The 58,716-nt window shown below is 42.7% G+C and overlaps 1 protein-coding gene across 1 annotated transcript; it reads left to right on the top strand.

Moving 5' to 3' along the window:
• The first annotated feature begins 27,847 nt into the window (after positions 1-27,847).
• Positions 27,848-44,996, top strand: LPL (lipoprotein lipase). Its single transcript, XM_056513047.1, has 10 exons — positions 27,848-28,211; positions 34,882-35,045; positions 35,162-35,341; positions 35,922-36,033; positions 37,865-38,098; positions 38,320-38,562; positions 39,625-39,745; positions 40,551-40,733; positions 41,909-42,013; positions 42,753-44,996. The coding sequence occupies exons 1-10, from the start codon at positions 27,863-27,865 to the stop codon at positions 42,796-42,798; spliced, it is 1,737 nt and encodes a 578-aa protein (XP_056369022.1). The 5' UTR covers positions 27,848-27,862; the 3' UTR covers positions 42,799-44,996.
• Positions 44,997-58,716: the final 13,720 nt, after the last annotated feature.

Here is a 58,716-nt window from a genome sequence, read left to right as displayed (position 1 = left end):
AGATCATTTTTGGGGTGTGAACATCCAACTTTGGGAACTGAGAAGCGACGTGAAGCAACAGAAGCAGCTGCTCAAGGTACATAATCCCTAGCTGCTTGTTCCCCTGCAGGTGAGCACATAACCCTCTGAGTGCAGTGAAGGTGGTCGAGAGACAAAAATGTTGGGCTGCAGCAATATAAGGGAAATTTTTGCATGTATGTGGGAAACCTCTTCTGTGAAGGACCCAGTCAGCCAGTAAGACACATGCTCCATCCTGTGCTCCATCCTGGGGCACTGGGCTCCATCCAGCTGACAAGCACTGGAACTGGGGATTTTGAGACATCACATTCCTAATCAATCTGGTGCTTAGATCTCACAGCTTTCACATTTACATTGCCATGTGTGTGGGGACTGGGGACTGTTGCATTGTTCCCAGGATTTATATCTGCTTGTCATGGTGGGCACCCTGGGTTTACACTGATTTGCTTGCTCACTTTTTGTTTGGATTCTCCTCATTTCTATTAGGGCTTGACAATACATAGGAAGGTAAGATGAGTTGTCCAGCCTTTGAGGCCACAATGACATTCAGTGGAGACAATTTTCATGAGCATAATGGCTCCACTGTGAGTCAAGGTTGCCCCACTACCATGTCTGATGTCACCACAAAGGGTTGGACTGGATAGCTAAACCTCAAGTGAGGTAATTCTGCTTTTAAAATGGATGAGCTGCACTGCCCTGAACACTGGTGTGGACCTCCTAGTTCAGAGGCAGGGTGGCCTCCATGCTCACACATGCATGTGTAACTTCCAGGGAAGACAATTCCTTTTGCAAAATAAGGACAAAAAAAGCTCAATCTTGTTTTTAAATTCCACAGCAATTTGATTCACATCTTTAGCTAATTCAAACTTCTTAAGAAATCTGGCACAAACAAGTCTCTGGAGGTATTTTGCAGCCCTCTGAGTTCTTGCTGCACTTGTGATTCATGGAGTGTGTCTTGGTGTTTAGTTCAGTGTGCAGCATGACTGACAGGGCCCGTTTTGCCAAGTGTTAAATCTGCAAAGGTCCTGCAGGGGCTTCTATGTGCTGATGGTGCAGTCTGGGGCTCAGCCTCTCATGATTACAGAGAAGGGTCTGGCGCTCCTAGTAGGGGCTGTCATCTCCAGCACAGCTGCACTGTGATCTGTCTCTGTGCCCAGGAGCCTGACAGATTTCACCCTCAGCTTCCCCAGGGGCAGACCAGGGCCAGAGCTGCATGTGTGCTTGCCAGTTCTGCCTATGCTATTTAAACTGCAAACTCTTCAGGGCAGTGGCTTTGGCTGTGTACATTCAATACCAATAAATATTAATCCTAGTATTTTGCAAATTGCTTGGCTTTCAGAACTGGTATGACTTCAATGCAAAACACCTGGCATGGTCTTTTATGAGCCCTGGGGACAGTTTAGTTTGTTCAAATGTGTACTTGAGCTTTGAGTCACTGGTGTGATCAATCACAGGAGCAGTCTTTTCCCTCTGACTCACCAAGGCTGATTCCTTGAATCTGAGAAGTTTAAATATCCACTTGATTCAATCATTTAAGGGCGTTGACTTAAAAATTCTGGCTGCTGAAATCACAGTTGGAGCAACTGACCCCAGATTCCACATGTTCAAGGAAGCATCACTCAAGTGCTAAAGACAGAGAGTATGTACTAGCTTTCATCAGCTGAAAATTGAGCATTTGGGGGAAAAATCTGTATATTCACTAGAGTGCCAAACCCCAAAAACTTCCCCTGTTAATTTGCTCTGCTCTGCCTCTTGTCTAAATGGCTTTAAAAAGAAAGAAAACCAAAACAAGAAGGAAACCAAATCCTGTGCCAAGTAATGGGATTTCCAAGTTTCTCATTCAAGTCCATGGAACCCTGATTTTGCCACAGGGTGCTAAAATGAGAAGGGAGAAAAAAATCCCATGCCCCTTTCTTTTCCATTCAGGTACCTCCTGTTGAAATACAACTTTTATTCCGGATTTCCTCAGCCTTGAGGCCTGGTGAATTTCTGCAGTTGCTGCACTGTCTCATCTTGAATGGTGTAATGCTATTATGGCTTTTGCTGTTACTGCCCTACCTTCTGATGTCTTTGGAGTACATAATTTTTTGCTTATCTATGGCCCTTAGTGCTTTTATTGTTGTTCTAATTGACCACATCAAGTTGTATCTTCTGTGAGCTGTTGTCTGTATGTCCACTACAGGGAAAATAAAGCACATAAAGCCTAAGTAACTGGGTTACACAGGAATTTGTTAGCACATCTGGAAGGTGAATTCCCCTTTTCCAGAAAAAGCAGTCAGTCAATTTGTGTCACACTCCTTTTTTAGCTGCCTCCAATACTTTGACAGCTTTACATCCTTTTTGAAGATCATCCCTTCGAGGTCTTATCCTGCATTGTGCTCTCAGCTTTAGTTATGAATTGTCATCAGGGAAGACTTCAGCAACTGGCTGAATCTCTGCAATTCTGACTAACACCTCTATTATATGTACAACTCTTTTAGCTCAGTGCAGAACCACATTTTTGGACCAAGCAGTAGAACTGAACAGATGTGCTAAGCAATGTGTAGGCCTCCCATACCTCCAGACCATGGATTTATTCCAAAGATTTATGCCCAAACTGAAATTCAAGGGTGGACTTTTTGCCATTAAATTTTAGTGAGGTCAGGGTGCACTGTCTGGCTGCAGAGCAGGGAGATTAACAGACAAAATACTTAGGAAAGAAAGAGAAACAAAGGCAAATAAACACTGTGGCTATTTGCCTCTGGTCAGATGATTGTTACTGTTAACTGTTCTTAAATCTGGTTTTACTCACAATAAACAAAAAAAGGAGCTCTTTTGATAGCAGGTAGAGGTTAGCTCTGCCGTAGCATTTCTGCCCTAGCACTTCCATCCTGCCCGGTGAGAAAAGGAAAGCACAGCTACAAACAGAGCCTTTCTGTTTTCCTACTTCAGCACTGCGTAAATTATACAGCATTGGCATAGTCTTCTTATTAGTTTCACTCTATAAGCAATCATAAAGCATTTAGTTTTAACATGAAAAATTCAAATTCTTTTCTGTTTGTTTTTGAATTCTTTATGTATAATTTAAAGAATTTGCTAACACAGAAATTATTAAACATGGATATGACAACTAAGCTGAAAAAGAGGGACAAGGATACTAGAAACTGAAGGATTTTTCCAAAAATATAACAAAGTGTTTTGAATGCAGGATTTTTCCTTGGGTGATGCAAATAAGAAATAATCCCTTATACTATGGCTAGGAATGACAATGTTGATAATGTGATAGAGCCAGCACTGCTCATTCTGCAAAGCAGTGGATGGGGTTATTATTACTGGCACTTATCTGTCATTGCATGATGAGAACAGATTAGCTGACTGCCTGCTTTAGTGTAGTCACAGCTCTTGCAAAGGCTGCTCCAAAAAACATTACCCTGTAGTTCACACATGTTTGAGCTTAGAAAACCCAACAGAAATTTCTCAAGGTACCCATCTTGTGCCTAGTTAAACTGTTTTCACATGAAAAAGAGGTGCCATGCTGATCTCTTCATGCACCGTGTCGCCATAAAGTATTTGTAGCGTTGTCAAAAATAAGACAAGAACTCCATCCAGCAGGATGACAATGCATAGTTCCAATATCTCCCAGTGCTATGCTCCTACTGGCCTTCCATGTGTATTCCCAGACTGCCTTCCTTGTAAGTGGAGGATGTTTGAAGTGGGGTTGCAGAGGAAGAGCTTTCAAGCTGAAAGTCCTTGCTCCTTTGTGGACTTGAGCTTTGTCTGTAATCCATCAACTTTTCCAAGTCAGATTTCCCCTCTGACTTTCCAAAATGGCAATGCCCTGGCACTATGCATGCATGGCCCTGGGAACATCCAGGTCTTGCGTGCTCCTGCTGCCTCACAGCAGCATCCCAGTGTGTAGTGCTGTGCTCCAAAATCCTGAGCTGCAATAGGGTGCAGCACCTCTTTCCTACCAAACTCACTCTTCATTCTCCTGTGGATTTCCCAGCTACCTAGACTCTCTCGGTGGGTGCACAGCTCCAATGCTGTTTGTGTTCGTCCTTGTTGATACTCCAGCATTCAGCACCAAATTTATCCGTTTGGTCTCCCAGTGGTGGCACCCTCCTGGCTTTCCTGAGCTGCATAGAATGGGAAGTGTCCCCCATGCTCAGCTGCCAGGCAGAGAGGGGATTGCGCTATCTGCACCATTCACAGAACAAGTACCCTGCTGCTGGAGGAATCAGAAGGATCAGAGCAGTAGTTAGCAAGGCTCCCCAGAGGTAGATGAAGAGCTCACCTCCCTTCCGAGTGGCTGCATGGTCCTCTTTGGTGTGGCACTGGTGACTGTAGCCGTGGATGCCTACAGGGATGGAGAGGAAAGGCAGGAGTCCCTTAAATGGGCCAGAGCAGAGCTCAGAATGTCCTGGCAGAATACAAAAACCCTGGTCACAGTCCAAGGGACAGTGGTACTCTGGGACCAGAATGGCAAGGGAAATCTGCCGTGGGAGGGCTTGAAAGGCAGAATGGACTGAGCAGTGGGCAATAACCGAAACTCAATGCTGTGAAGAAGTCTTGATCAGAGGACCATGACATGTTTTCCTTGCTGTCAGAGGATGAGGGAGAAGGAAGGGAGGCTTACAAGGAGTGCAGGGGCTAGGTCAAGCAGGAGATGGAGGGGAGAAACGCTGGCACCTCCATCCTGTGCCCCAAGCCTTGGCCTGGAAGTCTTTAGCTGGTGTTGGTGCCAGGAAGACATGAGTCATTACTCAGAGCCTGAATATGCATCCTACATCACTTCAAGCTTCCCACCTGATCGAGTTGTGCCACAGGGTGTTGATGGGCTTGGCAAGATAAAAGAGGAGGCAGAACTTGCTAGATGGAGCTGGATGTTGCTCTTTGGCCAAAAAAAGTTGATGCTGTGATTATTCACCCTTTCTGAAGCTATTAGTGGACTGTAGGCGTACAGGGTTTCAAGAAAAACATTATCCATTTAAAAGTCAGATAAGAAAAATCTGAAACAAACTATGTTTCTGAATAGAAATAGGGATTTCTGGAGAGCAGTTATTCATTATTACTGAGAGGTCAATTGCTTCTGAAAAATTTGGCTCACTGTTGCTTCTTATATTTTGAAATCTGATGCAGTTGCACATGGGGGTGCAGTGCATGTTCAGTGGTGGGAGCTTTCACACAGATTTGTAGCACAATTGGTGCAGGAGCAGAGGGAACAGTTTGTGCTGTTGCATCACAGCAGCTAAGAAAGCCATATGTGAAATATCAGCCTCCCATCAGCCAGACAGACATACATCTCCATTCTTTTCTCTCCAAATGGCTCCTGTTTCAGAAGGCAATGAGGAATGGAATGCTGTATAGGGAATGCAATCACTGATTGCAGAAGAAAAGGCAGTCCTTGGTGAAGAGGCCATCATTCAAGCTTTGTGCCTATTCCAGAAAAGCTGTGACTTAACATTGTTTGTGAGCAAAGGGAAGGGAAGGATGGAGTGGGGCAAACCACTGTGCATTTTAAACAGCTTTGATTCTGAGTTGGAGCTTTATGTTAAATACCATGATTCATGTCTATTTATTTTGTTAAGCAGTGAGCAAGCAGAAAGTCTAGCAGCTGAAATGATGTGCCTGAAAGACTCCTGGCAGGCGATCCATCAAGCAGCTATTGATTAGTGCTGCCACAGGAACCATTTTGCACAGTAAGACCTTTATTCTTTACTCTGACAGATGCTCACTTAGATGTAAATTAGCTGAAGGTGTCCTCTCACTTGTTAGGGTTGCACTGGTAATGAAGGTTTGCTCTCCTACGAGCAGAAGTGTGGGAAGCCTAGCAAGAGCCATGAGGAAAAAAAAACATGGGTAAGATTCCAGGGATCCAGGAGGTGTTCTGTCCTTTTACAAAAGGACACAAAAGAGAAATCAAAAAACTCCCCTATGGAAGATAGCATGCTACAACTGAAAAGTGCTACAGTGAACTGTAATGGCTAAACAGAAACTTGCTGGTAATGGTACTACTGAACAGTCCAGCCTTACTCTCTTCCTGTGGTGCATAATGTGTAGGAAATCAAAGGAGGGGAAGGTTCTATGATACCATTTAGATTTCCACTACATTCCCTGCATTATCTCAATAGTGTGCATGTCAACACAATAGATAAGCCAAGCAAGCTTTGCACTCCCAGGGGTGTCTAAATATGCTGCCCTTGTCACCTCCCACAAATGATTAATTTCACCTTATTTTTTAAATATTTCTAAACCCATCATAAACATCTGACTTCAATTTCCAGCCTTTTCCTATTGTATCTTTTTCTGCTTGATTAAAAAGCCTGTCAGGATCCAGAACCTTCTGTCCCTCAGAGGTGCTTTTGCAGTGCAGTCACCACCTATTTAGTTATTTCTTGAAGAGTTCTGACTGTTTCTCAGTACCTGGCATCTGCTCTGATTTTAGCCTCAAATGCCCATTCTAGTTTTCTCAATGTTGCTACTCATGGGCATTAAAGGTCAGTTACCGACACAGTTACTACATCTTTGTAGTTTCCTTCACATGGGGTACAGAGACATAGTTCTTGTCTTGCCCCTTGCCTCTCTGCAGATACTTTGCAAAGGCAAAAAAACTGGTCTTAATAGTTGGTGCTGATAGCCAGAACAGAACATTGCGGTTTTTTCTGGGCTCCATGGCGGTCTCTGGGTGAATTTGCTCCGCATGGACGACCCTGAGCTTCTTATTGCCCTCAGCAGTAAAAATATGTGGGTGGTATTGTTTCTGCTGGCACTGTGTTGAACTAATTATTCCTTGTTTTTTCCAGAGAACTGAGGTATGCTTGTTCTTGCATCATAGCTGAAATCCTTTCCCAAATCCAGGAAAAATATGTGGTGGTGAAACAATCAGTATGAGCCCATGCTTGGCTGTTTCTAAAGGCTGGATGGCTTGCCAGTTTGGTCTGGAGATATCTCTCCATGCATGATTTTTTAGTCTCTCCATGGGCAGTGTGTATACCTGATAGCTTGCCACCTCCTTTCTGGAATTAATTAGGTGTTGCCAGATCATAGATGAGTTCCTGAACTGCAGATGTCAGCCCAACAAACCAGTACACTGGCAGGCCTCACAGGTGAACAAGTCTCGTGGGCTGTTGAGTACAGCAGCTGGGGAGAGGTGATATTGGGGTAATACTGAAAACTCAAACCTGAGTCTTCATGCCCATAATGCTAAGTCTTGGTTTAAGACAGTTTAAAGGAGACCACTCTCAAATGAGCTGCATTTATAAGTTCAGCAAATCCCTTTTCACCAATAAGGAACAAATATGAGTAAATATAAGTGAAAAAGCAAAAATAATGTGGGACAAGAAGCCAAGCTGCTTGCCCAAGCAGACTTTAAAAGTGCTTGCAGTACTAGCCCCCTTCCCCCACCCAGTTCCACCTGTTCCATTTCCTGGCTGCAGGGTCTTAGAGAGACTAAAAAATTTTAGGCACAGATAGATATGGAATGCAATACCATTTTGTGTTACCCATGAAACAGACAGTTGTTTATATGTGTGGAGCTTGTGCCTAAGTGCTGCTGAGAGTGCCTTTGCTGGAAACTGGTGTGTGTAAGGTACATCACCCAGAGCCTGGATGGTGTTGCTGAGTGGAGGTGAGCAACAGCTCTGCCAGGTTGTCTTGCAGGCATGGAAAGGGGGGATCTTTGTGCTCCTCTTCCCCCTGCATCCAGGGAGTTTTTTTGTACTTTCTCTGATGCATGCTGTCTCCATTGTTCATGAGGGTCTTAGTCTGGGTTTTCTCTACTATTGTACTACTTTATTTCTTATCCTGGCAGTATGCAAACACCCTGCTGACCTGCACTCTCTGTATGATATGGTTTTAGTGTAGTCAGATGCCCAGTCCATCCCCTGGAAGGGTTTTACTGGACCAGAAATGAAGCAGTACATTTAGGCACAGTTCATCTTGCACCACCAATAACTTAAAGTAGCATTAAAACGACTAGGCTGTTAGGTACGCATCCTATTATGTCCAAGAGTGTTAGCCCATGCAGGAAATAATGTGGCAGAGAAGGAAATGCATCCATCTCTTCTAAACCACTGCCTAAATCCACTTTGTGTCATGGTTAAATTATTTTATTACAATGATTCTGGCTGCTGATTCTGGATGACTTCAACTCCTATGGCTTCAATGTAATTTTAGCCTGTGCTTAAATGAAATTGAACTGAAGCTGGTATGAAAATAAAATAGTCTCTGCAAAGCTGTGACTTGTGTTCTTTCAGATTTTTTTTTTTTTTTTGCTTGTTAATTTTTTTTCCTTTGCAACTAATTATTTCAGGAACAGGTGGCAGGGGAGAAGGTGAATGCTTCTATAGAGACGTCTACAATCTCAGCCATTTAAGCAGCAATTAATTGTAATCTCTTCTAATTTATTAACTTATGTAGGGTCTAGTATCACAAAATATTAACAAGAGCTGAACAGGGAATTCAGCAACAACGAACTATCTGTATGCACTTGACTGAGTGTTCAGTTTACTAAATTATAGCTGTAGTACAATTTGAAGACACTGCACTGTGTAAAATGATGTGACCTCATATGTTTTACTCTGTCTTTTTAGTCACTGAGGTCTTTCAGCGTTTCTCTGTTTTTCCTTGGGGCCATTTTTACCTCACATATTGATTTCTCCTATTAAGGACAGGCAGAAAAATTATGAAAAAACCACAGGTCAGGATCCAGCCAGGGTACTAGAAGAAGAAAACCAGTGTCTATGAAGTACTGGTGTTTTAATTCTATCATTAATTTTTCAGGAAAGAGTACAGAATGTACGCTGGGCAGCCAAAGACCAGCTGCAAGGACTGACAGCAGCTGGTAGGGTCTCATGTACTACATGCAGTTCTGCTTTACTTCCATGGTACCACCTCATTGTCACAGCTTGGTGCTTTATTTTGCTGTATGTGTTTCTGAGTTTGCTGCTTGCAATACCTCAGGGTTTTTTCCTATTGCACGTGGATACCAGCAACCATTAGCAAGATGCCATAAGGCTTGATCTTCTGTATGTCCACAATGCAACAAGAAAGATTTTCAAAGGACCTAGCAGCACTTGTACTGATTATTCTAGCTGTACAATTGGCCAGGCCACAGAAAGTGGACAAGGAGAGTATGGGGCAGGAGAGCCAACATAAAAGATGGAGCTCAGGTTGTGAATTCCCAGTGCTCACCATAAGGAAACCTTTTGGAAAAAAGACCCTCTTGGTGGTAGCACATCACTGGCTGCTGTCTTAGTCCAGATGTTCTAAGCAGCTCTGACAATGTCAGTCACCCCACTGGTGACAGTAACATAAGGCAATGGGATCTGTAGGCACTGGAGGAATGGTGGCCACCCATAAGAACTTACTTCTGAGAGTAAGGAATTCTGGAGTGCTTTGGCCAATGCTGACGAGCCTCTGACTGAGAGGGACAAAAGCAGGTGTATCTTCTGGAAGCTGGTATAGAATCACATAGGGTTAGGGTTGTAAAAGGCCCCTAAGATCACTGAGTTCTAAAATCACTGAGTCCAGGTACTGCTGTGCTCTGTGTGTCACCTCTGCAGCAGTCTGGTCACAGCCCTGGGGTCACTGCAGCCCCTTTCCCAATGTGTCTCCAGTTGTCTCAGATCTTTGCAATTGCCTGGTGCTGCCTGTTTCTGTTTGGGCATGGGGCATAGACAGAGGGTATGGTTGTGCAGCACCAGTATCCCTTGTTTTAATACACCCACCAAAAACCCTGTTTTATGATAATGTACTAAGGAGACAGACAGGAGCGTCTCCTGTAAGATGGGAAATAGGGCAAAGAAGAGCACCCTTTTCTAGACCTGATACTCTTTTTTTTTTTTTTTTTTTACTTAAGAAACTGCACATATATTTGTGTGCTTTCACTCAGCCAGTGAGTCAGAGGGAAGAATGCAGGACCCATTCTTGTCCAGTGCTCACATACTAGTTTTGTGTATATCCCTACTACAGCTTGACTATCCATGCCATGGGCATAAAGGAGGATGGGTAAAGGAAACTTTGGCAAACTGGGGGAAAGTCCCACTTGGGTGCAGCCCGGAGTGTAGGACTGGCTCTGGGTGGGTGTCTGTGGCATCACTTGTGCTTGCAAGAACAGGGCCTGACAAAATGGTCACAGCTACCTTTAAAAAGGTCATGGAAAAGCAGGATGGCTGCAGCTGAGGGAAAAGTGGGGAGTCTGCCTTTCCAGAGCTTCTTCAGTGCTGGCACCCTCCTTTGCCCTGCCAGAGGACACAGCTGACCTTCTCTGGCTTGGCTCCTGGCAGTGGTTCCTTGGGTTTTTGCATCTGCTCCTTGGACGTCAGAGTGAGCAGGACTCAGAAATAATCAACACCTTGGAAATGTTCTTCACTGATGCATTAACTCTTGTGTAAGTGCTTACCTCAGTGCACCTGACAGCTGGACACAGGATGGGGGATCCCACACAAACAGTGGTGGTTACCTCAAGAATATCCTGTAGTTTAGTTACAGGCTTTGTTATTTCTCTTCATGTGTTCTAAGCCTATTATTTGCAAATCTCTCTGCACCTGTATTATTATGAGAGTGGAATTACTCACTTGCCCATCCACCAAGCCATTAAGTGTTTGAGACATAGCCTAAAATATCCATTTATGACTTCTCCTTCTGAAATGCAGTCCTGATTCTTCAGTCCCTGAAACTGTATGAGATTCTTGCCTCCTGCAGAGGCTTCTCCTACGCCCAGTTTGCACTCATCCGAATATTTCTAGGCAAGTGTGTAATTTCACCTAATCATTGCATGTTCACCTTCTGGGGAAGTTCGAGGACTGCCTTGCCATGCAGACTCCACATCAACACCAGGTCTCATTGCTACTTTACTCATTATTCATTCTCAAATGGTGAAAGCAAGTGACTCAACTCCTAAATGTTTCCTACTGAGCTTAACCTAGTAACACTTGTGAGGAGAAGAGCTCCTGTTTGCCTCCGCCTCGCTTTCAGCTGCAAAAGACCATCTGAAGAACACTGACAGCCTTCTCCTTTATGATCTTTCCATCGCACCAACCCACTGGAGGAGTTAGGTTTTTCTTTTTGGTGCCAGTAGGTGGCATTGCTTACTCTCTTAAATGCCCAAAAGTTAAGCAAAACATTTGGCCGAGCCTTTAGAGGTAGTACCTAGTTGGAAAGTCACGGCCTTCCCCAACATTGCGACAGCTTCCAAATCCAGCAGCTGAATTTTGGCTGGAAATCAGTCTGGTTTCTTGCCCCAAGAGGAATGAAGTTGTGTTAGCACTTCCCTGCTGAAATTACAGTAGTAGAAGAACTAGGTATTTTTATGCCATAACATGATGAATTTGTGAGCAAGGTGCCATGGTAAGATTATCTATCATACGATAGAACAGCCGTTCGTGATCTTGCCAGTTCTACAGTGGTGTGCTGGTGCAGTCTGCTCAATGGAGCTGTGCCACTGGCAAGTACACCTCTGTCTTGTACAGGGTTGTAACCCTGATTGCAATCATGTTATGTCACTCCATGGCACAGATTGACAGTGATGTGGCCTTGCTGTCTTTCTCCCAATGGATAACCGTTTCCTGTCCTGAAAATACAGCACATGGGACATCATCTCGTCATCATAATAAGACAGGAGAGATTTTCCCGAGTGGATGTTGAAAGTTCCTGGCTCTGCAAATGCAGCTTTGCTGAGAATCTGCACTCCAGGAAGGACAGCTTGGCAGGCTGGGGATGGCTGTGGTGTCATCACAGGAGATGGCTCCCTACAGGCTTCTGAGAGAGGGGTGGTGCATGAGGAGAAAGGCAAGCAGCACAAAGGCAACTGGAAGTCTAAGTGCAAACTGCCTTCAATGTTGTCTTGCATCCAGGAAAAATCACAGGCACATATATGACTCCAGGGTAATCTTCAGCATTGCTTACCCCTTTGTGGGCAAGGAGTCTCCTGGAGGACTCAGAGTGCTCAACACCACCATTAGATTTATGCAGAAGACATATCCTTGCTCTGATCATGAGAGGACTGCTGAAGTGGATAGGACATGTGACATGCCCAAGATCACCCTGGACACCTGTCTCAAGCAGAGGGCTAACCATCTTGCTGTTCATGCTGGCTCAGGGAAGTGGAGGTCCCAGAACTTTTATCCAATCATTTCTGTGTCATCACACGGCAGGCTGGGATGTGCACAATGCGTTTGCTCATGAGTTATGCTCTGAGAATGCTGGTGGGAGACTGCATGATTCACCTGCTGCCTCAAAAGTGTTGAGCAACTCTCTGAATGAGAATCAGGTCCAACTTGGCTCTGGAACACTGCACAGCACCACATGCCAGTGCTCTAGCTCCAGTACCCAGGATGACTCTGCCTTTGTTTGCACAGCAGATAGACCACTGTTTTCTGAACTATGCATGGCAGCTGACACCAATATGGAATATTGGGCAAATGTGGAATTTTGATTGCATATCAATCCCATGGCAAAGACAAACAGGCCATTCCTGGCTCTACAGTGGTCTTCTCCTACTGCATGCTGTCCCTATTTTCTGATAAGGAATGGCTTATTAGAGTGCATATCTGTTCTTTCAGGAGTTCAGGTAGCTCTAATGCACCTGGCCTTGCATGGTCTCTCCTGTGCTACTGGGATCCTTGATCTATCCCAGTGAGATGCCACTCTTGATCTTGATGAAGTAGGAGTGTGGCTTATCTGGCAGAGGAACCTAAGCCAGGTGGAAAACACCCCATCAGGAACTCCTGAGGACACAGACAGTGACTTTAGGACCTTTTTCTCCTCACCCATACCTGAAAGGTTGTATATTCTACCTCTTGTCTCAAATTGCTGGCAAGGAGTGATGATTTTGGGCCCTGAACATCAGCTGTGCAGCAAAATCAAGTCATGGAGAATACATTTCCTTATCAGATGGCCATTATGAAATACCTTTCGGTTTGTGTCATAATGTTCCTTTGTTCCAGAATGAAGATTCCTGAGTGACGAATATAATTAGCATCAGGTGGTATTCACTGTGAATTAAAAGATTTTTTTATTCCATTGTATGTAATTTCTAGGGACCCTATTTACATTGCATTTTCGTGATTTATTTTTAACTTGTGGCAAGGCACTGGAGTCTATTCTTCTCAGAAAGTGATGTATGACAAGCTGTGGGATGTTCCCCTGAGTGGATTCAGACTGCCTTCTTACGTACTCACTGCAACCATTTTTGGTTGCAGACTCTCAGCAAAAATTTGAGGGTGATTCTGGCTCCTAAACACATGTACCCAGCAATATTTCAGGTATTCCTAGGGTGTCCAAACCCTCCACTCAAAATAGGCAGATCTGGTGTGGCACCTATGGGCCCACAGAATTCATGGATTATTGACCACAAGGTACAGCTTTGGTAGCTATCCCTTTGATATACATTATAAATTTTTTCTTGCATATTGTTGTTCCCATCATTTCCATATTCTATGGGGGATTTTTGTTTCGTTTTGGGTTTGTTTTTTTTTTGTTTGTTTTTTTTTTTTTGTTTTTTTGTTTGTTTTTTTGTTTGGTTGGTTGGTTGGTTGGTTGTTTTCTGGGTTGGTTTTTTTTTTTTTTTTTTTTTTTTAATTTGGTGGTGGTGGTGGTTTGCTTGTTTGTTTTTATTTTTTATCCACAGTTAGGGAACCCAGCTCCTGAAAGTTAAAAGAAACCCCACCCAGCAACAGAAAAAGATACAAAATTACAAGTCCTAACATCCTATGTTGCTATTGGACTTGCAGCCATTTTCTTCATTGGAAGAAAGAAGAAGCTGGTCAGGATACACCACAGGAAGGGCCTTGAGTTTTTTTAATACATCTAGTCAGTTAATTCCAGAAATATTTTCTTCCATTTATAGCCTGTTAGCAAGCCCTGGCATTGACCTGAGTTGTGCCAGATGCTGCTGGCATGGTGGGCCGTGCTGGAACTTGGAGGTGCTGTTTGAGACCAGTGAAATGGTTTTTCAGTTTCCATGAGGTCTATTTTTCTTGAGCATGAAACCAGAGACCCAGTTTTTTATCAAATCACTCCATGAGCAATGGAGCTCCTTTGAACTGGATTTCAAGGATTTTCTCCTCCTGATCAGAAAAAAGCCCTTCTTAGGCCATATTAACCATTGGTAAGGAGTTGCCATGTGTGTATTTGGCAAGGAGCTGTGTGTTTTCAGAGCAGTGCAAGAATGCACATTGAATGTGCCTGTGGCTGCTCTTCTAGAAATACCAATTGGCCAAGAACCTCAGCTATGTAGTGCTGTGGACCTCAATGTGTCTCCCAGAGTCTGACAGATGAAAGACCCAAGGGAGGAAACTGAGGCAAGTGTTACACCTCTTTTGATAGCGTTTGTGGCCCCAGAGCAGGAGAAAATGATCTTTTACAAGATCTTTTTCCCATAAAGAACACTACTTGAGGTCCGTGTGTCAGGGGTTTTAGTGATCGTGGTCTTTCAGATTAAGTCTGAAATCAAGATTTTCCCCATGCTATCCTTTCCCCTTCCAGAGTCATATCATATAGTCTTTCAGCACCTCTTTAGGACTCACAAATGTATTTCAGTTCCTGAGGACTACAAATTCTTCAACAGCTCTCCACAAGAAAAAAAATACCCAATATTCACGGAAAAGCCACATCTGTTCCTTCTTGCAGACCTGAAATGCCCATAACGAGGATCTGCAGGTGATGTCTCTGAGAAAAGAGACAGAATTGCTCCAGAGAATTTTACAATCTCAATATTGTACATGATACCTGAATTGAAGGTTGGATTTGGTGTTACTTGCTTACTTACAGACATTGCTTGCTTCAGGCAGCTTTAAGACTTAAACTGTTTTATCCACAGTATACTAAGTTGTCTAGGGTCAATTTGGTTATGGTGAGAACCTGATTGCTGAGAGCTCCAGGATGTAGAATGGTAAATTGTTTTAACATTGTGTGTGTTAGATACTGATCAACTCCATTAGAATAAATTCTTCTGCAGCAAGTGACCTTCCTGAGGCAAAAACATATTAAGAAATATTTCTGAACTTCTTAGCTTGCATTTAATTTAAGTAATAATGAAGAAAATTTAAAATAGATCAGGACTGGCAATATATTTCGTAATTTGTGTAATACTGTCTTTTTCCTAACTGTACACTAGGGATGAATGGTAGGAGTTTATGTCCTATTGCAAAATTAACCAATTCATGTTGTTCTTTCCTGAATGTTCACAACAGTCTGGATACTTCTGTAGCACAATGAGGGTCTTCTCTATGAAGATTTTTGTTTCTTCTTTCTCATTTCACTGCTTATGATACAGACTTATGGGAATACCTGCACCCCCTTTGCCTTAACTTGCTGTCTTGTCAGTAGCTGCCAAGAGGGTTCCTCCTTAATCTTTTGTAGCTAATGATGTATGTATTTGGGCTGCAAACTCTATTTTTTTTCTCCGTATTTCCCCTGCTCTCACCTGGAATAACAGAAATGCTCCTGATCTCCTTGTAAGTGGCATGGAAAACCAGTAACAGATCTTCCAGAACTGTGTGTCCTTTTAACACTCATGTCTGAACACCCGGCCTGGAACATACAGAAACTCCCTATGCTTTTTCTGCAGACAGTTCCTTCTCCAATGGCCTCTTTTCTTTTGGTGCTGTCTAGTGATGCAGGGTTCTTCCATGATAGTTAATAGATTTAGGTGCCCAGTTTAGAAATAAATGCATGTCAAGTGTTCCCCCAAGAAACTGTGGAGCCTCTCATCTCTCACTATGAGATCTGTGTCTTGACATCCAGTTTCACATAGAATACAGTGGGAGAGCTCTCTGATTTGGGTGAGGCCCTAAAACTGCTTTGTTTTCCGGTTCATCTAATCCTGTGTGTAATCTAAGAAAAACAACTGGAACTTTCCTCTGGCTGAATTAGAGGTTGTGTTTGACTTTCTGGAGGTTGAATTATATTCTTGAGGGACAAGGAGCAAGGGAAAAATTTAGAAGGCTACTGCCAAAAGTTGGTGGTAGGGACTTGAGTAGGTGGAGGGATAGCAACAGAGTCATCTTTCTCCCAGAGAGTTGTTCCAGTTGACTCTCTTGGGGTTTGCAGGGCTGAACATGTGAGTAGGAAGGGCTGTGGTACTGGCTGCTTGCCATGGCACTTCAGGGCTTGGAGGGACTTAAAGTGGTGAGTACTGGCCCTCAGTGGGGGAAGGGGGGAAAAACATGCAAGACATGATACTCAGAACACGTTTTCTGCCTATTTCTCAGCAGACCTCACTGGGTGGTCTTCAGTCAACCAAAGTCGTATGAGATTGATGTGTTTCCAGTCAAGATGCACAGAAATTCTTCGCTGTAGTAATCTGTGCTGGATCAGGACATTTCTACATAAGGGCATGAAGCACTTTGGAGCCTTCCTTGAAACCCCTGATGAGGTTTCACAAGGAAGGTATCCGATAACCAAATGAGTTGCCCCCCATATCCCTATGTGGAAACAGACAAAAACACTTGAGACAGTCAAAATGCCCAGACCCAAGAAATGAATGAGAAGTCTCAGAAGGTGGTGAGGACACACTGCAGCTGTATTCAAGGAGTAGTTTTACAGTGGAGTGTTTTCAGTCTGTGGTGTGCACATCAACCTTGCCTCAAATACTTGTCTCCAAAGCTTTACCAGCTGCCAGATCATCACAGAGAGATGGTGCTTGCAGGATGTAGATAGCCATCTGTGGTGAATGCTGAGTTCCATTTAGCAATCACTTGGCAAGGCTGGCTGCAGTGCAAGCACAGTTCGTGTAGTTTCAACTGTGTACTCTCTCCAGGGTATTGTGTCATGCAGGAAAGGCCTCTAACTTTTAAAAAGGTCATGACTGGACTCCCAAGGGACTGAAATAGCCCTTCTCTATCCTTGGGGAAGAGGTTAATTTTCCAGTGTATGTGGGTGTAGATAGAGAAAGGATGGTGTAAGTTCTTGGAACAAAACATAGGGCTGGGGTTTAAGCAAGTTTGAGGCTAGAGGGGAATATGCCTGATTCTCCTCTTGGGTTATTGTGCAGTCATTTACTTAGATGGTTTACCCAAGTGCAAAGACCCTTAAGCACAAGTTTGGCTTTGCTATGTTGAAAGAGAAGGATGTTCTTAAGTGAGAACGAGGCAGGAAAAAAGTGATCAGCACAAGAAAAAATTAGAAAAAGGGGTGTATTCCTGCAATACAGACATCCATGAGAACAGATGAAAGAAAGCTTTGCCCCATGAGGAAGAACTCAAACACTGAATTTACAATGTATATATTTTTGTACTCAGCAGGACTTTTAAGTTTATGAAGAAACAAATCCATTTTCATGTCCCCTGGTTTGACCGCATATCTGGAGTGTTTTAAAAAATGAGATGTCCTTCCAGCTTGTGCAGCCATAACACACAAAGCTAGTGAATTGATCCTACTCGAGTTCCTGTTAGGTAGATGGGAAGCCACTTCTGCGCTCTACAGATGTTGTAAGAATTATTTGCCATAGAAAGTGGCAACTGTCTGTATGAGTCTGCTGTATCTTTTGTAGGGTTGGAGTTACTGGAACTTGAGAATCTTTTTTTCCATGGCACATTTCACAAGGGTTGGTGTATGCACCTCGGGACTTTGAGTTTTGGGTTGGATGTTGCAGAGTGCTGTAAACAGCAGGGGATGGACTGGGCTATACCACCCTATGTGCAGTCCAAAATTTTGCCTCCAGACTAGCTGCTATGGGGAAGGCTGGCAGGTACACCACTCTGCTTGACTATCAGTAGTTTGCTGGGGAATATGTGCCTCCAGACACACTGGGTTAATCTGGATTAAGCTGTTTTACACACTTCACATGATTCTGGAGGCCATAACCTCCTAGGGAACTGGTATAAACGTCATTTGCAGTTTCAGGATGCAAGAGTCCTCTTCCTCCAGACTGTTTCCATGTTTCACTGCATGCTGTGATCACTGGATGACAGGTAGTGAGGGAATATATCACTGCTGCAAGTCTCTTGCTCTCTGTGCCTGTGTCCAGCTGTGGTAAAATAACTGGGGAAGTGCATTTCTCACTGAGCATCAGCGAGTGCAGCAGCAGGAGTAACCAGGTACAGATACACACCTTGACGTATTTCAGCAGGCCCCCAGTAGGAAACTAATTCTGTTCCTTGCTCCAGTCAATCAATGCTCCCAACCCCTTGCTTCAACAGCACCAAAGCCTACAGGCTGGGCTGGGAGGAATGAGCCTGTTCCCTTGCAATTCCTATCGGGAAAATCAGTAATTCCTCTTCAAGGAGATACCAGACTTTATATTCCACACATGTAAACCCATCCCTGTAGAAGGAGGGCAATCTGGCCAGGAAAAAAGCCATATAGCAAAAGGTCTTGTTTCACTGTAAGGAAACATTCACTGCAAGGAAACATTCACTGCCAGATATTGCAAAGTTACTAGTAGCTAATTAGAGCTGACTTAAATGGTATTTATTGTGTTAGTCCAAAAGAAAATACTTTTTCACAGAGAGCAAATGCAACAATTACACAGATGCCAAATTATTAATTGTAATTTATATTTTTCTTGTATTTGCATTTTCAGATTCTGTTTCCAGAATTTTAAAATTTATGCTGATATTATAAAGCTGTGAAAATTACATTTTGGGATTATATTTTTCATTTTTGATATAAAATATATTTCTAAATGCTACATTTTTTTTCCTTCAGACAAATGACAATTGGAAGGGACAAAAAAATTGGAATTCCTGCCTAAAATCGAACACGAATACTTCTTAAAACCACCAGTGATCACTAAAATAATACAAAATAAAATCCAATTAAGTAAAAAATTGTTCATTATTCAAATTTAATTTCAAGGGCTGGGTGGCCATTTCCATTTTTACTCATTAAAAACAATTTTAAAAGGAGATTATAAACCAGAAGTTTTTAAAAATCAGTGTTTTGCTTTAAAGGTGTCAAAACAAAAAGGTTGAAATTACTTCTTAATCTTGAACAATTTAGTTAATTCAACCCAAAACTGCAAAATACCGTGATTGAGTCATAGTCTAACTTTTCAAAGCCAAGAACTATTTAGGCTGAAAATATTTTGCTGAGCTGTACTTCTGCCTCAAAAGAGAAGCCTGCAGCTGTTTCATCGTGAATTATCCATGGAGCACTGAGTCCTTCCTTTACCATGCCTAATCAGCCCCAAATTTGCCTTAATCCATTAGCTTTGTTTGCTCTGTTGTCTGTCTCTTCTTTATCTTGGGAAGGAATAAAGGTGACAGCCCAGAACCAAACAGTGGAGGACTGTCCTCTTCAATTGCTTGCAAAGCAACTCACAGGGTAGTTTTTCCCTCTAAGTTCTATAGTGCCCCTAAAACACAATGAGAGGATTTTTTAAGATCTCCCTTGAGAAAGGAAAACTTCATATAGGAACCGGTTTTATCACGTTCACTAATGGAAACTTCTTCCAGGCTACGTTTTTTCTTTCTACAACTTTTTTTTTTTTTTTTTTTTTTTTTTTTTTTTTTGCCCCTCCCAAGACTGTTAAGGAAAAGAAATACATGCATAAATACAAAATACAACTATTTAGAGGAAACTGACCCTACTTGGCTGAGATTGCAAAACAAAATACCCAGATATGGACTACCGAAGGAGTCAGAGAGTGGCTTTCCACTAATTTGCTCTTCAACATAAATAAACTATTAAAGAGAGATTAAAAAACAAGAGAAAATCAGTGGCAGATTATGAACTGTTCACTAGTCCTAAAAGAAGATTAATCTTTCAGAATGAGGGCATGTTTTATAGAAGCAGGTAGTTTAAGTGAGACTCTCCTTCCAGTCCCACAATTGCTTACAACTCAGAACTTGCATTACAGATGAGTCAATTTTTAGCTTTCATGGCCACAAAGGAGGGTTTGGTGTTGAGAATGTTAAACCTTAAAGACAAGAAGGCAAATAAAAATTACTCCAGCATTTGTCCTTTGAAACAAAACAAAGAAAGCCTAGCAGTTTTTAAGCTAGACTCAGTAGTATTCATTCCTTCTGCTGTTTGTAATTTCAGTAGTTTCTTCTCAGGCCTGCCAGTTCAACCTTGTACTTCAATCACAGGACTTCTAGAAAACCACAGGGTATGGATACAATCCCTTGCACCTCTGCTTCTGCTTGTGGTAGAACACCACAAGGTATGCATGGGCTGGGTTCATGCACAGCCAGCCTCTCCAGTGGGACAGGGCAGTGTCAGCGCATTCCCAGCCTCTCGTCACATTTTCTGCAGCAGCACTTAGGGTTAGTGGCATTTCTAGGAGCTGAACTCAGGATCACATCTAGGTCAGGACTGCTACTGAAGAGGGTCCTCATTTTGGCCTTCAGGATGTATAAGCATCAAGCAGCCAAGCATTCCCAGGGTAAGTGGTAAATGCAGATTTCCTTGGAAAGAGCCATCTCTTCTAGGAGCAGTGTGAGCATGTGAAAGAGATTCCACATGCTTCTTTTGCAAAAGATTCTGTGCTACAGCTCCTAGATGGGAAAGTGTTTGTTTGGTCCTGGACTCGAGGCAAGTTGAGGCATCCAACGGGAGCTGAGCGCTAAGACTGAGCACCAAGAGGGCTGAGGCCATTTGCTAGTCTGTGGGAAATTTTGTGCAAAAGACAATTTTGTCAAGTTCACATCAGAATGGCCTCAGGAAAGCCTCAGGAAAGTGCTTGGAGGAAAAAATAAATCAGCAGTGAAGAGTTAATAATTTCTTTTCACTGGAGAGGAAAAGCCTAGCTCCAGCACACAAAGCCTAGCTTAGTGTGCTGTGGGTGTGTTGGTTAAGGCAGCACCTAATCTGTGGTGTGCTTCTGTGCCCAGCAGAAGCTCAGCTTTGGTCTGGGGAGGCAGGTGAGTGGCTGGTGCAAGGGTCCCCTTCCAACAGCAAAGCAGACATGCTCCTGGGACCTTCCCACTTAGTCAAAGTGAGTTTCCACTGCTTCCACAGCCCCTCCTCAGTCATCTGAGTCCCTAACACTGTGTTCACTGGGAACTTCATGAGAACTTAATGAAAAAAAATCTTTATACGTTTGCCTTAGGTCAAAAATTACTTTTTAATGTTCTTACATGCAAAGGACTGGAAGCCTCAGACCAATATGAAATAATACCTATGGATGTGAACAACTTTAAATCCTAACACTGGAAAATTTGAGAAAGGAATTCACTCAATAACAAAGGAAGCAACATATTAAAAGTGCTGCATTCCCAGAGTTCTCATGGCATCAGAGAGACTGAAAATCAAGTTCACATGTCCCTAATTATTTAAGGGGAATTCTTAAAATTCCCTCCGGATAAGTAATTTGAAACAACCCACAGAGCTATTTTTCTTGTTTCCTGGGGCAAATTTATGTCACAGTTTGGTAGTTACAATGTTATCAGCTGCCTTGGAAAAACAGGCTCTGCTAATGTGACCATTACCTAATTCATGCCTGGAGTCTGATCCTTGGAGGTTTCTAAGCCTTTTAGTGATCCCTTGAATGGCCTCTTTATAACTTTAAACACAGGGACATTTAGTCAGGTGGCTGCCATAGTATGAAAACACGAAGGTTTATAAGAATAACCATTTTTGTTTGATGTCCTACCATCTGCACAACTGCAGACTTGTGTATAAACACACATGACTACTTTTTCACCACTATACATGAAAACAAATAATACCCAAGACTCTCTGGGAGATGGGAGTGTGGAGGAGATGTAAGTACTGGTGAAGCCTGGTACCCATGTCTTCTGGAGGAGATGGAGGCAGAAAATACTTTCCCCTCTTTTCCTGTTTATTTCCTTTTTTTTTTTGGGTTTACATCCCTTAGGAAGGACATTAAGTAGGCGGCCTGCCCTGCTGAGGGCAGCCTGTGCTTTGGGTTTCTTTATGCTCCCCACATTGTACACAGCTTTGGGGCAACCCATTTCAATCTTTGGTGCCTCAGCTTCTCACTCTCCTATGAAGTGCTCAGCCATGGCCTTAGGGGATGCAGAGGGTGGTTTCCTCTCACCCCATCCCCTCTGCTGCCTGCTAGGATCCCAAAGAGTGCTGCTGCAGCGAGTCAGGAGGAAGGTGGTGTCAGAGACCATCAAAGCAGCCAAGTTTCCATCTGCTCTGTGTGTGCTCTGGCGGGTGGAGAGGACCCTGAAGCGGACAGGCTGTACTTTCTGCTTCCAAGGCTGCCCTTGATAGGCAGAGCTGGTGCCCCTGGGCTACAGCAGGAGCTGGAACACGCCTTTTCTGCAGCGAGTTCTTTGGCAAGGTCTTCAATGACAGGCACGTGGCTTGCACAGCAAATGTGGCAAACTGAGCACTTTGCTACTTTAAAAACAGAAAAAAGGCTTTGCCGGATTTGTGGCTGCAGACAACAATCATGGCAGCTTTTGGTGCCCTGGAGGCCAAGTTGATGTACTTCCCTAACAAGCTGTCTCTGAAACAAATACCCCCATGGAAAATGTGATTTTCCAACCTGGAGAATCCTGTCTGTGGGATTTGAAGACCTCCATGACCAAGGACTTAAATCTGCCATTTTTCAAGTATTTGCCATAGTTTGCATTGTGTTTGGAGTTGATGGATGAATAGTCAGATCTTATTGCTGTGGTCCTTGTCATTCCTCTCAGCTTCTCCTCTTTGTGTCTCCTCTTTTGTTGCCATGTCTTAGTTTTGGCTGGAATATCTCTGGGACAATGACCACAGCTACACATGTTCCTAAAAATGTCAGCATACTTGTCAAGTTGGTGAAGTAATGCAATGAAAGATATAGGTGGAAATAAATACTGTTTCTTGTTTCCTTACTTGTGGCAAACAGAACAGATCAGTCAGGGAAATTTTACTGTGTGTATGTAAACTCAGCCTGTTTTCTGGTCACAGTTTGAAGGCAAGTCGCTAACTGAGCTCAGGCTTTGCTTGAGATCTTTTAAACCTCCATGAGAAGTAAAATTGATACCAATAGAGGTTAGGAGCACAAAATCACTGCAGGATTTCTCTGTAGTTTGTGGAGGCACTGCACGAGTCTGCCTTGACTGCAGGCAGGCTGAACTGTCCTTTGGGGAGCACACCCCTCCCTCCATGAGCACTGGGTTTGGACGTCCACAGCAGGAGTGTTGGGCCAAGGGGGCGTTTTTACTTACCAGTTGCAAAATCCCAGAGAAGCAATGCTAAGTCAGCCGAAACTTTAAATAAAAATTAAAACAAATCCCCTTTGGGATGAGATGGAAATGTCAGCCCAAGGATGAATCTGTTCTCAGTAAGTTGCAAGCTACTAAAGGAGATACAAGTTGGAATCCAGCCTTGGCTGCACCACACACCATCTGTCAACCTTGTAGAGTGAAATAAAGAAAAAGCTGAGAGCCTGCAATTATCCTCTCCCTCGTTGGATAGCCCAGAGGCCAGAGAAGTGGATTCTCTTGCCTGATACATTCCTTGTGACGGAAATGACACATTCATTTTCCCAGGGTGGGGTGCTGTGCATTGCTCTCTCATCCTACTTGCTCTCTCCTTGGCATGCAGGAGCACAGACTGCCAGGCTGGGACCTGAGTGAGAAGGCTCTCTTCCCAGGGTAAGAGATATAGGTGTAGCAAATTTCAGGAGAACATGAGAGAACAGGAGATGCTGAAGGCTCTCCACTAAGCACATTGCTGGCAAAATGCAGGAGCTTGCTTCTGCCCTTACAGGCACTTAAGCACTGCTAGTTCTGAGCACTTTTAGTCAGCCAAAATCTCTTCTCTCTCTCCTTCTCCCCCATGCCCTTGCACATTTTCGTAACCTCACAAAAGTTTCAGACAACGTCATCTTTAACCTACTGCAGGCAGGACTTGGGAGCCACGTGAGCAACAGCGAGGGGGACCACAGCTGATCAGCACACCAGCCCCATGGCCAATGAGTGGGGGACTTGGACTACACTCCCCTACACACCACCCCAAACCGGTGCTGGAATGTCTCTCCCTTGGCACTGCATTTTGAAAGATGTGTCTGGCAAGGCAGATAGCTGATTTTGGCAGGCACTGCCATTAACGTGATAATTAATTAAAGAGCAGCTGAGGAAATCACAGCATGGGGTTACTCCACAACTGGATCCACCACTCACGACCAGAGCTCATCCATATCTGTATTTTTTAAAAAGGAATTAGTAGCTTACATAGTGCACTGGAAATAAGAGAGTGGGACGAAGAGGAATGAATCCTTGTGCTAATCAGTGAGAGGACCTTGTCTGTGAGATAAGACAACCTGGGAACAGAACAGCAAGTAATATCACAGCAGTAGAAAGGACAAATATGGTCAGACATAACAGCTAAAGGCTGTTTTACACAAGCCTCCTCTTGTTTCCTATGTGACACCAGAGACTGGAAGAACCTCTCTGCGAAGCAGAGAAGTTAGCGGGAGGAACAGGTGTCCTGTCTATTGCAGTCACAGCTGCAGCTGCTGCATAGCTCCCCATATTTCTATGTCTTCAGCTGGGCTCATCCAGGTACTAAGAGGTGCTAGGAAGGAGCACATACTATGCTCCTAAACAGACCCCAGGTGGTTCCTGCTGGCACCTTTTCCAGTGCTGCCCATTTCGGGAGATTCGGAATAGCCACCACACACAGGCTTTGGTGCAACTGTAGCTCTCAGCTGCCTGCACACCTGCCTGTCACAGGGCTGTCCCTGCCCCTGTGAAAGGTACCTGTGGTCCTTGCTCACTGCCAGTGGAGAAGCTGGCACACACTGTGCCACAAAAAGGGCCTGCTGGTGGGTTTAGGTGGGACAGGCTCAATAGTGACCCTCAAGCCCCTGGGTGTCTTGGTGTTGTGTTGCTCCTTACTGGAAGCAAAGAGGCTCAGCCCAGGACAGGAGGACTTCTGCTGCATGTGAAGTTATTTTTGTAGCCCAGTTAGTGCTTATTGAAACAGGCATGGAAGAGGAATTTATTTTTTATTATCAAACTCGAGTTTCGTAAAAAACGCTGATTTTCAGAAAAATGCATTTTAAAAAACATTTCACTGATACCTTTGAACAAACTAAAAGTAGAAGAAAAGAATCCTTTTTTGTTTGTTTCTTTGAACTTATTAGTACAAAAATCATCTGGAAGCTTACACTGACTTTATGGATTTATTTTCACTATTTTTCTTCTGGGTGGGGAAAGGAAATTTCAAATATTTACAGAAAGGGAAAAAAAATTACTTCTTACTTGTATTTCGTATTCAGAAAGAGACCAGAATGTTTTCTGCTTCTAAGCAGATACTTTTGTTGGAAGACTTCTCATCCTTAGTTATAAAATCTTTTCTATTAAAACAGTACAAAAACATTCAAAGTGTCACAATGTATCACCCCCTTCCCTTCTCGCTATGCTTCAAGCTCTCTTTGGAGCATTGTTGTGGAAATGAAATTTTCTGGTTGGGTCTCCCCTTGCTTGTCATTATGTGAGGCCTGTGAATTTGCTCAGGGTTTAGCACAGCTGCACCACAATGCTGACTGTTCTGTGCTGGAGACATTTCTGGGCTTGTTTTCACTTTAACCTTCTACATGGTCTGTGGCTGCAAGTACCAGTACTGCAAGTCCAGTTATGCAACTTCTCTCTCCATTGCCCAGGCTTTCCCCAGTCCTTATTAGAAGTAATGCGTTTTAGCTTTCTTTATAGTACCTTCTACCCACTTTGGAGTCCATGAATACTATAAATCAGGCTCTGTTTCACAAATGCAGCTTTCCTTTCCCCTCTAGGATTATGTATTTCACAGAGGAAGAGGAATTCAAGTCCAGTTAATGATTGCACTGAAGCACCTTGAGTTGATGCCATGAAGCTTCTTGTCCATCCAATCACAATTATCTGCAAGGGAAAACAGATTTTTAAATGTTGGAAAATGTGCTGTGCCCAGTCTATTTCAGATTATTTTACATCTGAGTTTACAGCAGATTTAGACATTTTGTTCAAGATCCAAGAAGCTGGAACATCCCCTTCCCCCCATTCTTCATCACTTGAAAGTTTTTTCTTAGTGTTTTGCTTTTAATCTTCCTTCCTTTCTTTTTTTTTTTTTTTTTTTTTTCTTTTTCAATTTGGTGAAGACTTTGCTTAACTCTTTCTTAACTACATAACTATGTCTTAAAGTGAGGCATGAGTATGAGGAAAAACTTACACAAACAAGCCTTTTCAGTGTAACAAATTAGATTTCATTCTGTGTAAATCTGCTGCCTGCCTTTGCTATTGATGGGTTTCAGAAACTATATTGGGAGTTAAGTGTAAGTGTGGTTACAGCCCATGGATTTATAGACATGGCCAGCAATCTGTCCAGGGCTGGTATGGCAAGCATTGACACAGCCCCTTTCTCCCTGATCCTATAAGCATTTAAAGTACATTACTTCTTTTCCCACAAAATTAATGTAATATGTAATATTGTAAGCTTTTTTTTTTTTTTTATTTTTCTTCTGTCCTGCAGTAGCCAAGGATGTAGTTGTGCAAATCAGGACACTTCATCTTCTGTTTTGCTCTGATGGGTAGACAGCATCACCTGTGGTTAGGGTTACCTGACATTCTCCCTCACACAGCTTGCCTTGAAGTGTTTGTTCTTTTAATTTACCTTAAGCTGCCATCCGGGAAAGAAATTTTCTAGGAAGGATGTCTGACCCTAGATAGAGTCAGGCTGATTTCTAAGGCGGAAATTACACTGTAGGGTTTAAACCGAATTAGATCAAGAGAAAAGTAGTCCACACTTGGGGAAAAAAAGACATGAAAAATTCTTGCTATTGTTTTGACAAGAGGGTTTCAAACACTGTGTGTTAGAGGATATGCTCAATACTTAGCAAGCTGCAGCACAAACCATATTTTTCCCTGCTCACATCACCACTATCCTCTGGGGAGGAAGGCTGGTCTCTCCTGCCTCTACACCTCCAATCCCTGCTCAGACTCCCAGTCTCTCTCCCTGCCTCACCTGCCGTGTTAGCCCCCTTCTCTTCCTGCCACTCAGTTGTCTCAATGGAAAAGTCTCAGCATGAACAGTGTGTACCCTCACTAAATTCTTCTGATGCCTTCTGGATATAAATAGGGATTGCTGATGGAGGAAACTCTAGTTGTGTCTTGGGGGAAAATGTATTCTCTTATAGATCTTACTGGTCATTTTGCAGAACCTAAAGTTGGAAAGGTGACCCAATATTACCTCTACACTTCAGCATTCTCTTATTGAACAATGTCACTAATATAAACACTAATATATAGATATGTTTTGGTCTCCTGACATATCTGGTATGAGAAAGATCTGTTACCCTTGAAGTGAATCCCATCCACTTCACATTGCAAAACCTAGGGAGTCCTCATTCTCTGTGTCATAAGTTCTTTAGGAAGCTGGGCCTTTGGCAACAAACTGCACAATGAAATGAAAACTGGTATTGTTATTAAATTAATGTCCTTACATAACTGATCTTTCACCCAGTGGCTGCCAACGCAAACCTCAGTGCAAACCACATTTCTGAGAGGAGGGCAGAGAGAGTTGAAAAGCTCAAGGAATCAATTTTTTATTTCTCAAGAGCACAGATACAATCTCCAGTGAATTAATTTTTTTCTCCAAACTAGCATCTCCTCGACTGCTGGCAAAACAAGGTCTCGGCAAATATTTTTCAAGGAAACGGCAGAAGGCCGCTTGCAAGCGCTGCACAGAGAATGCAGTTAGCTGCTGGCTACTGGTGCAGAAGAAGGAATGGGAAGGGAGACCCCACCAGAGGCACAGCAGAGCTCGGTCGGCACAGGCAGGAGGGACCCAGAGGGTGAAAGGCCGGACCGCATCCTGCTGTGGGAGCCAGGAGGGCTCGGGGCCAAGGGCTCTGCGCACTCCGTGCCGCGCCGGGGCCGTGCCGTTCCATCCCATCCATCCCATCCCACCCATCCCATCCCGCCCCGCGGGAGCGCCGAGCCCGAACCCGAACCCGAGCCCGGACCCGCCCCGCCGCGCTCGCCCAATGGGCGCGGGGGCTCCCGTGCGTATTTGCATACGGACACATTCCCCTATTTGCATATTTGCATATTTATCTGGCTATTTGCATACTGCCCGGGACATAAGGCCGGGCGGGAGCGGCGCGGGCAGTGCTGGGCGCTCCCGGGGCTGCCCCGTCCGTCGCTGCTGCGCCGCACTTCTGCCCCGTTATCATAAGTTTTTAAAGCAAAGACCTCACTTACTCACTTTTAAATTTTTCAAACTTTTTTTTTCGTTTCTTCTGGCGCCGAAAGTCGCCTTGGCGGGAGCGATGTGGAGGACGGCGCTGGTGGCCGCCGTGTGCCTGGGGCTGCGCTGGGGGCCGGCGCTCGGCGGTGAGTGGGAGCGGGCAGCGGGATGGGCCCGCGGCTTTCGGGAAAGGGGCCGGGGGAAGCGCTGCCGGCGTGGCGGGAAGGGGCAGATGCAGTCCTTCCTTTGTGAAGCTGTCCCGGGGTGCTCGGCGTGCTGCGGGACCCGGGCGTCGCGGAGCGGGCTTGGGAGCCTGAGCCCGTTCCCCAGCCGAAACTCAGGCTCACAACCTGCCCGGCTGATGGCGCGACCTGTTGAGGTTTGGGATGTGTCTTTTTCCCCAGAGACAAGGTGGCTTCCGAGAGTCCCTTGCGCCCCAGCAAGGGATTTGCACAGCAGTAGCACCACGGTAAGGTCCCTCGGCTTCCTCCTCCGTGGGACTACCCACCCCAGCATCCCAACTCCGTACAGTTCTCGATCCCAGACAAGGCAAGGCCGAGCTTCATCGTTATCGTGGTAATGCGCACGAGATGTAGTTAAGCCTGTAATGAGCAGAATCCACTAGGAAAAGGTGAACAGCGTTTTACTCTCTCTAGGTTCACTTACGGCAGTGTTTGTGCTCAGCCTGTTGTACCTGCACTCGTGCGTGGACACCCTGTCCAAGCTAGAGGAGTTGGCAGATGTGCAAACGGTGCTGGATTTTCACTAATGCTCTCTTAATTAGTCACAATATAATTGAAGCTGTTATGAACAAAGAAACCACTACTCCTCAAGCTTAAGAACTAAAGAAAGCTCTTAAAATATTGTTAGCAGTGCCCTGTCTTACTTTATTACACTGATCTCCCACACACAATACCTATCTTTAAAAGTTTCTGGCCTTAGAAGAAAGGGTGGCTGTTTCTCCTGGAGCTGCTTTGTGATCCTAGGCCAGAATATATAAACTGCTGTTTTTTTCTGCTCTGGATGCCTTTGTTACTTCTTTGTGTACTAAGAAGCTGAAGGGAAGTATTAAAAAATAAGAGGATGGGGTGCTAGGGTACAGCGAAAGGAATGTATGCTAGCTTTGAATCCAATCTTGTGCCATCAGAGACAATCAAAACCTGTTTTCATCACAGTGTCCAAGTTCTATACAGTAAAATAACTTTCTTCCCCAGAGAAGGCTTTCATCCCTGCAGGAGCTGATTTGCCACACACTTACTAATAATTTCATTATTTCTTCTTAGGAACAGGTTATATGAAAGCAGGTTGTGTGTTCATCCTAAAGCAATTTAAGTCTTTAGTTCCACACTCTTCCTTGCACACCACAGTAAAAAGATTTTGAAACCACAGAAAACACATGATCCAGACCCCCAAGAATCCAGAGTATTTTAAAAACAACGTAGAAAAAGACTTTCTAGGTGAAGAAAATGTTAGTGTTTCAGGAAAAGATAAAAACATCGCTAGGAGTATATTCAGATCCTTATTTTTATCAGTGTGAATCCAGAGTCAGCATACTTATGCTGTTGTGTGATGTGAGTTGCTGACTTTTTCTATGGCTTATGTTTGGGACAGACACACCAGGGCAGCTGTGGCATGTCTTTTGAGAAACAATTCATTTCTGAGAAGGCACAGAGGTGAGGCTCTCAGGCATCAAGTTGTGCTGGAGATTAGCATGATCACTAGGGCTCCTAAAGGCTTGCTGCAATCTCCTCTGTGCAGAAGTATTTGCATGATAGTACTTTCTCATGTATCCTTACCTCTATATTACTTCAAAGTCTGACAGTTGTTGCATTTTAATTGTCTTGGGCTAATTCCAGATATCCCAAAGGGACTGATGCATGGCCAGATATCTGCTGGATTTAGTTTCGAGTGCCCCAGCTGCTGCTGAGCAAAGATTTGACAAGGGGTACCATGGAGAGGGGTGGGCACCCCTGTGTCCTCTGGGAGAACAGCAGTTGGCCAGCTGTAGAACTTGAGCTGGGAGGGTCTTGCTTAGGTCTGAACTTGTGCCCAGTAGCTTTCCAGAGGTGTTGCTCTTTCCACTGGCCACACCTGGGAAGCGAAGCAGAACATACTCTCAGGTCTCTGCCATTAAGGAATACATAAATAAACTTGAAGTTGTAATATTTTTGCAGCAAGGTTAAACAATAACCTGATTCGTGAGGTAGGTTTCCTGGGATTGCAACACACAGTAGTCTGCTTTTAGTGTAGATCAAATGAAATGATAACCATCTCTGTGATAGAGGCCCTTTACTACAGCTGACTGTGAGTTTGCTTCAAAACTCTTAGGAATTCTGACTGATGTTGGGTGTATGATCAATGATGGGTGATCCTAGTCCTGATTGTTGGCTGAGGGAAGATTTAGCCCAGTTAACTGTGCTGGTAAATTTTCAATTATATGTGCAGATATTTTCTGCTGAGTATGTATGTGCATGCATGTTGCTGTGGGCTATAAAAGACACAGTGTAGCAGTACAATTTCTAGGGATCTTTGCACCTAGCTAATAGTATTTCCATTTCTGAGTGCATAATGCTAGGAAATTGTTGTTTATCAAAGATTCCATTTTTAAAAACATAGCTTATGTGCACTCATTCTGGCAAATGCATTGTTATCATGTTTTGGCAACCTGTGTGATGTGGGCAGTTTAACTTTTGATTAATATTCCAGATGTTGTTACTTCCTTAAGACTCACATTCTCCACCCAGATGAACATTGGTAAACAGTTTCACAATCAAAATAATCTGCCAAGTTGCCTTGGGCTTTCTGTGAAAGAAACGTGAAACTGACTTCTCTTGATTAATGTGTCAGAATGCCTAAAGTCAGTGGGATGCTTTCAAAATTGATAATTGATAGGAGTCCCTAACTGAACGGAATTTCACAAGTTGCAAGTCCAAAGTGTCACAAACTTTGGACAGGAAAAACAAAACTACTGACTTCCCAGTTAGTAAGCTTTCCCCTCCGCCCCCTCTTTCTTAGTATTCTGTGAGGTTCTTTTTATTTTTTTCTAAATATGGAAACTCATATTTTGGAAGTAGGGGTGTAAGAAAAGTGTATAGCATGACAAAATTGTGAAGTTTTGGTGATGCAGCCTGAAAAGCCAGCTTCCGTCTGGAGCTGGGCATTCTTAATTCTGCTCTCTTAATTCTGCTTCAGCTCCCTAAAAAAATCCCTTTGTAGGTCATGTTGACTGTGAGCACATAGCAGTAGACAGAAAACTTTATTTTGCAACAAGTGCTTGTATTTGTAACTGAGGGCTTGGAAGCTTTGACAATGCATAGCTCATAGCCTTTGTAACTTTGCTGAACTATGTCTGGGAAAGTGTAGTTTTTATCAAAAGCGGGGATTTCTTTTTTGTCTGCATGTGTTTACTTCTAGTCTGTTTTATTCAAGGGCATTGTTTAGAAATGGGACTTGCATTCTTGTCATGAAAAGCTACTTCAGTATCTCAACATGGATGTATGTATATTTCTTGATACCTAATTTCTGTGTCTACATCATGAAAAATGCAATGTCAGTTCAGATAAATTTCTATCCACCTTTCAAAAACTTGCTGAAAACTACCTGGTTTTGGGTTTTCTGTGGTTTAATTAACTTGAGTTAAAACATCTTATTAACTAAACTGTGGTGAGTGTGTACACTGGCTGTCTCTGCACTTCTTTGTGTAAGACTGTAAGAATGAGGCCCAACAGTTCACTGTCTCAGGACATGATTCAAGGAGACTTCTCCCTTTAAATCTGAGAGGAAAAGGTCTATGGCAAAAGTCTATGAATGACAAAGTCTAAATAATTTTTAATAGACCAGGAAATACAATGAGGTATGAAAGCAGAAGTAGGAAATACTAATTTTCTGAAGTGATATGCTGTGTAACTTCTCTGCTTCAGGTTTAGAGCATGGTACATGTAAGTGTTGGTCTGTGTGGTAAGTGTGTACAGACCATGTGCACCTGTGCTCTGCAGAAGCTGGGATGTGAGGTGGTACTGCAGCATATGTGCAGCACAGCATTAGGTGTAGACAAAATAACTTCTCTGAGCCGTACAGAAATTGCAAAGCCAAACTCAGGCAAATTCCAAGGAAAGCTTCTTGATGAGCACACCATGCAGAAGTCTGTAATAAATTCCACTACACACACACTTCCCTCATCCAAAGGATATCTTGCCTGCTGGGAACTGACCATGTGTGGACATAAGATAGCAGACACTTTTTGTGGGCATAAGATGATAACAATAATTTCTTCTGACTTTCTAATTCCTCATGCAACATAGTTCAATGAGAGAAGTGACTGCCTGCCATTTCCCTAACTCATGGTCTGTTGCTTTGCAGCTGCTGCTTTCCTGGTGGTGACTGTATCTCAGTGATTTTATGTTCTCAAATCCCCATCAAAGATTTTTAAACTAAAACAAGCAAATATGTGTGAAGCACTTAGCACATCTTCAGTGGCAGGTGCCACTGTACTGCAGTCTTTCTAAGCTTGGTGCTCTTTTCCAAGTGTACCCTTGAGTATAGTACACTTAGAATTGTAAATTTCCTATGAGCTTGTTTTCAGAAGAGCTGTGGTCTGAACTTACATGCAAATTCTAGCATGTGTTTCTAATTGAAAACACACTACAAGACAGGATAGCAATGTAATTTAGATTTTGGATGATTATCAGATAAGTGTGATCCAGAAGGGAAATGATATCTAGGTATGAAAGGAAGCACTATTAACTAGTGAGCAGGTGGACTATTCTTGTTTGACTTCCTGTACTAGGAGGGAATATACATAATTGAAAGTCCTAGCATTGTATGCCTTACTTGAAATCTGTTCTTGTTCCTTTCAAGGTTTTACTGATTCACATCTGAATGAAAAGTTATAGCTGATATTTAACCAGCCCAGCCTTTGTGACTTTTCTTTTTCTTGCTAAAAAGTAAATAATATAGGTCTAAAGATTTGTTTAAAAAATGTTTTATACTGTCAGTTGGTTACAAAAAGAATTTTTGAACTTGCAAAAATATGAAAAAGGTGCAAACATTTGGTTCGTTTGTTAAATTTAGCTTTCAATAGTAGGTAAAATGTTGTATTTACCATTATGTGAATACTTCTACTGGTAGAAGGAAGGGTAAGGTATGAAAAACACCTTTCTTTAGGAGGAAGGAGGCAGGAAGGGGGCCCTCAGTGTAGTTATCTTGGATTAGCTGGCCAGCCTAGCACAGTCAAGGTCAAAACCTAAAGCTGAGTACTGCCTCTGTTCAGTGAGTGGTTCTTGCTTTCCTGCATGTGCTTGACAGGTGAGAAATCAAGCTGAACTTGGGCAAAGCCAAGCCATTGATTATGGCTGACAAGTTTCTCTGAGACTGCTACATAAGCATTTGTTGCAAGGCTCTGTGTTGGTTTTAGACTTAATGCAAGAGGTTAGACCCTGATTTCTTGTGACCCTCCAAGCACAGCAAGGACTTCCCGGACTTTATAGAGCTCCCAGAGATGAGGTCAGGCATAAGTCAGTGCCTTGCTGTGTGTGGTAGCTTGAATGAGAAGACCAGAAAAACTGTTTTGGAAAAAAATGAATTGTTAGTTATTTATCACCTGAGTGATGCAGCACAACATTATGCAGGAATTGCAAATCTACCAATTATTGTAGAAAACCTCTTCTGCAATGGGAGAAAGGAGTGGAAATCTGTTTTGCCTGCGTAACATAAGGTCCTTACCTTGTTCATTTGTATTCCCCATGGTGGCTCAGAGACATTAATTAATGTGTGTTTAGGAGTGTGTGAAAGGTTGGTGGTCTTGATGCCAGGAAAGACAATGCTGAGCAGGACAGAGTTGGCCTAAGTTCAGCTGCACTTGAAAAACAGGCAATCAATATTTGCCTAACTCAAGTTGCCATACTGGGGCCTGGGTTTTGAAAAGTTAATTACAGGGTGTGCTGTACATAGAAGCATTTAAGAGTTGAATCAGACTCAAAAAGAGGAGACATTTAAGTTTCTTCCCAAAGGAAATAATCGAGTATGAAGCCTAAAGTCACTTCTCTGTCTTTGCAGGAGAAGGAGTACTTAAAATTTGCAGCTGGAAGTTAGAGAGACTAATCTTTGCAGGCCAGGACATACTTTGTTAGTACTAGTACATGATCTGCACCTCCTTCTCAGCCTCCTTCCCTCTGCTTCAGGCAGAGGAGATATTTTTCTGCAGATTATCAGATGACCTGAAAACATACTCCAAAACAGACTGCTGGTTTGCTAGTTCAGTTTCTGTGATGGGTGTCTGACCTTCTCACCTGCTATTTGTTGGTCAAAACTTAAAACTAGTATTTTATAAAACAATGGTGACCTCACAGCTTTTAATGCACTGCAACTATGAGTGTTATAAAAGGCCTTGTTAGGCAGTGATTATTGGTGAGGTGGTGTGGAAGATACACCTCCAAAATATGTAATAGTATGGTAGTAACTCTCTGCTTTCCTGGATGACTCTCTGTGACTGTCCTGTGCAGTTTTCTGTACTCCTGTGATACTTAAGAGGTTTCCTGCTTAATGTAATGGGGAAAATACTGACCCTTAAAATGGATTCATACCTCTCTGACAGCTCAGCAGATTCTTACTGTTTCAGCAGGACCTTGGAAGGGGAGCAATTTTCACCCTTTCATTTACCCTTTACGTGGCTGTTGTGTGTCTGTTGAGTGCTGTAGGAAACGAAAACCACACATCCCATTTCTTCCCTGTTCCAGATATCTCCAGCATTGTACCTGTGCCTTCTGATTTTGTCTTAGTACTCCTAATACACTGCTACATGATTTTGTGCTCTTGCAGCTGGTGAAAACAATTTTGAGGGAATCGAGAGCAAGTTTTCTTTACGGACGCCTGCAGAGCCCGATGAAGATGTCTGCTACCTGGTTCCTGGGCAGGTGGACAGCCTGGCACAGTGCAACTTCAATCATACCAGTAAAACCTTTGTGGTGATCCATGGATGGACGGTAAGATGAAGTGGGAGGATTCTCCCTTTTGACCACACTTCCCATAAACTGTGCAGAAGTGTCTCACAGATCTATTAATATATCTCCTATTTTAATTAAAATCACCAAAACAACAGGTGACAGGGATGTATGAAAGTTGGGTCCCGAAGCTGGTGGATGCTCTGTACAAGAGGGAGCCTGACTCAAATGTCATTGTGGTGGACTGGCTAGTTCGAGCTCAGCAGCACTACCCGGTGTCTGCTGGGTACACCAGGCTGGTGGGAAGGGATGTTGCTACGTTTATTGACTGGATGGAGGTAAGACATGGAGACAAAACAGCAATGATGCGGTCGTGTTAGTCATCTCCTGTTGGGTAGATGGAGTTAAACTCTTGCAGACAGTAGTTTTGCTGGACTGGTAAAATTCCAGACTTGGTTTACTGGCTATCTCCTACTCAGAGGCCTTTTGTACTGCATTCCAGAAGCTTTGCCTTGTGGTCTGTGAGGTCCTGTGGGTCCAGAGCATTTCTGAAGGCTCTGTGAGAGGCAGCTATGAAAGACAGGTTCCTATACAGCAGCCAGCCCTTGGGAATCGGAAATGTGCCCTGACTTTAGGAGATCCAGAAACTGGTGGGGAGAGGGTGGCCGAAAGCCTTTATAAAATAAACAGCCCTGTGTTCTGTCCTTTATTTTGCATTCCTCTCGGTTTAGATTTTGGCCATAAATTAGTTAATCAAGAAATCTTCAATGACACAAACTTATGATAAATGTATAGTGTCTCTTCTATTATTCATGGCTCAAACAAAATCCTCCCAGTATTAACAAAACATTTTTTTTTGTGTCTTCTGATGTTTTTGTGTTTGGTTGTGAACTTTAAATGAATTGTTCCCTTCTGCAGGAGCAGTTCAATTATCCTCTCAACAAGCTCCACTTGCTGGGGTACAGTCTAGGTGCCCATGCTGCTGGTATTGCTGGGAACCTGACCAAAAAGAAGGTGAACAGAATTACTGGTAAGAAAACCTGTGACTGTAGAGTGGAAAGTTGCATCTCTTCCATACTGAAATATTATGTTCCACTGAAAAGTCACCAGAATGATTGTTGCTTGCTGGCAGTACTTTGGTTATGTATTCATTATTTAATGAAACATCAGGGCTGATATTTCTGGGGTAGAACTGGAAATGGATTCAGGAAGTAGCAAAAAAGGTGGTGAGTGAGAAGCCTTTATTTGCTTCCTTACAAGAAATGAGTGAGTAGGCCCTGATAAAAGAGAAATTTGGCAGAGTTGTGGTGGGGACTGACCAAACCATGGTTTGGAAGAGGCCATGCACCATGAGAAATTCAGTGGGTTGTATTTATCCAGGCAGTCATTCCTTGCAGCTGATGGGAGCCTTTGAAACAGAACAGCAAGTAAATTGTGGTGCAGCAGGTTTAGTACCTGCAGAACTCTTTGGGATGATGCAGATGCAAGAAGTTTATATGGGCTCAAAGGCAGACCGGACAGATAACCAGAAGAGATCCAGTGTGGGTTATTACAGAGTCAATCGTAATAGGCTCAAGAAATATTCTAGGCTGGAAATAATACTGTGAGAATTTGGGGAAGACATATACTTTCTGTGTTGCTGTGTCTGCTTAAATGTTTTTTTTAAGGTGATTTTTGGAGCCTGAGAAATCTGCTAGACAAGACAGAGAGCATGGCCACTCTGGGGCTGGTTTACAACCCAGCACCTGGACAGCTGAGCCCCTAGCACTGATCTCAGAGACAAAGGAATTGCTGGCATCAGCAAATAAGGCTGAGAAAATTGCTCATCTGTGGTGCCTTTGTTGCTGAGAGAGATTGGGAACACCATTCAGAAGGGAGCCTAGCCCCTGGCACCCTTTAGTCTTTCACCTGAGCCTGGCTGTGATCCCAGATCCACAGGCATGTTGAGAGCTGGGCTGGCAGTCACATCTATAAAAGGTCAAGCCCTGAGAGATGGCTGATTAAAGTCAGGAGGCCAAAGCACTGGTCCCTCTGCCCTTCCTTTCTCAAAGTTGCAGCTTTGCTGCTTTCACTGCGGCTGCCAAATCACTGATGTGTCAGTAGCCCTCTGTTATGACTCCACAGTTGCTCTTGGTGCTGAGGATGACCCTTTCCCTGGGAAAAGCACAGGGAGTAAGGTAGCCCCTGAAGCCCTCACAGCTGAGGAGGATGCAGCTCACCCTGGGCAGAGCTAACAGTGGGTGAACAGCACAGGTGCCTGTCCCCAGCTGAGGGCTGCAGGAAAGACCTGTCCCTTTGGCCATCTCTCAGGTCATTGTCTGAATAGGAGGTAGTACTTTCTCACTGGCAGTATAGCTCTGGGTTTTTTTGATGTTAGTGTTGCTGCAGCCTGGCAGTTTACTGTAATAATTCCCTTCCCCTTAGGTATGTATACAGTGAAGCCTTCATTTATGTTTCCCACTTGTTCCCCTGGCATGAAGTTGTCAGGAAGACATTTCCATACTTCAGACACTTCAAATACATGTTCTACAGTTCTTGACAAGAGAGGAAAGCATTGAGAAAATACCCATGAGCTGGTTTCTTCCATCCACTGGAAATGCTACAGCTCTGAGGAAGTTAGCTGGACTTCCTTCCATGTGTTTGCTTACACTTTTATTTTTTTTAAGCAGCAACAACATTTCAAGGTAGTGCATTTGATTCTCCAGTATACATAAATGTTATTTAAATGATCCATCTGAAATGCTTGCAGGAAAACTCAATATTCCAGCCCAATGTGGCAGCTGAGTTTGACATTTGTTATCAACGTCAGTATCTTGGGCAGACAATAATTTCAGTTTTTCCTTGTGGTTTGCCCCACAAAGGGCTGGATCCTGCTGGTCCTACCTTTGAGTATGCTGACGAACTCACCCGCCTCTCCCCGGACGACGCCGAGTTTGTGGATGTCCTGCACACCTACACCCGAGGCTCTCCAGACCGCAGCATTGGGATCCAGAAACCTGTTGGACACATTGATATTTATCCCAATGGTGGAGGTTTCCAGCCAGGCTGCAATTTTGGGGAAGCACTGCGTCTGATTGCTGAGAAAGGCCTTGGAGGTGAGGTTGCTCTGAAACAAATGGTATAACATTCTGAGGGAAACTTGAATGGCCCTGCAAGAAGTCTTGCAAGGAAAGACCTCTGAGAGGCACAGAAATATGTTATTTGAAGTAAACCCCAGCTCTGCCATAGTGGATCATGCCTGTTGACAGCATTGCTTAGGGGTTTATATCATTATATGCATGCATGTATACATATTGCACATTTTCATTCTTTCAAGATGTGGACCAGCTGGTGAAGTGCTCCCATGAGCGATCCATCCACCTCTTCATTGACTCTCTCCTGAATGAAGAAAAGCCCAGCATGGCCTATCGCTGCAACACAAAGGAGGCCTTTGAGAAGGGCCTGTGCCTGAGCTGCCGCAAGAACCGCTGCAACAATCTGGGCTACAAGGTCAACAGAGTCAGAACAAAGAGGAACACCAAAATGTACCTGAAAACCCGTGCTCAGATGCCCTATAAAGGTAGGCACTCCTCGCTTACTGGTGAGCAAGAGTGGTTCTTGTGCTCTGCTGTGTGCAGGGTGGGCAGGGGCTGCCGATGGGAATATTGCTGCTTTGGAGCCTGCGGAGCAGGGGGGAATCTGCCTGCCCTTTGCCATTGAGTGCAAGTCAGACAAAAGTGTTGTCCTGCTCGAGGTGTGGGGTAGAATATAAGAAGAAAGTTCCCAAGTTTCTAAGTAGCAATAGTTAGACTTCCTCTGCTGCCAGATCACTTGAAACTTTTTCAGTGTTTTTCATCAAAATCATTACTTCCTTCTGCTGGGGAAATAATCAGCAGAACTCTGTCTGGTGAGCACCTTATTTAAAGATATGCAAGCATCGGATTTGTGCCTTTGGTAGTGCACTTGCTAGAGGAGCTCCAGCCCTCATTAAAATATCACAGCAGTTCTTAAATCCAGTTGCTGCTGTAGGAGGTCTGAGAAGGACAATGCCAGAGAGAGCTGAAGGCTTTCAGCTAGGAAAACAGCATTGGATCTTACTACTTTATTTTCCTCCTTAGCTTTGCCTGTATACCCCATGATATTCTTATAGTGTGCATTGTGTGACAGATCAGCAATCAAAAGGCACATTTCTGCACTGTTAGAGTGGCTGCAAGACTTGTATTCTGTTGGCATCTGGTGCTTAATCTGCAGTGCCAATGGGTTGATTTTTTTTTTCTTTAACCAAGCCTCTTGTAAGAGAAGGGCACAGCTCATTTGTTTCAAGTCAAGTATAGCATGTCTCACATGTTCAATAGCAGGTTTGAAGGTGATGCTGCATACTCTGGGGTTATTATAGTGGCCACTTGAGTGCAGAGTTTAGGTGCAAGAACTGCAAGATGCTCCTTAATGGTGATTGCCTTGCTTGCCAATACTTATGTTCTCACAAAAATAGTTCCTTGGACAACTGCAGGGAAATAAACTCATTTTATGAAGTTGGCATATTCCAGCCTAGGATTTTCAGAGGTGAGGCAGAGTAGTTTTGTCACCAACTGTCTCTAGAGATTGAGTTTTCATAATGGCATTTTCTTTTGTGTTCTTTCAGTCTTTCATTACCAGGTCAAGATCCATTTCTTTGGAAAGACTAACATGACCAAGACAAACCAGCCATTCCTGATATCTCTCTATGGCACTCTAGATGAGAGTCAGAACATTGGTTTCACACTGTGAGTAGCTACAGAAACAGCGGCAAAGTACTGTTGAGTTTACCTAAATTTGTTAAAGTCTCAACTGCAAAACTTGTTCTAGCTCCACCTACAGTAATCTTACAGGCCCCCAGAATCTGCTCTTGTTCTTGATCAAGCAGTTCCATTCACTTCTGAAGCTAATGAGCCAAACCCTACAGGAGCTCTTCTTGATAAGACATCTGAAATATGGAAATGTGAAGTCTGACCCGTGACTCAGCCTAATAAGAATTTTTCCAGTTCTTTCTTATTTTCTTCTCAATATCTTTATACCGTGTTAAATCTTCTTGAAAGTAAACTTATGCATCTGAAGGTCTCAGTGCAGAAGCTGAGGGATACTTGGGATTTGCTTCACAGCTCTGCAGATAAGCAGGAGTTTGTGTGTACGTCCCTGGACACAGGCTGGCAAGGAATGGAGCTAGAAAACACCAAAGCCTGTTTTTGGCTCTGAGTAATGTAGACTGTTTATTGGTGGTGGCTGTTTGGCTTTTCTGAGGGTCACCAGCACAGGAGGGGACAACCCTTGCCTGGCAGACTGTCCCAGGATTTTATCAGTCTTGCTAGAGAAGGAAGTTCCTTTTGCTTCTACAAAAGGTAGAGGTGGTTTTTTTCCTTACTTCATCCATCAACACTATGCAGAAGGTTGCTTCCTTCTCTGGAGTACAAAAATTGTGGTTCTATTGCTCCTGAATTTTCTTTTGTCTGTCCAAGAGTTTCAGGTGGTTTTTTTGTTTCTTTTTTTTTTTTTTTTTTTTCTTTTTTTTTTTTCTTTTTCTTCTCCCCATAGGCCCGAAGTCTCATCAAACAAGACCTTCTCCTTCCTGATTTACACAGAAGTGGATATTGGAGACCTGCTTATGCTGAAGCTGCAGTGGGAAAAAGACACCTTCTTCAGCTGGTCAGACTGGTGGACTCCTTTTACATTTGACATCCAGAGAATCAGAGTGAAGTCAGGAGAAACTCAGAAAAAGTAACTTATTTTGATTGTTATAAGCTGTCTTATTTCTAATTGACAGCGCTTCCTGATTTCTGGTATCTCACAGGCTGAGGCAAACATGTTAAGTGGTTACAAATAGGTGCAGTATAATGATAATCAGGGCTCCAGTGATATCAAACCACCATTTATATCAGCCAGGTTCAGTCATTTACTTCCACTGAGATCTGCAGTTTGTAGTCTTACTCCCATGTAATTAATTTGTATCCCACTATTCTATCTACTTAAGGTTAGTTATAATATGCAAGAGAATATGTCCTTGAACCAGCATCTGTGACTGTGTTTGCAATTTCTGTCCTTTTCATGCTGGGTGTTTGCGTAGGTTTTGTTACAGAGAACATGCTTAGATTTTTAGAAATCCTTCCAAAAGAGTGTTTGCACAAGAAATCATTGCTTAGTTAAGTTGTATTTTCTTAGGGGTTGAATACCTAAATGGTGGGTGAAAACTGAAACACGTGACTTTTGCAGGACATTGCTAATGGGTGAATGTTGAAACATCAAAGTGTGAACAGAAGTGCTTTGACATGAATCTTTTGAAATACTCATATTCACTAAACATGAGATCTGTTTGCAGAACATGGGCCCAGAACAGAGTATGTGTGTCCTGTGTATAGTATAGTAAATAATAATAAGTTCCTTCTTTGAATAAACAGGTCAATCACTTGATCAAAGAACAGTTATCAGAGCTGAGCAAATATAGGGGTGGGGAAAGTACTGATAAGTCGAAAAGCAAGTGCTCGTGTTTTCTGGAAATTGTAACCTACTTCGTTTGCAAACATTTGTGGGAGTATGACTTTCTTCCAAGTTCATTCACCTGGCATAAAACTCACGTAAGGACTGGTGTAAATAAAGATCCAAGAGACTTTGGGATAGAACTTCCGCTGTCTTAGCCACAAGAAGATTTTTTGCAAAGGATCAGGGAAAGTTACGGCTATTCTTTGATGTCCATATATAATTCATTTACCAGTTCTTGCACAGCATTTCTTTTGTTACAGAATTCTCTTTTAAAAATAACTTTCTCACAGGCCTGCGAAACAGCAGTGCCCCACGTGACAAAGTATAAAGACTGTTTCCAAGCACCAGTCTTCTTTCTAAGATTAAAAAGGGATGTTTGGCTCAGTCATGTGATTTTTCCAATATTTATTCCACAGAGTGGTGTTCTGTTCTCGAGATGGCACCTCACGTCTCGGCAAGGGAGAAGAGGCAGCAATATTTGTGAAATGCTCAGAGCAGCCTGCCAACAGGAAGAGAGGAGGGTATGAGTAATCACTATTGGTTTTAGATTGTTTTATTACCACTTGAGCAGTAATAAAACTTTCCCTTTAATTGACTTGTGCGCTAGTCTTCTCAAGGCTTCAGATGCATCACAGCTCAGACTAACCAGCAGCTTGCTTACGGCCACTTTGGCAGCTTTAAAGCTCTTAGCTTGCTTCTGTGCTAACCATCCTTTCATGTCTGAGAAGCAAGTGCTGGTCACTGCTTCTCACAGTATGAGGGACTGTTAGAGAGGGTTACAGAAAAGGCACTAGAGTGAATTCCTGAGATTTTCGTCTCTATGGATCAGAGATCCTGTCTTTGTTTAATAGCCCTTTAGTGCATGTTAACACTTATATCAATAATTCTCCTGACCCAGATTAAATGTGGGGACAATCCTTGGACTTCACCCACTGAAGTCTGAGATAGAGAAGTGGTTATATTTATTTTAGTTCAATAGCTATGTGTGAATGGTCTCATGGGAACCATTCTGGACTGAGATCTAGCTCTGCATAAAAATGCACATGTGCTGGCCATTACTCTGGGGCAATGACCTGGACAGGCCTTGAGACCTCTCTGTGTGTATCTGACATAAAATCAAGCAGAAGCCAAGAGAAGCCTAAGCACATCATTTATCTTCCTGTTAAGTAGGGAGTTTTAAAATTTTAGTTCTCAAAAATAAGACGAGGGAACAAGTATCTCACATCTTCCTCATCACCTTATTTTTTCTTTTCCCCACAGTTCCAAGAAAGCCTCGAAAGAAAATTCTGCTCATGAATCTGCTTAAGTGACAAGAACAAAGATTTTTCACACTGGGGAGGAGAAAAGTCTGTTCATCCCTGTGGACTGGATGTTCAGAACCAAATATATAGAAATATTTATCCGCTGCTGGATTTTTGCCTGCTATTCCTAGCTATTTCAGAGACTTCTTGTAAAAAAGTCTCAGCATATGAAGTTACTAACCATAAAGATACATTATCCAAATAGTTAAAAGCAAAAAGAAACCTGCAAAACAACTTGCCAAAAGTTTGGAGTGCTTAAAAGATATAGGTAATTTTGCTTAATCATGGTGCCTTGTGACAAGGTTTCTTGACATCAGATGCTACATAGCAATTTTTTAAATATTTATTGAAAAGAAACAAAGCCCTGTACTTGGTTTTATTTTTTGTTGTTGTTTCTGTTTTGTTTGGTTTTGGGTGTTTTTTGGTTAGTTGGTTTTTTTGTTCTTTTCAGGACTCATTTGAAACCAGACGGATTTTGTTTCTGTCTTGGCTAACTGAATTTTCAGGCAGTTCAGTGGAGAGAGTTCATAGTTTTCAAGTGTGTGTTTAGCAAATAAGTAGGTTTCCCGTGTGAAAAAAAAACAGCCCACCTGTGTGTAATACTAGAAAGTGTCAGGGACTGACTTAATATGGGGATGAATTTTTTAGTTTGTGGTTATGAATGTATTTAATTGGGGGTAGATGCCAGTGCTGCTTAGCAATAAGTATGATCTGTTAAGCTATATACTTCTACGCTGCTTACCCTGGAAAAAATAACAGCTGTGGGAGAAGGTAGCAATGCCAGTGTCTTATGCAGACATTTAGTATTTTATTTATGCTTTCAGTTATAGCAAATGAAACTGTCTAGCCTTCAACACTGTGAAAATGGAACTGCAGAGGAACTGAGCTACCAGAAAATGCAGGAAATAGATATTTCCCCCACCCTCCACCCTCTCCCTGCTTGCTTGCGTCATGTATGCCAAAACTGTCACAGTTTCTCTGCTCTTTGACATCAAGTGTCAGTCATGCAGCTGAGTGGCTGCTGTACGCAGCTTTCAGTGCAAGTGAATCCACTTGATAGCTGACAAGGATGCCCACACTTCCCTGGACTGGAATTGTGACTGCCAGTGATCCACCTCAGTTTGTTTCTTGGCTGTGGTACAGTGCTAGGAGCTGCTTAGTTTTCTGCCATGACAAGGAATTCAGCAGGAAGCAGGAGCTGAGCCAGTTAAAAGCAGCCTGGTTGTGTGCTCCACAAGAAGAAGTGCTCTGAAAAACACTCAGATTAGCCATGCTTCAAGTTTAAAAAAATAGGTATATTGAAGGCAGTCTGCTTCCCAGTTTTTAAGTAACATGATTTTTCTAGTGTGCTGAAAGGTGCTGTAGCCCTCTTTTAACTTTCTAGATAAGCAAAATGCTGGGGAGGTACAAGGGCTTGAAGGTAGACATTTGGAGAAGTGTAATGTTAGCTATTGATGCTGGGTGTTGTAGTCTTTTCCTGCATGTGCAAGCATGGAGAGGGTGATTTCTCCAATATTATCCCATCTTAAAAGCAAAGCAAAAAATGTGTGTGTTTATCTGCACAATTTGTTTCCTATTTCCAACTGTAGCTGCTAGTATATTTGGGGATAAAAGTCTTAAACAGTGCAATATGTTGGAATATTAATAGCTCTGAATTTGCTCACATTCGATTTCACATTTGATTAAACCACAGCAGAGATGTGATGAGTCACTGAGGGTGGGGTTGAGTATTGAGCCACTGCATTGGAGACCTCTAAAAATAAATACAGTGATTTATTCCCTATAGATTCCACATTTTGATGCAGTTTTCTCTTAAAAGTTAAATTCTTCAGAAGCAAAATATCTGGACAACTGTTCTCTTAATACAGGATCAAATGCAAATAAATTTAGAATTTGGATACAAAATAGTGAAGGTTCTTTTCATAAGGAAACATGATTTAGCTTTGGATGTTATTTATTAGCTGTAAATAAGATATTTATGAGTGTAAAGGTAGTTTGTATATATTGCTATAAATTGCTGACAGTCTCTGCATTAATACAGTTGTGTAGTATTAATCCTGTATATACCTTTCAGAGATTTTTATCAACCAGCCACTTACATTACATTGTTTCCTATGTCGTCAATACAATTTTTTTTGTTAGAAATCTCCTCAGTTTTGTATAGAATAGGAACCTTTGGTTTTAATAAAATTCTCAAACTCAATCTGAAGTCACTACTTTCCTTTTGATGAAACCATCTGCTGTATACCTTTTATGTGAAGGCCAGAGCCTATCCTTGAATACTGGGCTTAAAAGATAGAATGAGACAGTAGAAAAAAAGGGCAATGTGTGATTTCTGCACTGCTCTCCCCCATTTCATTTTGGGAAATGCAAAACTCATATACTAAGACATCAAGGAACCACTGTGTGGAAAAAAGTATCCCACATCATAAAGGAAGTTTCAGGCCCTTTTAAGAACTGTCTAAGAACTATCCTTATTTTGAAAGGCTTGTTTCCTATTTTGGGGTTTTTTTGGGTTTTTTTGGATTTTTTTTGTGGTTTTTTTGTTTGTTTGTTTTGTTTTGGGTTTTTTTTGGGTTTTTTTTTGTTTTTTTTTTTGTTTTGTAGGTTTTTTGGGTTTTTTTTTGTTTTTGTTTTTGTTTTTTTGGTTTTTTTTTGGTTTTTTTTTTTTTGTTTGTTTGTTTTTTTTTGTTTTGTTTTGTTTTGTTTTTGTTTTGGTTTTTTGTTTTTTTTGTTTTTTTTTTTGAGATGTCAGCAGAACTATGCTTCTGCTCTATGTTTTACCAAAATAGGGATGCTCTGACCCTGTGGTTGCAGGAGGAAAGCACCAGTCCCTCAGTCCTTTGCCACCACTACTGCTTAAGGAAGTAACAGCAAAAAATCACTCTCAACCATGTGTTATGAGTGCAGCTGAGCTCAAGAATGGTTCTCACCAGAACGGTTTGCTATGTCATACACAGCAAGGCTCCACCCAGGCAGTGGAGCAGGATTGCTGGGATTAAGGAGAATTGTAGTGCCAGGCACATGGGGAATCATATTAGGGATAATTAGAGGAGTTCTCAGTTGACCTGGGGAACTCTGCTTCCAGCAGTCTTCCTTTGGGAAAGATGACTGCTCTTTGACCAGAGTTTCATTCCTTGTGAAAGCAGAGAGAACCTATGCCATGGAAAGTGGTAAAAGAGGATGAGTGGAGGGAGGGATGAAAGAAGAACAGGGAAGGGAAGGGAAGGGAAGGGAAGGGAAGGGAAGGGAAGGGAAGGGAAGGGAAGGGAAGGGAAGGGAAGGGAAGGGAAGGGAAGGGAAGGGAAGGGAAGGGAAGGGAAGGGAAGGGAAGGGAAGGGAAGGGAAGGGAAGGGAAGGGAAGGGAAGGGAAGGGAAGGGAAGGGAAGGGAAGGGAAGGGAAGGGAAGGGAAGGGAAGGGAAGGGAAGGGAAGGGAATCAGTGGAAGAAGGAAGAACCCAATTTGCAGGCTGGAATGCTTGGAAATGGGGTGTTCACTGCTCATCCCCAGTGTCTGTGTCTGGGGGACTAGAAAGGTTCTTACAGTCATATATAAGACAAGGCCTGGGATCATGTCTCCTAAAAACACTATGGTATAACTATTCTTTTAACAACACAGCAGCCTCAATACACTAAATGTGTTCTTAAGCAGAAAAATAATTTTTGGTGAAGGGGCAAGTATGTCTTACATGAACCTTTAGAGCCACTCCTGCGTCCCTTTACTCTTGCATGCTGCTCTGCAATGCCCACCCACATCAGAAAAGGTGATGATCCCTGCTCACCCTGCCAGCTGTCTCTGGGATGGGCTGCAGGGTTAGACTGTCCAGCAGTGGGGGACAGACAGAAAGAGACATTCTTGGCTGGAAGGAAAGAGTGAAGAGAAGGATTTTAGCCAGTGTACCTGCAAGATGAGGAAATACTGACCAAGGTTTCTAACGCCTAGATTTTCATTTTCATATTTAATTCTGAGAAAACGTTGGACCCAGCAATGGCTTTGCTCTCCATAGGTGTCTCCATACTTTCTCCCTTCAGATGTAGTTGTGTGCCTGCTCTTTTGTGTATTAAGAACAAAATGTCAAAGCTTGCTTAAGATGAGCAAGACATTGTACATGTGTTTTTCTAAAGGTCAAAACAGATATTGAAAAGAAAGTTTATGTAAGAGGGAAGAATGAAACCAGCTGTAGTATTTTGCTTTTTATTTACAGCTGTAAGTACAAGGTTCTCCATATTCTGACTGTCAATACAAACATAGCAGTAGTAAAATCCTCAGGAAAGACATTTCCATCTCCTCCTGCTGCATCTTTCCAGAAAAGTCATCTAGTCAAATGTCTTTTGTGGCAGGTCTGGAAAGTCACCAGTTTACACATAAGCGAATAAAGGGATTAGCGTTCTCCAGTGGCTGAAGAGAACAAGGAAATGAGAAGAGGAAGGGAAGGGGACCATTTGGCAGAACATCCCACATAAAGCTTGTCTTAACAATGCTTTTATATCCGTGTGTGGTGCTATCTCTGCTCAGCAACACTCAAAATGCTTCCCTGAAACAGCTCAAGTTAACTCAGACAGAACAATGCATCCACATCAGAAATGCAGATGCTAAATGGGGATCACTTTGGATATAGCAGGTGTTAGTGTGGGGGTGCAGTGCATTTTCAATGACATAATCTCCCAACCATTCATGTGAGATAAACACCATGTTCTTCATTGTAGGCCCTTCCTGTGGGAAGTGACCCAATATCATCAGTCCCACTTCTTGCCAAGGACACTGGAGAGTATCTGCTGCTGTGCATCACCCCACCATGTAGAGCCATTCAGTGAGAACTAAAACAGCCTGCCTGGCCATGGATTACTCTCCTCAAAAGGGTCAGGAAGTGAGAGCATGTCTCATATTGTTCCACTTACCAAAGGCTTTTTTACCCACAATTAACTGTAAACCCCTAATGTTCCAAATAGTGGAAGAAGGACACTCCAAATATGGAAATTAGGAGCAGTAGGAACATATTCTTATGCTAGAACAGGTTGAAAAGTTGCTAAGAATATTCACACTTTTTCAAAATAAACTTTTCAAAAAAAGAAAGACTTATGAAGTTTTGCTTGCCAGGTCCTCAGGCTTTGGTCTGCCCTTGCTTTTTTCCTCTTGCAGGCTTCATTCAGGAGCTCTTGAGGTTGCTCCTGCAGCCTAAGAAATTGCTGCTGCACAAAACTATCTTTGGAGTCACTTCTAATCTCTTGGATTAGAAGCCTCTCCCAAGGGTAATTGTGTATATAAGATGGGGGCTACTGTGCTTCTGGTGAAAGGCCAAGCCTGCCTTCAGTGAGAGATTCAACCAAAACTCCACTGAGCCTAGAAAAAATCTTCCTGTTGACCCTGTGGAATTTTGAATGCTTTCCTAACACCTGGCACAAGAACCCATATTTAAAATGAAAACACAACTCCAACTTTCTTGTCTTTGATACTCTTACACAGTATTTCCAAACTGAGTGCATATAAATGTCAGGTCATGACCTGCTCAGGCACTAGGTTAAATATCAGCTCTTCTCATAAATGACTTCTCATAAATATTGCCAGCATCTCTTGGTGATAAAAACATTCGTATTTATGGGACACCAGAACAGCCAGCATAATTGCAGTGATGTAAATAGCGCCCGATGAAAATAAAAACAAATCAACTGACAGAAAAAACTACCTGAGAGAAAGCCATGCACAACACACAGTACCTCATTTACATCTAGGAAGGTATGAGACCCAGACAGCCCCCCCATACTCTGCTGTTTCCCTTGGCCTTCTTGCAGGCAGGCACGGGCAATGGGAGCCATCTCAGGGATGCTCTCACACAGCTCCAGCTCACTGCTCTGTGTGGTGCTCTAACCACATGTTTCAGGAGGTTTACTCCTTCCAGATCCTTGCTGAGTCTTGCTCTGAAGCCAGGCATAGTTACACTGCTTCTTAAATTCCTCAGTGCTGCCAAGCTGCGCTGACAGAAACAGCGTAGATCGAGTGGCTGGTTCCTGGATATGAATCAGGAGCTGATCAGTTTGACAGCCTTGATCAGCCAGAAATCTAAATGCTGGAGAATTTTATTATGTGTCAGCATCAGTTTTGAGTGAAGTCAAAACAAAACCAAAACAAGAAGCAAAAAGCAAGAGCAGAAATGCCTAAGAAATGGCAGGAAGGAAGGAGGGGTCTTTGATGTTGCAGCAGGTTGTACAGTACTGTGCTGTAAAATGGTGAAAGCAACCATGCCAAGACTTGCACAACAGGGCTGTTAAACATTCCTTTGATTTTAAATACACGTTTCCTTGACATCAGGAAAATAGAAGTGTGCACCAGAGGCTAGGTGTACTCTCAAGTTCTTTAAGTGTTGGTATCCATTAAAAATATTTAGTCCATAACAAACCATTCCTAAAGAAAAATGTGTATGGACCCATTATAGAAAGATTACCAAGATTAAAGAACAAAAAGTAAGATATAAATAAAGGTTAAAAAGAAGAAGCACATATTCAGAAAGAGGAATAAATTAAGAGGAAGAGGAAAAGCAAGAAAGAAGAATCTGCTTTAGCAAATTATTCCACCCAGGACACCCACCCACATATTCTTGAATGTAACTGAGCTATTATTTATATGCTCATATGACTAATTTTCCCCCTTTCTAATGTATTTATAACCCAGACACAAAATTAAGCCAAATTTTTTGTTTATCTTGGAAAAATTTTGCCCTTTGCTAGTGAAGTTTTTCAGTACAAGGGTAAAAAAGTAGATCTTAATCTCTCCGATTTTATTTCTCAGGCCTTAGAAGGGAAATTCAGATTAGACTCAATGCAAAAGAAAGACTCCTTCTAGTTTCAGTCTTCTCTGAAGTCCTGAGCACAGAGCAGTGATGGAGTAAGCAAATGCCTACAAAATGGCTGGCTCAAAATGCAAAAAATGCTTTCTTCCCCTCCCCCCCCCACCCCTTTTTATTTATAGAGCTGTGTTCATGTGCATTTTTGTAATTCTTTGTTTTTCTTTTAACATCAGCAAATTTAAAGACCCTGGGGAGAAATCAGGAAAATGCTGGGGAACATTCTTTTGACAGCAATTTTACTCGCATACTTTGTGTAAAACTAAAATAAAAAGTTTGTTTTCCTGGCTGGACATTTTTAAATGAAAGGCTGAAGCACTCAGTCACATTCAGAATTGAGTATCATGTTCCCTCTTTCTCCCCTGAATTGGAAAGCATAATTTTGCATTTGCATGGGAGGCATCAGGAGAAGAAAAGAGGGCAGGATTTCTTTACTAGGTTTATTTGGGGCCTCTTGTCAGCATTTTAGCAATCCCCTCTGAGACATTTCAGTTACTCAGTGGTGCCCCTTCTGACTGTCTACTTCCTGACTATCATTCCATTTTTAGTAATTTTCTGACAGGAGCCCTGTGAAGGCACCCTTTAGCTGTCAAGGTAGTAGCCCCATTGCCTTCAAGATTCCTTGAGGATCTTTAGGGTAGGGATAAGTGCAGTTATATGGGAGCATTTTCTTCCAGACAAAGTATAACTAAGTTGGCAAAGAGCTCTGGGAAGTAGCTTTTACATAACCAGAGAGGAAAACTTGTATTTTCTTACCAAGCTTAGACCAGATGCTTGGACATCTTTGTGTAGGTATGACTAAGTCTCTATGACCTTCTCTCCAAACTTATCCTAGCTTGCTGCTGAATCCTGTTTTCCATTTCTCCTTTCATTTCTCTTTCGGCAAAGTTTGCAGAATTCAGCATCCTTCCTCCTACCAGCACCCCTGTACTCCCTGTCCCATGACTGCATAGGACCCTGTAAATTTGTGTTACTCTTTGCAAGAGTACCCTGCCTCCACCCAGACAGGAAACCAGCCTGCCTCAGCTACTTCTTTAAGGATCCTACATTGTTTTTGCCTTTTCTATTGGGCTCCATTTAACCCCACCTTGTGGTCTAAAAACCCTCACAGATGGGGAGGAAAAGGAACTATATTGAAATAATAAAATAGGTCAAAAGTCCTCCATAACTTGATCAGAATAAATGGACCTACCTGCTGTCTTCTGAATTGCATTCTATTTTAATTTCATTTAAAGAAATAGCAGAAATCTCCTGTTTGGACTTTCCTCTGTGGATCTGTATCCTGCAGAAATAATAATCTTTATTCCATATCCTGTTTTCTATAGTATTCATTGTTGATGTACACACAGTGCAGTTAAGCAGGAACACAATTCTCTCTACAATGTTCTCTGTGTGTGTTGCTGGGAGGATTCAATTTTACATCCATGCCTAGTATTAGTCAGAAAAAAACCCAAAATATTATACATACATAGATGTGTTTGAATTCTGTATTTAATGTTTCTGGAGATGAGACAAAGGACATTAAATCCTTGAAAAGAAACACTTTCCTCATTCAATTAAATAGCATACTCTATATTGGACTGCAGGAAAGGCTGTCCACAGAATAAACTTTATATTGAGTTCAAGTTTCCTACCATTTTACCTGACTAGACTTTCTTACTTTACATAAACTAATGGTGAGTAGAAATAAACTCAACTGTTTGTGGAAGAAATGCTTGAAGATTTGGAAAAGAGATTTGATGAATAAATCCCCAATATATTAAAACCTGTTTGACTGTATCAGAAGAGGGTTAATTGTGAGCTCCCTACAGGTCAGATTTGGAGAGCGATGCAGTTGAGCAGAATACAACTTAGGTAATATTTTTCCTGAGCAATTTGGTTTTTTTTTAATGTGATGCAAGTCCTTTCAACACTTTGCTTTCATGTGATGGCCCCTCACTGCTTGCTTGTATTGATTTTTTTAAAGTTAAAATGTGTGCAGAGGCAGTTAAGATCCCTTACTCCCATCTCTTGGTTAATCTGTGTCACAGAATCAAGGCATAGTTAGGGCTTGAAAGCACCTCTGGAGATTGTTTAGTCCAAGCCCCCTGCCAAGGCACTGCTGAAAAGAGTCTGGCACCATCCTCTGGGCACCCACCCAGGAGATATTTACATGTATTGCTGAGATCCCCTCTCTGTTTTCTCCAGACTAAACAGGCCCAGCTCTCTCTGTCTCTCTGTCTCTCTCTCTCTCTCTGTCCTCATAAGAGAGATGCTGCAGACCCCAAATCTCCTCTGTGGCCTGCACTGGACCCTCTCCAGGAGCTCCCTGTCTCTCTTGTCCAGAGGAGCCCGGAACTGGACACAGCACTCCAGATGTGCCTCACCTGGGCTGAGCAGAGGGGGGCAATCACCTCCCTGACCTGCTGGCCACACTGTCCCTGATGCACCCCAGGATCCCACTGGCCCTCCTGGCCAAAATTCACAAATAAGTAAATACTGTATCATTCCCTCACAGTATTTATCAGCACTTTTCACATTTGTTGCAAAACAGTGAGGGGCAGAGAGAGGAAGGGGGGCAGGGGGTGGGTAAGAAAGCTTTCCTGGTAAGTCAGTACCCTGAAGACTGAGGTCTGAAGATAAGCCAGTCAGTGCTGTGCAGTACAGGGATACCATGCATACTCACCCTCCCAGCCCCGTGAAGCAGAGGCAGTGTCCTTAGTCACAGCACAGCTAGGTCAGAGTTCCTCAACTTCTTACAAAATCCCTTACCAGACATATTGTACTGATCCCAGATGTTCCTCTTCTGCCTCAGGAAGCATGAGGAATACCCCATTTCCTTTAAAAGCATGAACAATGTAACAGTAAACTCAGGAATCTGATCCTTTTCTCTTTTTGTTTTTCACAAATTTCGATTGACAGGCGATGTTTCTAGGATCAGAGAGTTTTTATCTTTGACTGAAAAATGCCTCTGAATAAAACTGGCAGTGAAAATGTCCTTTTACAACATTACCAAGAAAGCTCCCAGCAATATGCAAGGGCAGCCTTGTAGGTGGGCCAGTAGTCTGGCATTGTAACATCCCTGTGGATGCTTAAGGTCCTGCTGATATGAGAAGAATGGATTGCCAGTTTCCTTTGCTGGACTTGTTGTCATCACATCTTTGCTCAATTACTATAATGTGCATGTGTGGTAATGTACAGACATTGTACATCCATATACACGCATGTTTCCTGACAAGAAAACTTCCAGCAGCTCTGCACAAGCTCTTCATGCTGTACAGAGCTGCTAGTGGGTTGCTTCAGGTATTTTGAGCAATTTTTTTTCTGCTGTCTTGGTAAATGGCAGAATCAGGTGAACAGGTTTAGAAGCCTTTGCTTCTCCTGGAGAGATCAATCCTTGTCTGCTGCTCCCCAGAAGACCTTCTTTGTACATCTCCTACAGGAAGAAAAGAGGCTCTGAATCTGGGGTATTTCCACAGGGTTTTGGGTAGGCTTCATGCCTCCCTCTGACCGTATGTTGAAAATGACCCTTACACATTATCAGTTCCTAGGGGACTTGTTTGTCTCTTTCAGAGGCCCCACAGGGAGGAGATAAGTTGGTGAGAGCTAGAAGGGGGGAAAATTCTCGAAGAACAAATCTAGAGCTGTCCAAGAGCTGTAAAAGTAGCTGAGGTGGCAGTTGCTCTTTTTAGCAGTGGCAGTGGTACCAGCCAACACTGGGAAAACCACAGCCTCTGCAGATATGCCCTTTCCCTTCTGGCGTGGTAGGCACAGAGCAGCCCAGCACCAGCAGACTGGGCAAACTGTGGCTTTGGAAGAGACAGCAACGTGAAAGCAACATAGAAAAAAGGGGTATGCAAATGGAATGAGTGGGCAGTGAGGAGTTACTCACTGTATCCTAGTCATGTTACCCATCTTCCCAAATATATCTTGTCCCCTGTGCCTAGTGTACAAATAAATGCTTGGCTCTTTCCAGTGCCTTCCTGACCTCTCTCTCCTTTGTGATCTCAATCCAACCCACTTACATCTTCAGGCTAGCTGTTTCATTCTTGCAGAAGCTTTCCAGAATGAGGCACATGGGGAAAACCAGAGAGGAGTAAAAAGTAAGATCTACAAATAACTGTCAAAGCACCCATGACAATCTCATCCCACGTGGAAATTAAACCTTCCTTTGCTTTCAGGGGAAAACAGGGCTTGAAGTCTCTGAGATCAGCAGCCTGCACTACTACCCCATCTAAAATCACTACATATAATCCATAAGAGTATGCATATACATATTTATGTATATTTGTATACTGACTCGTCTAAACTCCTTTCCCTGCTTGGCTTTTCTCCTGTTACAGCTGCTGCCTGAAAGCCACTGTAAAGCAGCCCACCATTCGACTAATGTGAGCAGGGAATTAAACAATGGAGAAGGGTTACTTTCGGACAAACTCCTGTGCAGGGCCAGGATGGCTATTTGCATGTGACAGCTCCTTGTGCAGGAGGGAACAAAAGGTTGGAAGATGCTAGGCTGTTTTGAGCACTTGACTTCAGAAATTATGCTTCTGAAAGGATTGTCTTGACTATGGACACAGGCAGGCTGAGAGAGTAACTTTTGACAGACCTTAAAGATTTTTTTCCTAAGTAAATGCCAGTTAAGATGGGTTTGGATGGGCATATTATTTCAATTTTTTTTCTCCCTCCACTTTTTTATCTAGGTTCTTGTGGGCCCACACCTTCCTGAAACTTTCATGTCCAACAATCATTAATGAGTTCTATTCTCACGAGAGTACATTTAAGAAATGTAGAAGAGAAATAGTGAGGAAGATTAAATGGCTCACCCACACAGACCATGGATAGTTCAGAAATTGTAAGCAAGTTTCTTAGTGCTCATAAATATTAATTCATTAGCCTCTTTCTTGTCTGGCTCTTCAAATGTAATTAAGAGGAGAAAAGAATTTTAAAGTCACCTCAGATCCAAGTATGTCAGAACCTGGGATCACTGTACAAAGGTACAATGGTAAAAACCAGCTAACTTTCCAGAGCAAGTTGAGTCCAGAGAAAGAGAAAGAGAAAGAGAAAGAGAAAGAGAAGAGAAGAGAAGAGAAGAGAAGAGAAGAGAAGAGAAGAGAAGAGAAGAGAAGAGAAGAGAAGAGAAGAGAAGAGAAGAGAAGAGAAGAGAATGGGGAATACCCTTGTCTGACTGACCTGTCTTTCTCATTTTTCTCACTCTGGGTAATTTCATTATTTCCTAGAGTTATTAACATAGGATCTGAAAGTCTGAGCCCTGCAGTGCTGAGGAGAGCAGAAGAGCATATCTACAGCATCTTGAGATCTTGCTCCACAGTTTCAGGTCAACAACTCTGCAGCGAGACCTTGGATCTCAAGACTGTCATAGCAGGGGATAGAGAAAAGGTTCTGCAAGTTCTTTATGTGTGCCTCCTCACAGTGTCCTTCCCAGCCATGCTACTGTTATCTGAGGAGTTCCTGCCTGGAAAATGTTTCAGCACACTCTCAGGAAAAATACATATATTATTCTGATCCTACTTTCTACAATACACAATACCCATGCCATGTGGCCAACAATGCAGGTTCACCAAGCAGCAGTCTGGAATGCACCCTGGTGTGCTGAGAATATTTTCCTTCCTTTCAGCTACAGTCCAGATGGTGACAGCAATGTATCTTTGATATAACCAAAATCTGAAGACAAAATAAGGGATGTATTTAACAGAAAATGTAGTTTACAGGTGGGACACCTTGACACAAGAATTTTAGATGCCAAAAGACTACGTGGATCAGAAATTATCAGATATCACTTCTGAAGAAATGTCTGTCTAGGCCTGTCACACACAGCAATACTGCCTGTAGTACTGGAAATATCTGAGCATCGTATGACTGGAGGCTGGGAAATCATCCTGTAGAATCTTGGCTACATTTACTTTGTTCTGCAGATGTTTGGTTTTATCACTGTCAGAGAAGTATTACTAGCTGATAAAACTATAGCCTGGCCTAGACATTCTCATATATTTTAGCTGGTAGTCCTATTTGCAAATTATTCACCTTCCAAAGTAGAGCAATTGTAGTACATTTAAACAAGGTTTATTTCATGTCATGGTTCTTAGGATCACCCTAAGGAGTTGGTTGAAATCAATTGTGTGTAAATTTTCTCTGCTCACTGGGCTTAGAAGAGGGTGGTAGGTGAGCCCTTTGACTTTTTTTCTTTTCTTTGTTGAAAATCTGAGATTTCCCAGAGGGTAGACACACAAATAATAACTTTGATTTTCTGTTCTAACAAGTTAATACTTTTTGCTCAAACAGAATTTCTAAATTCTCATTAGTGGCAGCAATGTTTTCAGTTTAAAAAAATGAAGGCTTCTGGGTAAACTGTGAAGTAGAATTTTCGTATCTAAGTGTATACATTAACGGTATGCAAGTACAAAGTATGTTAAAGTATACTATCTATTGCTAAACTGTTTATACTGAAGGCCAAGGTACACAGTCCTTGAATGTTCATTTGTTTACATGTTGAGCGAGTTAGATTTTAAGTTAAGGCTATTCAATGGATCTTTGCTGGTATTCTCTCTCTTGGTCCTACAATGCAATTCAGTGTACCAAGATTCCCTGCCAGAGCCACTCTGTACCTTTTTGGGTACGTGAGTATTAATAGGATCTCAGATTTCAAGACAGTGATGAGACAGACAGAGGCTAATTAGCAGTTTAGGAATGTCTTCACACTTGGTGGGTTTTGGCTTAATGGTTTCTCAGCTCATGAAAAATTTTCTCATTAGTTTCATGCTGAGGGAATATTGCTCCTGAGGCAATGGTTCTGTATTTCTGGAAGAGCGATCATTACATCCCAAAGGCTGTACATTTAGACTTCTCCTTAGTTCCAAATAACAGATGCTATCATGGCAGAGATGCCCTCTTCCCCTCTAACTCCAGGAGGCAGAGCTGCTGGGCCCTGTGAAGGTGTGGGGATAATATCACGTACAGCGTTCTAGTATCAGGCCATGTGATAACCCAGGTTTCCTAATCCAGCATCTTTCTATTTCCTTAGGCTTCACAGATTATTCTGTGATTCTGGTTTCTTCTTCCCCTGAGCTAGAGAAGGAAGGTGCTCTGATGATGGATATGGTGTTGCATCAGAAGAAATGTGAATTCTGAGAGCATGAATTTCCTCCACTCTGCCAGTTGCATTCTGGGGTTGCCCAAACAGAAGAATGACAGGACTTTCCCTGCTCTGTTTCCCTCCTGGCTAGGCAAGGATCACAGCCAGCCAGGCTCATGATTAGCAGTCCTCATTAAAGGACCATGAATAGAGGTCGGCTGCAAACTTCAGGAAAGCACATCCGTGCAAATACAGGTGGGACTGGTAAATTGGGTGCATGACTGCTGTGCATACTGCTGCAAAACGTGTACTTCACTCTGTCACCTGCTTCTGCAAGGCTTTCCAGAAAAATTGCAATTGCAAAGACGAGCCAACTGCTCTCTGACATAGAAAAGCAAATGTAGTGCCTGTTTAGCAGCTTGTGTATACTCAACTGCTCTGCTCTCTCTGTCCCCATTTCACTCCTGGGCTCAAGCCCTCACTGATCATGTTGCATACATTTGATGTAGCTTCTGGATTTCTCTCTGAAAATAAGCTGTTGAGAGCACAGTTTGTTCTGAATTGTGTGTACTGCATTGTACTGTACTGCACATACCTGAGAATCCTTCAGCTTTGTCTCAGCAGGACTTGCATTTTCAAATGCCTCTCTCTCCCCCTCAAGTGTACTTACCTGAGAGGATGGAATTGTCATGGTGATCTGCAAAAAGGTCCAAAAGAAATGACAGACCCAGAACAAATACAGCAGAAATAACAAAACAATTGCTGGAAAAGCCCTGAGGATAAGGTCTCAATATATGTTTCAAATGAAACTATTCCACACAGAAAGTACTGAATCTACACCAGCCAGGGATTGGTTTGGGGCTCATGTCCTATCCTTGTTTGTAAAGGCAGTATGAACAGAACCAGTTTAAGGTAGAAGAAGGGAAGTAGTCAAAGTGGCTTTTCCCCTGGACTATTAATTTTCTGGTACACCTCTGTTCTGTTAATCAATTTTTGCTCCCTGAGAAGAGTGTACTCCTCTGGCATTTATCTGTCTGTCATGAATTGTCTCAGTGCTGAACCCAGAACTCTTCTACTCTGCTTCTTTGCTCTAAGAGAGAACAAAGAACCCTCTGGTACATTCACAAGACCTTCAGGGGAGCCATATAGCAGAAGCAAATGAGACAGAAGCTGGGAATCAGAAGGTAGAAAATCTGAGATGTTAGGCATGGCATAAATGCCACTTAGAATAACCCTTACCACTCCTTGATCCTTCACTTTATTCAGCTGAAGGGTTCATGGAATCAGATTAGTTCCTGTGATTACTTTTGCTGTTACAATTGAATTCATCACATACCTAGACCCCTTGGCAGCACCAGCATGAGTCAGTCTTCACAGCTGCCTAACAACAAGGAGCATGGGCAATTTTTCTTTGATCTCTCATATTTTTCTTGCCATTTTTTCATCAAAACATCAACTTGCTTTGATGCCATTCCCTAATGGACCAATGCTGGTAAATTAGAAATTCTTGCCTATAACAAACCTTTTCTTACCTAAAAGACCTGAAAAGAACAAAATGCTGTGATTTTATTACTATTCTCCTTTCTGGTTCAAGCATACCTGATTTATCCAGCTGAGTGGGGGACTGTAAAATGTTCATAACTGAAGTTATGAGCAGGCATGTGCCTTACTTCTCAGAGAATTTTGGAAGTAGCCCACATCAGAGGGCCAAGTTGGTGGACTGGAGAATTCTGCAAAATGCAGACAAGGTACAAAGTGCCAACAGACTTAGCTATCCATTTTTCTCCATCTTGTTTCTTATAATTTCCAGCTCTTGAGGATGCTGAGTCAGACCAAAGTTCTTCTATATCCATGGCTGTCCCTTTTCCTAGAAGTAAGCTAGTCAGTGTTGCACTGATGGGTTTGCATCTGCACTCTGTCATGGCTTGTTCCCTATAAAGACATCTGGGATGTAGGAAGGCTGGCACGGCACCAAAGCAGTATGAACAGAAGTGGTGATTTATTACTTTTCCATA

This window comes from Oenanthe melanoleuca, chromosome Z (assembly GCF_029582105.1).
Source record: "Oenanthe melanoleuca isolate GR-GAL-2019-014 chromosome Z, OMel1.0, whole genome shotgun sequence".
Classification (NCBI taxonomy): Eukaryota; Metazoa; Chordata; class Aves; order Passeriformes; family Muscicapidae; genus Oenanthe; species Oenanthe melanoleuca.
The sequence above is the reverse complement of the archived record's forward strand: the minus strand, read 5'-3'. Positions and strand labels throughout refer to the sequence as shown.

Coding starts and splice junctions, on each gene's coding strand:
- LPL (XM_056513047.1), top strand. CDS start 27,863: ATGGGCGCGGGGGCTCCCGTGCGTATTTGCATACGGACACATTCCCCT. Junction 38,563..39,624: donor TGCTCAGATGCCCTATAAAG/GTAGGCACTCCT, acceptor GTGTTCTTTCAG/TCTTTCATTACCAGGTCAAG. Junction 40,734..41,908: donor TCAGGAGAAACTCAGAAAAA/GTAACTTATTTT, acceptor TTTATTCCACAG/AGTGGTGTTCTGTTCTCGAG.